We start from the raw sequence: 72,089 nt of genomic DNA, 5'->3' as shown, positions 1-72,089 counted from the left end.
TCATAGTTAGCTATTGAAATACACAATACCCAGCCCCAATTCTATCCCTTTGGCCACTATAGATTGCAACAGTCAGGTTATGGAAGTAAAAATACTATTTATTTTCTCCATAGGGGAATCGATTTTGATAAATACTTACAAACCATTGAAAACAGACCAACTGTGAGCTACAAGTTCACCCAAAAATTAAAAACTTGTGTAATCATTTGTGACCCTGGACCATAAAAGCAGTCATAAGGGTAATTTTTTGAAAATCAAGATTTATATATCTGAAAGCTAATTAAATAGGCTTTCTAGTTGTCCAAATGAAGTTCTTAGCAATGCATATTACTAATCAAAACATGCTACGAATATACCTGTGCTACTTAAGACTGGTTTTGTGGTCCAGGGCTACATTTATTCTCCCTCAAGTTGTTCCAAACCTATTGAACACCAAAGAAGATACTTTGAAGAATATTGATATAATAGCATAACACTGTGAAAAACTACCCATGATTCTGCAAAGAAATCTCCATCAATCAGTGCCAAACAGCATAAGCTGTTAAGTACACAGTTTAGTACTTTTGTCCAACTTTTTTGCTTCAAATCAAAGTTTGTAAGGACGCGATTCACCATGTAGCTGGTTGGTTTGGTTCATGGTTTATAACTCTTCAACAAAGACTTGTTAAGATTCCCATGGAAAGAATAAATGGGAAAAACCTTTTAGCCAAGACCACTGAAAAAGTGGGCAAAAACAATGCTTTAATTGTAAATTTGTCAGTCTGAAATGGAAATCTGTGAACTTCCCTTGGAAGTTTCCATTGACTTGAGAGATAAACAGTGTTGGAACTGACTACTTGCCCAAAAATACATCACTCCCAGTTTTAAGAACATATTTTAACATTCACATAATTTTATTCAACATCTTTATGCCATCTTGAGGTGGTTTTGATGTAGAGGTCAAAATTAATTAAATTGATAGTAATCAATTTGTACGATATTTTGGCCCTGAGCATTATTATTATTCTTCCGATTCTTCTCCAAAATGAATCACATTTTTTAAGGGCCTAAACCCTTGAAAACTCATTAAACTTTGCACTGGCCCAAAAGTGGTGAAAATTTACATCTGATATGCGTTTCAGAAGTGGTTGTGGCAAAATGGCTCGATAGCACTACCTATAAAATTTCACCAACGTGCCCCTCGAGCTGCGTTTCACATACATGTACAAAAAGCCATAGACACATGTGACACATGATACACCAATACCTACAAAAAAGTCTCTTAGTACGAAATCCGAATCCCAACAGGAAGTCAGTAAAATTTTGTGCTGTTTTTGCCATTTCAAGCATTGAATTTAAATTTTATTTTTCTCTGATCTAATCTAAGGGGCTGTTTACATGACGTTTTCAGCCAAAAACGGGAAACTTTTTATGTGTTTTGCCTGTTTGTTTAGATGACAATGGTGTTTTAGGGAATTAAAACGCATAAAAACAGGTTTCAAAGTTTTTGAAAACGCCACTATTACCATTTTCGTGTAAATACCCAATATGGGAATATTTAAAAAGTGGTCATGCATGTGCATAGTACGTGTTAAGTATGTAGACATGCACAGTGTGTGTTGATTTTAAAGGCAACCACAAACAAACAGCAAGCTAACTACTGGCCTGGCATATGTATTACAGCATTTTTGGCAGTTTTCGCGGATGTGTGTAAACGTAAATCTTTTGCAAGGGAAAAACTCTTCCATTTTTGATTACATCGTTGTGATGTAAATGTAGCCTGAAGTCCTTTATGACGTTAAATTGGGAAGATGATGAGTTTTCGTTGAGGGGCGTGTCCGTGGCGGCCTGACAAATTTCGATGTTTTGCCGTGAAACAGGAAGTTGTTATTACTCAGGCATAAAATGTCTAATCTGCCCCAAAATTCAAATTTGACAAGAGTCCTGTCCAGAACACATACCCATTCCCATATTCAGTTATAGTCATAGCACCACCTGTTGGCAACAGGAAGTGACATGTTTTACACTTTAACAAACTCCTTCTAGAGATTTAATGACATTTGATATTTGGTCAGTCTTATCTAAAGGCCTTTGCGTTGTAAAATAGCAAAGATCTTGAGTCATCGTTAAAGGGCGCGTCCGTGGCGGGATGACAAATTTCGATGTTTCACCATGGGAATAGAAGTTGTAACTCAGGCATACAATGTCCGATCTGCCCCAAACTTCACATGTTCGATAAGAGTCCTGGCCTGAACACATGTAAAGGCCAAAATTCAGTTAAAATCATAGCGCCACCTGTTGGAAACAGGAAGTTTGGCATATATAAATGACTTTGACAGATTCCTCCTATATTTACCACTTTAAATGTACATGCACATGCCCACCGTTCCCTTTCTTCCTGAAGCCACCTGATGGTGGTGAGCCCGGGTGCGAGGGCCTTTTCATCGCTGCTTGCAACTTTAATTTTAAATGATTCCATTTCAGACTGACAGAGAAAAAATAAAGTACTGTCAGGATGATTGAGCAGATTTATTTTACATTAGTGATCATTTCTCTATCACTACTAAGAGGACACTAGCTTTATAAATGGGTGATAAAGACTAGCACATGCTTATATCAAGATTTGAAAACCAGCAAGTTCACTTTTTCCTAACTGATAAATGTTACAAATGCTGGTAAACAGTTAGTTTACATTGCAAGGAATATACACATCTGCAGCGTTTGAGCAAGTTTACAGTAATAGCTACGTTAAATTATGGATGTTCTTCCAAGTCCGTATTACATTGTAAGCCCTTATGAAGTTTTAATGCCTTTTATGACACTGCTTTGCAGGCCTGCTGATTGACATTTCAAGCAAACGTGCAACTGGTTTGTCACTACCAGCCGAGACCTGTTGGAAAGAGGTGGCTAAGACTGCACTAAAGGGGAGAAGGATAAACAGAAGCTAATGGTTTATGGGAGATGGCACTTAAATGAACTTTTTTATTCATTGTTTCTGTTTTCGTCATTACATTTTAGCCATTTATCATATGTATTTTTCTATTGTCCTTGTGTATGTATGTTTGTATGTGTTTGAGTGTGCGAAGGGTCGGTTGCAAGAGCATGTAAGAGAACATTTAAAGAAGGAGATGAATGTGTGAAAACATCTATAAAGTTGTCTGTTTTCTTTTGTTTGTTTTTTATTTTTAACCTGAAGAGTTTAGTCATTTTATATTTTCTTGACCCTCCCCACAAAGTCTTTTTTTATTTGTTTCCAGAAAGGAAGGGAGGGACAAAAATGTGCAGACAACAATTTGGTTACCAGGTACTATTTAGTAGTGTTTTTTTAAAACCTTTAATACCAGTTATTATATTAACTTTGTTTTTTATGCAATTATTATCGTCATCAACATCATTATCCATTGGGAGTTACTCTGTGTGTGTGTATATATAGAGACGACATGTTCATTCAGAAAGGGAAGGATTGTCTTTCTGGTCCAGCTTAAATATGATTTTTAAAAAATGTATTAAAGGCAACAATAGAGATCAGAGTATGGGATGTTAACATATTGCTAAACCATCCAATCACTGACCTACATGATGCCATCTGTGTCCAGTAAGCAGCCAAGTGATTGGCTGATCCTCCATGTATAATCCTCGTTGTATCCATATATGTCTTTGGAAAAATAACACGGTTCTCAATATTATTATTAATGTTACTTCTGTCACTCCTAATACTTATTATTAACTACTCTTTAAGATGACTTTGCTGTATAGATCAACACTCATTCATCTTGACGTAACTGTTTCTCCTAATATGAACAATAAAAAATGATAAACATTTTATTTGGAGTCATGTTATTGCCCGGTGCAATACTGTCCAATCACAGTTTGCTGTTGGACTTTTATTTTGGACATTTTAGAAAATCTGTGAGGTTAAAATTATTCTTTGCATGCACATTTTTCTTTTTGAAAAAGAACTTTAATTTCCATACAGCTTCTTTAACTCAGGAATTTTTTTTTCTTTTTTGGAAATTGCAAATTTTAAAAATTTTAGAAAAATTAGTGCTGACTATATTAAAATAGTCTAAGTATAATTTTTTTCTCATTGAGTTTTGACTTCTTTTAAAATAAACGTGGCCAATCAAAATAAGCTTGTGTCACGGTATTCAGCCAATCAGAAGCTGGTTACCAGGCAGATTACACAAGAATCCACGTTAGAAATTTCAAACTGTAACGTTTTTTTCCCACAACGACTACAGCTGACAACAAACCAGGTCTGAAAGAGAAAAAAATTACTATCATGGAAATCACCATATATAACTGGATAAATTAAATCTTGAATGGTATGAATTTTAGGCGTAAATCTAATCTGATTTAGCTGAATTGATTGTTAATCTTCTCAAGGCGCTGCTTTCAGTACGTACACCACTCATTTAAAAGGAAAGTGCTTGTCTTTATCAATACTTACTGGATAATCTCATGAAAATGGTTAATCTGCCATTTAGATTATTATAGCGTATTTTTAAAGTCATTTGATCGTGTCTTCGTGTTTTAGTCAGGCTAGCTCTGGGGATCCGATTCATTCAAAGATTCATTTGTGAACGAACAGTTCACAGTGAGTGATTGAATCATTCACTCAACCGATTAATTCAAAACAAAGATTAATTCAGGACTTAATGAACAACTGCTGTAGTTAATTATATTTTGACTTTGTCATGCTATCGTGTCGTCATGTTTTAGTCAGGCTAGTTGTGGGGATTTGATTCATTCAATGATTCACTTGTGAACAAAATAATATGACTGAGTGATTCAATTCAATTCAGTTTTATTTGTATAGCGCTTTTCACGATACATATCGTTGCAAAGCAACTTTACACCAAATTGACATTTTTACAATATATGTAGTACAGTGGCGGCTACTGGTCTGTCAAATAGGGGAAGCTCATTTTCGGCCTACATCATAAAATTGTCTATTTATTTATTCACAAGAATGTGCCTTATTGTCATAAGTAAGTCACAATGCAAACAATCGTAAAAAAAAAAAGCTTTAGTTTTATTATGCAAAATATGATGTATTTTTTCTTTTAGTCAGATGCTGCTATATAGTATAAATATTTTGCAATTTAAATAAGGTTATTATGGAGATTTATTTATTTATTTATTTATAAAGTATTTTAATAGAAATATAAGGTTTCATTATGTTATGTTAAAATTTTTCAAGATTACTATATATATATATATATATATATATATATATTAATTTATAGTCATCCTCCATGTTAATATTTAATGTAGTAATCTATATATATATATATTGATTACTACATTAAATATTAACATGAATGAATGAATGAACGATCTAAAAAATATATTAAACTCTGTAAAAGTGAAACAAGGAATGTGGTGTATAATTGTGTGAAATGTATGATGAAAATCAAGCAATTTCGCCAAGCAAATATAAAGAAATAGGTTGCAGCAGTTTTTATTTCGACTGAACTTGAGAAATCCGCGATGGGACTGAGCGCGAATAGCTTCAGCGATTCCTTATAGTACAAAATCGCTGTCAGTCAAAAGGAGATGCAATCTTTCGACAGACCCTCCAATCATCACGCAGAAGCTCGGAGTCCAGGCCAGCCCACTCCTCATTTGCTCCTCATTCACCCCCAGAGACGCTGAGCGTCCGTGGGCGGGACATAATCGCAGCGTTTATCCAATGACCGTCTAGTTTCAAAGCACTGAAAAAAAACGTTCAAAGCAGCCGCATTGAAGTCAATGGACGCTGGGCTTCAACGGGGAAATGCACTGTGACGCTACGGGAATGTATGAGAAGTTAGATAGTTAGATATAGCAAGTCAGCCGACCTGCTATATCTAACTGATTCTGAACGAACTCGTCTTTGAGATGAACGTTTTCTAACGCATTTTTAGTCAATAAAATGTTAATACAATAGTACATAATTTGACCATTAATTTTGTGACATTATAGGGGAAGCTGAGCTTCCCTTGCAGTCTTAAAGAAATTGCCACTGATGTAGTAGTAGCTATGTAGAGTGATTGAATCACTCATTCAAATGATTCACTCAAAACAATGATTCATTCAGAAATGAATGAACAACTGCCATAGTTGATTGTTTTTACTTTGTTTGGAACTATTTCCCCAAATACACAAAGAAACTGCCAATATTGTGTTCATAATGCAAGTTACTTAATATCAACTTCATATTTAAATATTGTATAAAAGCATTGGTTCTGTTGGTCTGAATGTCAGTTATGTGTGGCATTCTGCCTGTACTGATATTACAAACAAATGCACGAATATAGGCATCATATTGCATAAATAATCCATAATATTTTTATTGTTCGAAGTTGGAGTGAAATATAATGCATTCACCCTCAGCACACTCTCAGAAAATGAAAATGTAATTTTGGTAAATTTGGTGTCCTTGTCCACACAGTGTCAGGTGGATGGCAGATTGTGAGGCAGCTGAATCATATGCATTAGTGAAGCTCAAGTTTGTCAAGCAAAGAGGACTTGAGAGTGTCACACCCCTGGACTTTTTAGTTGGTTTCTCCCATCATTTCCCCCTGCAGCTCTGTATGTTTTGGTTTCTCCCTCATTGTCTGCACCTGTGTTTGTAATCAGTCTGTGTATATATAGCGTGTTTTCCCTCTTGCCTTGTCAGACCTATTCCTTACCTCCCTGTGTTTCCTGTTCCTTGTGGATTATTAAAGACTGTTCGTTTCACTACGTCGTTGTTCGTCTGTTCCTGCCTGAAGCGTGACAGAGAGGACTTGAGTCATGATGAGCAGCACATTAAAATAGGTAAGTGAGGGGGTTTAATAGGGTAGGATGTCAGTAAACCAAATTCAGTGTGGCTGCATAGGCTTCAGTAAACTTAAAGCACTGTACTACATTTCCTAGGTGTTGGCATTCCCCTGCAGGGGATGTGTTGAAGTTATTTTCATTAATTTAGACTGAACAAATAACAATTTAGTTAAATGTTTATTTTAGTAGGGAGGTTACTTTAAGGCATCATAAGCAAACATAGACAATACAGTGGTTTGGTTTGTTAGTCTTTGCATGCATGCTGAAACAGATGAAACTGCAACAGTTAAAATAAGTGATCTGTTTACATAATTGTATAGAGTAGAAAACGCATCTACTGACAAATACAGCTTTTCTTTCATCACACTAACATAGCAGCCCTAGCCTACATGGCATAACAGTAGATCTACCTAATGCCCTGACATACTAAATCTATCACTGTATAGGCTTAACTAATATCTTCCCACCAGTAACAGGCTTTCGTGTTTAGCCTTCAAGTGATGCATCCCACATCAAAAGTATTAGTCATACATCATGAAACATGAAGACTGTAAAAACAAATACAAAAGTGACAAATACATGGTTAATTCAGTTTGCATTACACACAACATCTATAAAGTACCATAACATTGTTCTGTCAACATATCATTAATGTCATGTTAGTAGTTATGACATTTAAGTGAGAAATTAGTGCTTGTGAATTACGAGTGCGTATGTATCTAATGAAAGACAACATATTGTACTGACAATACAATATGAAACATTTAAAAAAACATTTATAACAATTTCTGTGATGTAATCAAAGAACCATATAGTATGACCAATATTAAATACTGTAAAATTATGAACAAAACATATGTTAGAACTCAAAATTCCCCCCTTTTTATGAAATACAACTTTGAAACTATTTTGAAGAATTTAGACTCTGACTTATTTAATGAACACAACTGTCTAACAATGTACCAAATAAGTTTCCCTGTTTGTCTAGTCCTAGAGTACACACGACCATGATCATTTTGAACATGGTCTGCTTTAGGACAAAACAGTACAGATGTGTGTATGTTTAAATATATATAAAATCACACCTTCAGTCATGCATGAAAACACTTCAAACTTTACAACAAAACCTTCAATCATATTTGTGAAATAAATAAGTTACTAATAGAATAATTACTGACCTATAATTCTGATTAACACACAGATATCTGATTGTTCATTTGAAAAACACTTAAACACAGATGGCAGTATCTTGAGGTTTCAGAGCACAGTACCATTTGAAGCAGATGATTGCTATAAATCCTACATGATTATGTCCAACTAATATAGCTTAAACACACTGTTGAGGTAAAGTGAAAGTATATGCTATTCAACCCACAGATACAAATGACACAACAGCGTCAGTTCTTATAAATGTGTTTCCCTTCATGCTACTTTGGCTTCCAAAATGTTAACTAATGGAAAGCTCAACTACAACGAAATGCTCTATAATAAAAAGTGCTCTATAAGAAAAACTACAAGTGAAAGAAATGTGTCTAATGGCGTTCAACAGATCCTTGGACTTCACTGTATCCTTACGATTGCATTAAAAATATAAAGTACAGCATTCTTCCCTGGAGTTTTAGATTAAAATGCACTTTGGGTTTCGGCAGCATGGCGAGACAGACAATAGGTGTGAAGTCGAGAGAGAAAAATGGGAAAGGGAAAACCAAAAAGATGCAGTGTGGAGGACAAGAAAGATAAAAGGAGAAGAAATAGAAATAGTCACAGATAGAGGAGAGAGTCATTTAAATGAAAAAAATGGAGGAAAAAGTAAGAGAGTAAGAGGAAAGATCAATGAAGCATGCGTACAGAAATGTCATGTTGGAGAATTGCTTTAACCAGTTCGGGCCACCTAAAGAGGAAGAGAAATTCTCTGTCAATGATGAACAAAATAAATTCATGAGCATGTGAATGAAAACATTCTTGAAATACAAAAATAATACTGTTTGAAATACTGTTTTTACCTGGGAAATGCTGACGCCGGTTAGTTTCTCAATGGTTTCGGGCAATTTGGTCATGATGTCAAGCACTTCACCTGTCAGCTTGGCTGCGCCAATATCTGAACCTCCACTGGAAACCATTGTGACCTTATTGGTAGCTGACAGAGGCTTACTGATCTCCTCTGCCATCTGAAAGAACACAATTTAACATTATTAAATGACGTCAACGCAAACTGCATCAAACGGCTTTCTGCTTTATGTGGTGTATTTTTGCAGTACAATACAACATTGCATACAAATTTGCCAAATACACCATCTCACCAGTGGCAGTTTCTCCAGCAGCATGTCCACCATGGCTCCTTCCTTGTAGTGCTGGAAGGCCTCAGCCTTCTTAGCCATCTGCTCGGCCTCGGCACGACCTTTAGCCTCCACAGCGTATGCTTCGGCCTCTCCTCTCATCTGCAGAGATGCAGTTTATGTGTAACACTACTTTTTTATTTTGAATATAGCGATGAAGATGGCTGATCACTTACTTTGATAGATTCGGCCTCAGCTTCTGCTTCCATGATTAGCTGAAGACTGTTGAAGAGCATAACATGGCCAGGTGGTGTCAGAAAGAACTCATTACAAACAAAACATATATATTTACACTACCAGTCAAAGGTTTTTGAACAGTAAGATTTTTAATGTTTTTTAAAGAAGTCTCTTCTGCTCACCAAGCCTGCTTTTATTTGATCCAAAGTACAGCAAAAACAGGACATTTTTGAAATATCCTTACTATTTAAAATAACTTTTCTATTTGAATATATTTTAAAATGCAATTTATTCCTGTGATTTCAAAGATGAATTTTTAGCATCATTCATACGGTCACATGATCCTTCAGAAGTCATTCTAATATTCTGATTTGCTGCTTAAAAACATTTATTATTATTTTTATTGTAAAACAGCTAAGTAGAATTTTTCTTAGGTTTTTTTTAATGAATAGAAAGTTCAGACAAACTGCATTTATCTGAAATAGACATTATAAATGTCTCTATCATCACTTTTGATCAATTTAAAGTATCCTTGCTAAATAAAAGTCAGCATATTAGAATGATTTCTGAAGGATTACGTGACATGCTGAAAATTTACAGGAATAAATTACATTTTAAAATATATTCTATTAAAAAAAGTAATTTTAAATAGTAAAAATATTTCAAAATTGTACTGTTTTCTTAATCCAGGTTAAGCCTTTTAATGACAATAATAATAATAATAATAATAATAATTATTATTATTATTATTATTATTATTATTATTATTATTATTATTATTAATAATGACATGCTGAAATCACACACTTCACTTTTAAGACAAAAGCAACTGGTGAATGTTTGCAGAACATAACCTCAACATTATATGGTATTTTAAGACAAACAAGTGGCTAAGAGCGCTGAAGAGGCATGCATTTTACCGCTCTGCTTCTGCCAGTTTCTCCAACCGGTATCGTTCAGCCTCGGCTGGTTTCTTGACTTTGGCCTCCAGCTCTTTCTCCTTGCGTGTGATCTCCTGTTCTTGCAGCGTGATTTGTTGCGAGCGCTCCACCACCAACACCTGCATCTTCTCCTCCTCGATCTTCTGCTTTGTCTTTGCCACCTAATGTAACAGTTACACAGGAGAATGAAAATTTACTGAGTTTAATGCAAGTAAATACAACAACAAATACAAATACAAAACAAGCTAAAAACAAGTTTTGGTTCCCGTTGACTTCCATGGTACTTTTTTTTTCATACAGTGGTAGCCAATGGGAACTGAAACTGGCAGTTACAAATATTATTCAAAATGTGTTGTGTTTTTTTTTTTTTTTTTTTTTTTTGTTTTGTTTTGTTTTGTTTTTGTCCACACAATTTTTGAGTGGACATTTTCCTTTATTAACATCCCCAAATAAAGTGAATCCCGAGTATTAAAACTTGTATGGCTTTATATTACGTAAATTATGTCTCTTACTGAATTATGTAGTAGAAAACCCATGATCTGTTATTTATAAAATCCACATTGTTTTATACAAATTTTGGACTATGGGGGGTGCCATTATGACTTGAATTGGTTTCTGTGAGCTACTGTTGCTGTTGTTACCTGTTGCTCTTTTTTTCGCTAGGAAAAGCAGTGAAGATTTATATTGCTTCCCTTGTTGCCCTTCAACTGAAAATTATAACCAAAAGACGCACCATGTGGCATTGCATCAGTATTTTATTTTCAGAATTGTGTTGCAGTAAAAAGAGCAACAGGTAGCGAATACACCGAGCGAAACCATTTAAAGTCATTGAAATAATGGCATCTCCCATAGTCCAAAAGATGTATAAAACTATGTGGTTTTTTTAAATAATGTAAGTCTTTCATAGGTTTTCTACTACATATGTAACTCTGGTCCACTAATCCAGCCATAAGGGTGAAGTTTTATACAATTTAACAAGTTAGCTTTCCATTGATGTATGGTTTGTTAGGATAGGAAATATTTGGCCAAGATATTTACTATTTGAAGTTCTGGAATCTGAGGGTGTAAAAAAATCTAAATATTGAGAAAATCACCTTTAAAGTTGTTGGTGTTTAAAATCACCTTTATGAAGTTGTTAGCAATGCATATTATTAATCAAAAATTAAGTTTTGATATATTTATGAAAAAATTTATAATTTTGCCCTTATAATGCATTTTTGGCTATGACTAGCTATGACTGGTTTTGTGGTCCAAGGTCACATATTTCAGTAAGAAACATCATTTAGATGTTATATTAAGCCATACAAGTCTTAATACCTGGGGTTTCCTTTAAAGAAAGTCAAGTATTTCTTCCACAGTGCTGAAGGTCACCAAAAGATTTGGCTGTACTTTTACCTGGAGCTGATAGGCCATTTCAGACTCTGCTTTTTTGGTGAAGACCTCAATGTCATAGACAGCCTTCTTCAGCTCGTAGTCTCTCTGAGCCTTAGCCATCTCAATCTCATTCATGTACTGAGCAGATATCTTCTCCTGTATAGCATTGGCCTCCTACAGAGAAAAGACAGGGAGAAATGACAGAGACATTATCAAAAATACTCAGAAAAAAATAAAAACACTTTTTAGAAAAAAATGCAATATTTGAAACCGACATCAGGAAAGGCTCACCCTGATTACTGCGTCTCTTTTGTTCATGGCTTCCCCAATACGCGCATCCTTCTGCACTTGTGCCGTTCGGGCTTTTCCCAAAGAGTGCAGGTAGTCCTAAAAGAAAAAGACTTTATTTACCTCTCACACAGATCCACTGATATACATTTAAAATATTTTAAATATTATAGGCAGATTTACTAACAGCTTGAGCTAACAGAAACCCTCGTACTGTGAGGATCTACTAATTTGCAGGATCACGCTAATTTGCATTGTTTAGTAAATTTGGCCCTAAGTTCGATAAACAACAACAGAAATCGGCCTAGCCAACCTGATCATCGTGAACGTCTTTGAGCGTATAGCTGACCACGCTGATGCCCATGTTGACAAGATCGGAAGAAGCCACCTTGAACACCTGCTCGGAGAACTTCTTTCTGTCTTTGTAGATTTCCTAAAGAACAAACACAAAACCCACCGTTCTTAATGAAGTCAATATACTGTGGTGAGGACTGAAAATGTAGATTTTGAATACAGAGTTCATACAAGGTGCTTAAAGTGCTTGAAGTACTTGATTTTGTGTTTTTGAAATTTAAGGCCTGGAAAAGCCTTAAAAACAGCAATATTCCTGAAGATGTACTTGAAAAGTGCTTGAATTATTGAAAGACAGTGTATCTGTGAAATAATTGTTTAATTTTGTCGATAAGCACCCATTTTTTTCACACAATTAAAAAAACATCATACCTTTTTTGATTATTTCAGTTACTGTCAGAAAACAATCGAGCTAAGCTAGTAGTAGTACTGACAGTGTCTTGTAAATATGGCTGAAGACAAGAAAAGAGGAATAGATGAATCAAATCAATTAAGTCATTTACTCTGGAGCCACTCTGATTGATTCAAACTTGTGATTTTGATCGTTCATTTTCGAAGTTCGACATCGCGTGTAACGGTTTTAAAAAGCACGTAATGATGGGTGAAACAGCTTTTCGAAACTCTGAATCAGTATCACATGTCGTTTGTTTCAGATAGGGACTTCAACTCTCATATTGAAATCACTTGATTTAGCTTGGAACTTTGCGTATTGTGAATCATTTGATTCAGATCAGGGTTTCAGAGAGCGTTTTGCGAATCATTTAAATTAAATCAGAACGGCTATCATCAATCATTTCACAAATTGAATGATCCAAATCAAATGATTCACAATTTGAAGTCCATATCTAAATTAAATGATTCACGGTCCATGATCCGCGCTCTGAGTCCTGATCTAAAATGATGGTTTGTGAATCATTATTCAGATCGGGACTTTAGAGCGTGGATCGCAAATCATTTGATTTAGATCGGAAATTTCGTAGCGGGTTCACAGATCTTTTGCTTTAGATCAAAACTTTGGAGCAGTTTGCAAATCTTTTGCTTTAGATCATAGCAGATCGCGAATCATTTGATTCAGATCAGGACTTTGGTGCAGGTTAGTGAATCATTTGATTCAGATCAGGACTTTGGTGCAGGTTAGTAAATCATTTGTTTCAGATCAGGATTCCGGAATGATTTCGCTAAGCCTTTTTTTTTTTTTTTTTTTTTTTTTTTTGTAGTTTCTCAGTAGAAAACATCAAACCATTAAAGCAATACACTTATAAAAACAAAAAGAAAAATGAAAAAAAAGTATGTGCAAATACAAAAATTAAGCTGTTGTCATTTTTATTAGTATATTTTTGTTAATCTATTTCTCTATTTTTAGAATTTGAAATGGTACACATTGTTCGATAAGTGAGATCTCTGATTGAAGTCTTTGAATTTCATTTCACAGTATCTGTAAGAACCCTGTGAATACTATATCTCATTTAACTGTTGTTTGTGATGTTGCAGAATGCAGTACATTTGCAAGGTGGGCATTTTCTCTGTACACGTGTCTATTTACCTCCACAGTCAGGTGAGCAATGATGGCTCGCTGGTGACCCTCCAGTGTTTCCAAGGCAATGTGGGCAATCTCACCCTCTGACTTTCCCAGAAACATCTGACATGCTGCAGCCAACATCTGCTTATTCTGCCCTTGAATCTTCATCTGCAGGTGAGAGATAGTTCAGTTTAGCCAAATAACAAGTGGTGATTTTGTACAGAAAAGTTATTAAAGACATTGTTTTATTAAATGACAAAAACTGCTTTCTTAAACCCTATGAAATGTTGTTTACTGCATATTAGAGAGTGACCTGTGCAATTCCAGTGACAGAGATGGGCACACCATGACGTGTGTAGACTTTATCACTCTTTACATTCAGCGTCAGTGTGTTCAAAGAGATCCTGTGATGGAAGAGAGAGAAAAAGCTGAGATTTGTTTATGCAAACATATATACACAAACACACAAGAGTGAATAATACCTTTGTATCTGCTGAATGCATGGAAAAACAAACACTCTCCCACCAGAGATCATGAGTGGTGGAGAGCGGCAGAAACCTGAGACAGGAGTCACAGCACACATGTGAACATGTTTTCATGATTCCTACTGAAAATATCCCTCTATAAACATATTTCTGTGATGTTTATTTAGTCTTACCCGACACCACCATTGCTTCATTGGGACCGCAAGTGTAAAACATTTTCACACTATGGAGAAACCAGTGAACAGAAAGTAGTAAACACTGTTAAAATCAATTAAAAATATATGCGGAAGAAAAAAAGCAATTAATATGGTTTGATTTCTTAATATCTCACATAACAACTTTATTATTCTGCTCATAGAGGTTTTACAGTTGAAGTCAAAAGTTTACATACACCTTGCAGAATCTGCAAAATGTGAATTATTTTACCAAAATAAGAGAGATCATACAAAATGCATGTTATTTAACTGACCTCAATAAGATATTTCACATAAAAGATGTTTACGTATGAAGAGTTCAGATGCAAAAGTCTCTAAAAGATAATGATACTGAGTGAATGCTCTCAACACATAGTGTTGTGTGTTGTTACCTAAATGATCCAATTTTTTTTTTTGGTTTAGTAATAGTTGTTCATAGGTCCCTTGTTTGTCCTGAACAGTTAAACTGCCCCCTGTTCTTCAGAAAAATCCTTCAGGTCCCAAAGATTCTTTGTTTTTGTTTTTGTTTTTTTTCAGCATTTTTGTGTATTTGAACCCTTTTCAACAATGACTGTATGATTTTGAGATCCATCTTTTCACACTGAGGGACTCGTATGCAACTATTACAGAAGGTTCAAATGCTCACTGATGCTCCAGAGGGATCCATTCAGAGCCGGGGGTGAAAACTTTTTGAATTTGAAGATCAGTGTAAATTTAGCTTATTTTGTTTTCTGGGGAATATGTAAGCATCTTCTGTAGCTTGTGAAGGTCAGTACTAAATAGAAAAAATATATATATTTAGGCAAAATAATAAAAATGTACACATCCTCATTCCCTTCAAAAATTTTAACCCAGCCGCCTTGGTTTTAACTCAACTATTGCTTAAAAATGACTATATTTCTTGCTTATTTACCAATAATAGGTTGGAAATTAACACTTACTAATATGTTCAAGAAACGAGCATGTATCGAGAATTTGAATAAACAATAAAATACTAAACATTTTTTTAAATTGCTTATTAATAAATATTTACCTTTTGATAATTGCTGATGCCTCTAGTAATTATGTGTCTGTTTTTTTTAATTTATAACCTATTTAGGGTTCATTTTAAGCAAGCCATATAGTAATCTAAACAATAGTGGAGTTAAAAAACCCAGTCGCTGGGTTTGACCATATTTCACCCAGCATTTGTTTTTGAGTGAGTGCAAAATATCTTACAATCTGCATCACAAACCGTGTAATCCCTTTAAGTACTATTGACTGATCGATGCGTTTTCGCTTCTCGGAAATGGTGGGCTTGTGGAGGCTTATTAAATGCACGTTTGCCGAAGAATTTCTGGAGAAATCGCATCCAAGTCTCTTAACTTATTAAAGCGTCTAAACCGTGGCAGATGGTAAAATACGAGCATCTCTCGTTGTTATTCACAAATAGCTTTAATGTAAATACATATTTAGTATATTATTTTGTTTTATATTGTCTTGTTATTGTATTATATTGTATCATTAGATTTTCTTGTACGGTGGAGATGTTCAGTGCGCAGCGCGCACTAGGAGGTGCCCTATAATGAAATTAGTATAATAATATTAAAACGAATACATTTTGCTTGTTATCTTAGCCTACTGATGTAACACCATCAAATTGTATTTTCCTGGTATGCTTAAAGTCAAAACTTGCGAAATAACAGATAAAATCAATAACGGTGCCTACAAATTCGCAATATTATATCGGGCAGCGTATAGAATAAATCCAGTGTTTACATCCAGCACGTCACGACATCGTAAAAGGCATCGAAATGAACCGCAAAGAAAATACGAAAATAATTGTCAGGAAAAACACTTACCGTTGGGTGAATGGATAGAAAATATTAATCGAATTGATAATAGCACGGTATCTGGGTTCTTTTCAAAACGGTGTAAGATAAGACGCAGCAGGCTGTAACTAGTAGCAGCGTATGATGGTGAATTGGTGATGGCGCCCCGCCCAGATCACACAGGCAGACTGGCGCCATCTCATGGAGCAGTTATTCCCGACGTGTGGAGCTCAAAGGTATCGCAGGAGGTCTGTGGCCTGGGGTAAACAAATTGAAAACGGTTTCAGATGCCGTTTGCAGTAGAGGGAGTACGGGAACGCGATAATTGCTGAATCCCATGCATTAGGTGTAACTATACAAAGCTGTACGCCAGCATTTCAGTTTAAATGTAACTGTCGTAATGACATTTTAGTGTTGGGAAAAGTTACTTTTTAAAAGTAATCCATTGCAATGTTGCTTTACTTTCAAAAAAGGTTATTTTTTATGGAAAGTAATGTGTTATGTTACCTTTTGAGTTACTTTTTAAATGTGGGCAGGGGTTGCTTGTTTGTTGTTAAAATATAAAGCTATATTTTTGGCTAATGTAAAAGCCCTTTCACACCAAAAACCTCAGGCTGAAGGAAAAGTAAATTTGCATCTTTAAAGTAGAACACAGAGGAAGAAAGTTAAGCACTCTTCAGCATTAACAAAAGAAGAACAAATGTTAGGTCATCTTGAGTAAAATTTGCTTACTGTTATAGTTTAATTGGATCATCACAGCGAAGACACTAGTTAATAAAGTGGGATTAAATTTTATTTTGCATCATATTCTGAGTTGCATTTCACTGTTTCTATTCATTTTGAGGAATATTGAATCTGTTTTTGTTGTTTTATGTTCACATTTATTCTAGAAATCAAATGACACCTTATTCCTGATTTCTCTCAACATAGGGACAGGAGGGCTTTGAATCAATAAATGGGAAAAAGTAACTGGTGTAACATATTTGAAAAAAAAGTAATGCGTCACTTTACTAGTTACTAAAAAGTCATCTGATTACGTAACTCATGTTACTTGTAATGCGTTACCCCCAACACTGGAGATTTAAATATTGCTGAACACAAGAGTGGATTTTAATACATTTGTGCATTGTATATCTGTGTGGCTTTTGCTACATATTTTAATTTAATATAATTGTAAATAGTATGCATTGGATTTACACGCAATTTATTTGTAAACAGAATGAAGCTAATTGTTTTACCTTGACAGGGATGTAATTTGTGGAGCTTTTGCTGATTCCTATGCTGGAATTACCTGTATCTTGGTGATAATGAGAGATGCATTTATTAAAATTGAAAACAGTTTGACTTATTTTAATCTTTAAATGATAGTGATAAACAATTCACACTGCCTTTCTGTTTTGCAGCTGCTCAGTGAGAACTGCAAAATTTTCTTCTCCTCCTCATGTTTGGTGCCAGAGTCTGGATACTGATGTTGCCATTGCCTCCTCCATCAGGAAATATCAGATTTTCATGTGATATCCAAAGTTATTCAAACTCATTGTCCATTTAACTTTTCTGTAGCCAAAAGGCAGATGAAAATATAAAGCAAGATGCAGAAAATGAAGAATTGAGCAGTTTATTGAATAACTCTCTTTGTGTAAATGGAAACATACTTGTTTTTATAACATGCCAGAATTGATGGGAACTTTCTGCTTCTTAACAATATCTATAGCTTTGAAGATCTTAAAGCTTGTAGAGGCAATACAATTGTCATCAGTTTACAGATTAATTAAACTTAAATGTTATTCTAACATTAGAAAAACCTCAAAAAAAAGTTTTTAGTAACTCATTTGTTGCTTGTTTGTTTTAATATAAAAAGTTATATTTTTGGCTAATGTAAAAGCCCTTAACAATATCTGTAGCTTTGAAGACCTTGAAGCTTGTGGAGGCAATACTGTTGTTTTCATCAGTTTACAGATTAATTAAGATTAAATGTTATTCTAACTTTAGAAAAACATGACGGAACATGAATCAAATAAGGGAAAAATTATGTATCACAGCTTTCTAGGAATGATCGTGAAGTTGCAGAAACTCATTCGTGAACACTTAAGGTCCTTGCACACTGAGTCTGAAATTTTCGCATTCTAAAAAATACTTTGCTACACACCATTAGGTGCTGTTGTTCAACATTTGAAAAACATTTTTGTTTAGTGAGAATACATGGTTACTTTTGGATGGCAGTTAATAAAGAAGTATGCTTTTTTTGCTTGAAGAATGTAGTAGTTATGTCCAGTGTTGGGGGTAACGCATTACAAGTAATTCAAGTTACTTCTTTCAAGTAACTAGTAAAGTATCACATTACTTCTGAATTTACAAGAAAATATCTGAGTTAATTTTTCAAATAAGTAACTCCAGTTACTTTTTTTCCCATTTATTTATTGAAATCACTCCTGTCCCCAGGTGGAGAGAAATCTGGAGTAATATGTTACTTTAGTTCTAGAATAAACCTGCAATAATATGTTAAATAATATAAATATCCTTTATGTATTTAATCCCATTTTATTAACCAGTGTCTTTACTGCTGACCTCCGATGATCCAATTCAACCATATTAACAAGCAAATTTTACTGAAGATAAATTAACATTTGTTCTTCTTAATTTTTTTTTTTTATTGCTGAAGAGTGTTGAACTTTCTTCTTCTGCATTCTACCTTAGAGATGTAAATTTACTTTTCCTTCAGCTTGAGGCTTTTGGTGTGAAAGGGCTTTTACATTTGCCAAAAATATAGCTTTTTATATTAAAAATAAACAAGCAAACCCTACCCAGATTTAAAAAGTAGGGCAAAAAAGTAATGTAACGCATTACTTTCTATAAAAAGTAACATTAAGTAACTTTTTTTTAGGGAGTAACACAATATTGTAATGCATTACTTTTAAAAGTAACTTTTTTCCAACACTGTTATGTCATTAACCAGCAGCAGATAACCAGCCTAAAGTATAACAAAACTCTTTAAATCATTAATTTTAGTGGCTGAAACCAACAAGTCATTTGCTTCCCTGAAAATTAAAACATAGGTTGTTACCAGTGTTTGGAAAAGTTACTATTACAAATAATGCATTACAATATTACAATTACAACATCTGGGCAGGGCTTGCTTGTTGGTTTTTAATATAAAAAGTTATATTTTTGGCAAATGTAAAAGCCCTTTCACACCAAAAGCCTCAGGCTGTGAGAAAAGTAAATTCACATCTGTACAGGAGAATGCAGAAGAAGAAAGTTTAACACTATTCAGAAAAAAAAGAACAAATGTTAGTTCGTCCCAAATAAAATTTGCTTATTAGTATGGCTGAATTGGATCATTGAAAGTCAGCAGCAAAGACACTGGTTAGGAAAATGAGACTAAATACATCGTTTTTTATACATTTTAAGGAATCTTTACTATTTACTTGAAAAAAGAAATCTGATTATGTAGCTCGCGTTACTACACAGGTAGTTACAGGCTCCTTTTATGTATGTAAAACGTCCCACTTTTATAAATGTTGCTTTTCAAAAGCCGTCAGCATGACCGGTGGCTAACGAGATAAAAGTGTAGGTGTTCACCTCTCAAAACTCGAGAGTCAAGCCTGGGGGGATGGAACCCATTCTTCCTTTTTTAATGATATACATGAGAATAATCATGGAATGCACCGCTACGAGTGCCGAAGATGGTCTTGCAAACGCTGACTACTATCTCTTGTCATATCTGGCAAATCTACTCTCAGGCGAAGACGTTCCACATACGTTTTCATTAAAATGAGAATAGCACAAACGGAGTTTTGGCACAATAAAGAATTGTGCTGAGATACATAATTTATTTACAGAATCAAAAAGAGAAAGAATTGATGACGCATATTAGATACGTCCAGGCGCCCCGCTAATGGCGTCACGGGCCGTCGCCGGTAGTGATGGGTCGTTCTTGAACGATTCGTTCATTTTGAACGAATCTTTAATGTGACTCGGGACGAACGAGTCGCCTCGGGGAGTGATTCGTTCAGTCGCGCATGCGCAACATCCTATTAGGTTCTGTACTGGAATTAGTTCACCTGTTTTAGAGTCGTTCGTTCACTCTATGGGGCTGTCACGTGATGAACGAACGATTCAAACCCGAAGACTCAAAAGATGAACTAATCAATTCTCCTTCCGGCTCAGGCTGCATAGGTTAACATTACAGGGCTGTCACGTGATGAACGAACGACTCAAACCCGAAGACTCATAAGATGAACTAATCAATTCTCTTTCCGGCTCAGGCTGCATAGGTTAACATTACAGGGCTGTCACGTGATGAACGAACGAGTCAAACCCGAAGACTCATAAGATGAACTAATCAATTCTCTTTCCGGCTCAGGCTGCATAGGTTAACATTACAGGGCTGTCACGTGATGAACGAACGACTCAAACCCGAAGACTCATAAGATGAACTAATCAATTCTCCTTCCGGCTCAGGCTGCATAGGTTAACATTACAGGGCTGTCACGTGATGAACGAACGACTCAAACCCGAAGACTCATAAGATGAACTAATCAATTCTCTTTCCGGCTCAGGCTGTATAGGTTAACATTACAGGGCTGTCACGTGATGAACGAACGACTCAAACCCGAAGACTCATAAGATGAACTAATCAATTCTCTTTCCGGCTCAGGCTGTATAGGTTAACATTACAGGGCTGTCACGTGATGAACGAACGACTCAAACCCGAGGACTCGAGAGATGAACTAATCAATTCTCTTTCCGGCTCAGACTGCGTTGGTTAGCTAATTGGGCTGTCACGTGATGAACGAACAACTCAAACCCGAAAACTTGTCAGATAAGAGGCGAGGTGAGCGAATCATAGACTAAAGACCCAGGTAAACAATGAATGAATCTTTTCTGTTTCTTATAGCATTATAGTTTTGTTTTGTTTGTAGTGTGATCAACGTTTGTGTAAGCAGTAGATGTGTTAGGGAGGTAAAACGTAACATTTTAATTATATTTTGCTAAAATGAACGAAATGAACGAAATGACTCGAAAAAAGATTCGTTCATTTTGCTGAACGAGACTCAAAGGACCGAGTCGGTAAAATGATCCGAACTTCCCATCACTAGTCGCCGGCCAATGAATTTGAGTGTTTTCACACGCGCTTCAGATGTAGGTCAGGCTGATGGCATTCTTTATAGTGTCCACTAGAGGACAACACCCTAACAATGGTGCCGCACCACGACCTGAAAAGTGACGCTATTGACTAGAACATTTCGATCGCCATCTGGTGGCTGGCTGCGGTGTAAGTCATAAACCCCGCAAACAAATTTAGTCTGTTTTTAGGAAGGTTACAACTTTGGTGTTCAACATATTGGTTCAGAAATGCAGACAATCAAATATTGAAATTTAAACTTAATTTGGTTGGCTTAATTTGGTTGGTTTTATGTTGTTAAAGTTAACTGTAAGAAATGAAATATGACTGTAAAAGGAAATTATTAAATTAGTTTTTAAATGATTATTTATTTCACATGGGTTTGAATCAGATTCAGTTAGATTAGCATTTTACACCCAGATGGTGCATCTTACCCACTGACTCGACTCGGGTCAATTTACCCCTAGCCCGGGGCAACTCTTTATTTTTTTAATAAGAAGCCATATTTTAGAACCTTTTGTTATAGATACATTCTAAACATTTAAAATGATAGGAAACATTCTGAAATTACTTTAGATACTTTCATTGCACTTCTGCATCACTTTCCCTTATCCTAAGGAAGGAAGGAAGGACGTGACGTGAGGCCAAGTAATATGTTTTTTTTTTTTTTTTTTTAAATAAAATGTTGTAAACACGATGTGTTATAGATTACTAGTACCACAGCTTGTGGTTATAATGGGAAATACACTTAATTACAAGAATTAAAGTGTGAAAAACTGCTAAATATTCTGTACAAGTAAATTGCTGGCTTGCTGGAGCGTTGAATTCATGTTTGCAATGTTAAACAGCCTCTCTTCACGCTTTCTCTCTCTGTCTGTGTCTTATTTTTTGTGAATGGATTGTTTTTATTTATTTATTAATTTGCCTACAAAGTGTGCCAGCAACAGCAGTTTTGATGTTATTTGTAGATCTGATCAGGTACAATAATTTGATTAGACATTCTAATTCTAATAACGTGAGTATATTGTTAGCACTTTTAGAAGACAGAGAGCAAATCGTTAGCCTACAGATAGAAGTACAAAAATATATTACCATATTACTAATTCAGCAAATCATCCACTGACTGTAATGTGGATTGTAATGCATCTACCTGTTAATGCAACAAGCTTCGGAAACTGTGGTCTCCACTCTCCAGAGAGTGGGCGCACAGACTGGGAAATATGCTGCATAGCGGGCAGTAACACACGGAGCGGATTAGCGGAATCAGTGGATATTTGCTGGCGAGGCAAGGATCCCCATTCACCATGTGTGCCGAGGGGGATCTCGCCAGTGCCACTCCAGACCAGCGCCCAGCCCACCATCTCCCCGCTGCGTGGAGCCATGCCCGAGCCCACCGCGACTGACGAGCCATCGCCGCACGGCGTGACTGAGCTATGGAGCCGGAGCTGCTACTGCACCTTCATCAAAATGGACTGAAACTGTCATGTCTAAGCTCAGCCCTGAGGAGGCTAACAAATGCCTACCCTCCAACCTGCTCCTGCCTTCTCATTTGCTGTTGTCTGGCAGCCCCTTCACTTACCCTCAGTCCTCCATCTGTGCGGTGGGTTCGCCACTGGTCTGCTAGTCTCCATCGGCATTATGGCTGGAGGATCGCTTGTCTCCATCATGGCCCATCGTGCCAGCGGGTCCAACATGGCTCCTCGGTCCCTCCTCTCTGCCGTGGCCCGATAGTCCACTGGCTCCACCGGGCTAGCTGCCTTGGATTGTTGTCATTTATCCTGTGCCTCGGGACACCACTCCTCTGGCCTTGTCCCTCCGTCTCTCCAGCTCAGGCCACTCCATTCCTTCGGCTCCACCTTGGTCCTCTGTTGCTCCAGCTCCACCGTGGCCTTCCAGATCCATCGGTCGCAGGTGCCATCTGTTCCACCTCGGTCCTCCAGATCCTCCTCATCACCCTGGCTCATTGGCTGTCTGTCTCCACCTCAGGCTCCTATGCCACCTGCTCCACTGCTGTCGATCAGCCCCCTGGAGTCGTCAGCCCTTTCTCCTCCATGGCTCCTCCCTCTGTCGGCTCCACCATAGGTTATCATCATTGCTGTGGCCTGGGTCCCCCCTTGGCTCCTCCTGCTCCAAGCTTCTTGTCTCCATCTGGTCCGGCCTGGTCTCTCCTGTTGTCTCTCTGGCTCCTCCCTCCGTCGTCTCCAACCAGGACTTACGGTGACATCGGAATAAGAATCAGACATACCAGACGTTTGTTCCATGTTGCATTTTTTTTTATATCAACTATGCATTCTGTTCAGTTTTTGAAATTGGTATGTTTCGCTGGGCCACAAAGAAATATAGAGCTGGGTATCATCAGCATAACAGTGAAAGCTAACACCATGTTTCCTGATGATATCTCTCAAGTGTAACATGTAAAGTGTAAAAAGTAATGGCCCTAGTACTGAGCCTTGAGGTACTCCATACTGTGCTTGTGATCGATATGATACCACTTCATTCACTGCCACAAATTGATGGCGGTCAGATAGGTATGATTTGAACCATGCCAATGCACTTCCACTAATGCCAACATAATTTTTGAGTCTATTCAAAAGAATGTTGTGGTCAGTAGTCTCAAACGCAGCACTAAGATCCAGTAGCACTAATAGAGAGATACAACCACAATTGGATGATAAGAGTTGTGTTTTTTTAATGAGAGGCTTAATAACAGCCAGTTTAAAGGTTTTGGGGACATATCCTAATGACAATGATGAATTAATAATATTCAGAAGAGGATCTATGACTCCAGAAGCACCTCTTTTAGTAGCTTAGATGGAATAGGGTCTAACATACATGTTGTTGGTTTAGATGATTTAACAAGTTTATACAGTTCTTCCTCTCCTATAGTAAAGAATTGGTGGAATTGTTCCTCAGGAGATCTATAGCACACTATCTGATGTGATACTGTAGCTGACGGCTGCATGGTTACAATTTTATCTCTAATAGTATCAATCTTGGAAGTAAATTTCATAAAGTCATTACTGCTGTGCTGTTGGGAAAAGTCAGCGCCTGTTGGTGTCAGGGCTGTGCGTAGACATTTTGAGGGGCAGTGGCTCAAACCAAAAAAGGGGCACTAGGGGAGTGGGTGCTTATTAATAAAAATTATCCAGCTGTTACAAATACACAAGTAAAAGAGACAGCACATTCTGTAATAATTTCAGACTTAATTGTAATTTTTTGATAAAAGTGGGCTCTCCCTCACTCGCTGAGCCTGTTTTGCTTCATCTGCAATGGTAGCAGGGGAGAATGGGGTAAGTTGAGCCAGTGGGTAAGTTGATGGAAACAATTCAATATTGAAATTTAAACTTAGTTTGGTTGGTTTATGTTGTTCAAGTTAACTTTAAGAACTGAAATATGACTGTTTGTAAAAGAAAATTATTAAATTATTATTATTATTATTATTATTTATTTCACATAGGTGTAAATCAGATTCAGTCAGATGATAATTTTACACCTGGATGGTGCATCTTATCCACTGACTTGATTCGGGTCAACTTACCCCCAACCCAGGGCAAACTGAGCCATGGGAACACTTCTTTTATAAGCCACCATATTTTAGAACCCTTTATCACTGATACATTCTGATCATTTCAAATGATAAGAAACATTCTGAAATTACTTTAGATACTTTCATTGTACTTCTGAATCACTTTCCTTTATCTTGAGGACCACATAAGTAAAAAATGTCTAATTTTACCCCACTCTCCCCTACAAGTATTAGACATTTAATTTAATACTTTACAGCATAAATCCATATTATACACTAGTAAACAACTAATTAAGAACATATATATTGTTTATTTAACTATTTATATGCCTGCTATTAATATGTTTTTAATAAAATGTTATAAGTATGATGTGTTAGAGATTACTAGTATCAAGAAATTGACACCTGATTATAATGGGAAATACACTTAAATACACTGCTTTAAAAGTAGAGTATTCATAGCAGTTTTCATCCATAGTATGTCCATTTAAATGTCTGCCTTTAGCTTCAAATTGCGTCTTTGACAACAGTATTCTATAAAAATGATTTGCATTCTGATTTTGACATTAAAAGGCACAAAAAAAAAATCTCTTATTCCATGGATTTTACCCGTTTACCTCCACTTGTTACCAGTGTTTTTTTTTTTGCAACCACTATGCACGCACAGCTGCAAGTGACGTCACTGTGATGTCTACTCCAAATTGGTCTATACAGTAGCCATCACAGGGGATTTATCATTAACACTTGTTTTTCTGGATAATGTAATATGAAGCACCATTACTTCAAATGAGTTGTATTCGAAGCTTGTTTGAGATATGCTGAAAATATTGCTACAAATTGTAGAAACACCTCCCCCTTTACCTTTTAGACGCGGCTCATGTTTATAACAGTAATCTTGAGTGGGGCAGACTCGTTTAAAATAATGTAATCCTCTGGTTTTAGCCCGGTTTCTGTCAAACAGAGCACATCTAGGTTATGATCAGTGATCATATCATTTACAAAAAGTGCTTTTGTAGAAAGGGACCTGATATTTTAGCATCGCCATCTTGATCTCATTTTTCTGCCCTCGTCGTTCACTGTCTTCATCAGCTTTTCATCGGGAGCGTTTCTCTAATGCCGCCATCTTCTGTCCGGTTCAACCAGAAAGCCCCCTGCTTTTAGTTATTTGATGCTGTAAAAGCGGGGTGTGGTGTCATGATTGTGAGTTTGGGTTTGTGGGAATCTAAAATCTAAATTATATCTCTGTAGCACACATTTGCCTGGATATATACCATGTCAAATGTAACCTTGTTTACTTTATTATTTCAACAGTAGACTATGTTTCACAAATACTCCAAGCTTTATTCCAATTTATATTTCTGAATATTGGTCCACAAAACTTTTTTATGAATAGCTGTTTCACCTGTTATATTCCTAATATATTTATTAGTACTACTAATGCCTTAGAAACATGCTGTCTTTAACAAAAATTGCCTCAGCAGATGACAACAGCCATATTGAGCTTTTTTGGCTTAACTTTTCTATAGTGGAAGGAAGTACAGATGTTATCAATCCTCTTTTTTTTTTTTTTTACAGTCTGGTTCCCACTCGAAAGGGACCATCAGTAATACCCCCTTGTGATTTTTTTTTTTTTTTTTTTTTTTAATATATAAAGCTTTTACTTGTCTTTAAGTTGCCAGTTGATAATGCCATTTTGTTGAGGGAACTAGGGTGAACTTCCAGGTTGGCCTACAAAAATACATCCTTAATGCAACAGTTTTAATCAATTAGTCAAGTACTGCTCTACTACCATTAATTGTTCCTTTACTTCTGTCTAGTGGTTTGTAAGGGTTTAGGAACCTAATTCAAGTCATCCTGACCATTCTGTGTGCATCTTTGAAAGTAACAAATTGATATCTGTTCTGTGCTCAGAAGATTATCAAAAAAAATCTGTTATCATTACTTATTATAACATAAGCATAATCATTTAGCCTGATTTAGTAAGTAAATGATGTTGAAATGTTTGGATGAACAATCCCTTTAAATGGCAATAAATGTTTTTTAAGAGTATGTCAAACGAAGGATAAGACATTTAATTAGCATTAGTTTTTAGTGTTTGTCCAGATCACTAATGTCAAGTATGCACAATAGTAATGATGCATAACATTCAAAACCCAGCTGATAGAAAAAGCATAAAAAGAGTATATTTATATCTATGTATAGACAAAAAAATCAATGCAAATCCCTTTAAAGAAGCACAATAAAAATACATATGTTTATAGAACAAAAATGAATTCTTTAGCACAAGGCTGGGTTTTGGGTTAGTCTGATTACCATTGCTTTATTTAATAAAGGGAATAAGCACAAGCAAATAAAAATAATACTGAATAAGAAACACAGACTGACTGCTATGTATGGTATTATAAGTTTATTTTTTTGCATTATATTTATTACAGTATATTGCGTTATTTACAGTATGCCATGATGAACTCTTTTAACGGTAGTTTTATTTTTCTTATTATGTATTTATTTTGCCACGAGCTACAGATTTTCCAGTAATATAGGCTTTATATAAACGCGATTACTCTTTGTAACCCACATGGTGAGAGAAACTTCCCGGACATTAACGACAACATCCGAGCAAAGCCGATCTTAAATTGTCTTCAAAACGAAATCAGCCGAAGCCTTCCAGATAACGCCGATTTGTAAAACAGAAGTGTCTTTCTTTGGCAGATTGGGGGCGATGAAGAAGGGTTGGAAAATAGGAGGAAGAGCAAAAGCATACTTTTAAACCATATTTCTACGTTTAGCGTGCCAATGCTGATTTGGATTTCGTATACAAAGGTAATTACAGCACTTCTTTATAAGATTTACCAGTTTTGGATGCTTTTTCACAAGACAACAGGAAAAAATGGGTTAAGTGATGCAGTCTGGTCTTTTACTGCATTTTAACTTTATTCTCAGATACAGATATAGAATTATTAACAGATGATTTAGGGCGTTTCTATTGATAACGTGAGGCAAGAAACAGTTCGCGTCGGGACGTCTTTACAATGTTAATACCTCCGTTATAATAAATGCAGAACTGCATGAAGAGGTAAAGCATTTAGGGACAATTGTTAGACAGCTGTAGGCTTTTAAACGCAGTGTTTAGGTTTATACGGACATGAAAGTGTTAATTCTTATTACTTATTATAAATCAAATTCCTACAGAATGGCTGTAGGCAGCCTGTCAGTGCAGTTGAAGTGGTCGTATTCGTAACACGAGAAAATATTGATTCATAATTCACAGTCGATTGATGCAGCTTCCTCCTGAATGGGACATCAAATACTGTCTACCTATGACATACTGCTCTCTAAGGCTAGTGAATACTCGTGACTTTATTAACGCCACGTCGCTGAGCGCTACGGTACATAACCACAATATTTCGCAACGCACACAATACAACAGACAGACAGTTTTCATTACGGTATTTGAATGTCTGTTCATTGTCTCGCTAAACAAGACGTCACGTTTTATTATGCGTGCTCTCATTTCTCATTTCTGAAGCCTGCATAATCTGCTTTATTTAAGTTTATATGTGTGTGTGAAAACACGAATGAATGGTAATGTGTGTAGATTTTAATCTCCAAATTCATTTCGGGGTAAATGGGGTCCTCGGGGTCTTTTTGGTGGGACAGTTCTTCCAGCAGAGCATTGCGACACACCCTTGTCGCATCAGCAGGCTAGTGGTTAATACGGAACGAAAAAAGGCGGCTAAAGCGCAACGTTGCCTCACGACTGAAAACCGTGGATATATGCTGTTAACCCTGTCATTCTCGACGCGACAGCGAATTTTCATCTATATACAGACTTAATCCTTTATGAAAGATGGATTAATTGTTCGTTTAATTGGTGCCACTCTGAATCACCGTCTGAGTCAGCGATTTAAAAAAGCGCTATGAACAGTCAGTCAGTCATTAGCTTCACTTCACCCTACATTTGTTTCATTATTTTTTAACTAATGTTAGTCTTACGCTATTTAAGATGAGAATTTAAGTGCATTTATAAACCAAAAAGGTTTGCTAATAAATATGCAGTGTTATGATTCTGAAATCGACTGTTAATCAAGTGGAAGTGGAGCAGATGCATTTCTTTTTTTTCACGCTGAGGCGCTCGGTTTTGATTCAGTATGAGGCCAAAGATTACTTTGGCAAAGGACTAGAACAAAGCAGATTGTCTCTTTCTCTCTTTATCCCTCTCTCAAACCATTTTGGGACAATAAATGCGACCCTGAACCACAAAACCAGCCATAAGTAGGGTATATTTCCAGCAGTAGCCATTGTATGGGTCAAAATTGATTTTTTTTATGGCAAAAATCAGTAGGATATTACATAAAGATCATGTCCCATGAAGATATTTTATACATTTCCTACCATAAATATATCAAAACTTAATTTGGTGCACCAGTAAGTAAATGATGTTGAAATGTTTGGATGAACAATCCCTTTAAATGGCAATAAAGAATGTTTTTTAAGAGTATGTCAAACAAAGGATAAGACATTTAATTAGCATTAGTTTTTAGTGTTTGTCCAGATCACTAATGTCAAGTATTCACAATAGCAATGATGCTTAACATTCAAAACCCAGTTGATAGAAAAAGCATAAAAAAGAGTATATTTATATCTATGTATGGACAAAAAATCAATGCAAATCCCTTTAAAGAAGCATAATAAAAATATAAATGTTTATAGAACAAAAATGAATTCTTTAGCACAAGGCTGGGTTTTGGGTTAGTCTGATTACCATTGCTTTATTTAATAAAGGGAATAAGCTCAAGCAAATAAAAATAATACTGAATGAGAAACACAGACGGACTGCTATGTATGGTTTTATAAGTTTCTTTTTTTGCATTGTATTTATTAGAGTATATTGCGTTATTTACAGTAATGCCATGATGAACTCTTTTAACGGTAGTTTTATTTTTCTTATTATGTATTTATTTTGCCACGAGCTACAGATTTTCCAGTAATATAGGCTTTATATAAACGCGATTGCTCTTTGTAACCCACTTTGCTCTTTGATGAGAGAAATTTTCCGGACATTAACGACAACATCCGAGCAAAGCCGATCTTAAATTGTCTTCAAATGAAATCAGCCGAAGCCTTCCAGATAACGCCGATTTGTAAAACAGAAGTGTCTTTCTTTGGCAGATTGGGGGCGATGAAGAAGGGTTGGAATGGAATAGGAGGAAGAGCAAAAGCATACTTTTAAACCATATTTCCACTTCCACTATATCAAAACTTAATTTGTGATTAGTAATATGCATTGCTAAGAACTTTAAAGGCGATTTTCTCAATATTTTGATTTTTTTGCACTCTTAGATTCTAGATTTTCAAACTGTCGTATCTCAGCCAAATATTGTCCTATTATCAGTGGAAAGCTTATTTATTTAGCTTTCAGATGATTTATAAATCTCAATTTCCAAAAATGTACCCTTATGACTGGTTTTGTGGTCTAGGGTCAAAAATAGGTTTATGAACAATAACTTTCTAGTGAGTGAAATGATTGTTTTGTGAACACATTTTTAAATTCTATTACTAAAAAGTATTAGCCTCAACCTATCAGTTGAGATGTCTATGAAAGGTAAACCTTAAAACCTTACGAGGGAGGGTGAGAGAGACAGATTTGAGCTCTGAATTTCTTGGGGTTTTGGCAGAAATGCCATTGTCAGTTGGTTTCAGTCTGGTCTGGGCAAGCCGTCCTGCCAGAAACTGGATGTCATGCTATTATGGTTAGTGTTCATTACAAAGCTTCTGTTTAAGACAGACATCCGATAAGCTTCCTTAGTCATATCTACAGTATCTTAAAGAGATCAGACTGTCAGGATGCTGTACAGTTTGACTTAGAGCAATATTTTGGTCTCTTTTGATGTACGTGGGAGGATTCATTTGGCATTAATGATTCAGAATTAGGCTTTCAGTTATATAACTATGCTATTTTACTATGACAAGAATCTTTTAAGTCTTGTCATCTTGTATGAATTCATAACATTTGGTTTCATTTTAAAAGGAGACCAATATAATTAAAAGAACATATTTATTAAATTAATTAAAAATGGTGCATTTTATGTGCCATATTAGGTCATTCTGAAAGCTGAATAAGCTTTCCATTGATGTATGGTTTGTTAGGATAGGATGAAATACAACTATTTGAAAATCTAAAATCTGAGGGTCCGAAAAAAAAAAAAAAATATTGAGAAAATTGCCTTTAAAGTTGTCCAAATTAAGTTCTTAGCAATGCATATTACTAATCAAAAAAGTACATTTGGATATATTTATGGTAGGAAAAATCAATCATTTTGACCCATACACTATTTCTTGGCTATTGCTACAAATATTCCTGTGCTACTTACCTGTGCTTCTCAGATATGAGTTTTGATTGTTCATGTTGTGTTTTACTGTTCACTGTTTACTGCTTTTTCTGCACAGATATCCAGCTAAAATGGGCATTACTTGTGTGGCAGTCATTAGCACCCTTCTGTGCTCAGGTAACTGTCATATTCCTAAACATTTCTATAATAGTAGTTTAACAAATAGCAGACATAGCTTTTCATTTGCATAGTTTTTTTAATTGGTTTATTTCACAAGGGCAAAATTTGCAACATAATTTATCATAAGATGTTGCACTGAAAGTGCATAGTTGGCGGTTTGACATGGCAGCATTCCTAATAGTCCTTTCATATTGTTAGTGCTGCAGAGAAGGAAAACCTGCGCACTCTTTCCCCCGATAAAACTCATTCACTATTAACTCTTAGGTGTATTTTTGTTGTCAGCAAAAAAGCATATATTTTTAGAGCCTGTATATTCAGACCATTGGTGCTTTTAAAAGCAGCAAATGCTCATTTGAGTTAGTCTTTTGAGTTATATCAAGTTATATATGTGTGTGTGTATATACATAAATTAAAAGGGGGTGACTTATCTCCTTGTTATTCTCCTTCATCCTTCATAACTGCTGATTCCCAAGTCTAAAGGGATTCAATTTGTTAGAGCTATAAGGGCAAATCCGCTGCAATTTTTCGTCAGTCATATAGATAAGCTGAATTTGATCTTCTAGAAACGTGATCTGCCACTTGAGCAAAACACATTCTCATATTGCCAGTGCCGTTCTGGACATTATAAGTTGTTAAGTAGCATTTACTGTTAACCAGTGCTGCATCACTAATCGGGATCTTTGCAAAACTAAAAAATATACAGACTTTCGTGTGCACATAAAAAAGCATTAAACTTACAGGTTGCAAACAGGATGATGCACACTGAGCCACCTATTGTGCCATCAACCCATTTCGCGGTGTGGTTTTTTGGCTGCCACGGAGTATGTGATGAAGCGGAATTTAAGGCCTTGAAATATGAACACTTTTTTTACAGTACCGGTGTTTTTAATATCCCTTGAACTTGGCAAACAGGACAATGCACACAACTATATTGTGATATCAGGCTATTTCATGTCATTGTCTCTTCGCAGCCACAGAGGATGTGTTAAATTGGATGTTAGGCCTTGATATTAGAGGTACTATAAGAAAAGCCAAATTTTGAGCAAGTAATCTCTATTAATTGATATGACATGCTCTCATAGTAAGATGGCATTGATGAACAAAGGAAATGGTTTATAGTATATATAAAACTAGAAATTGTAGAGCTTTATGTGCATGTGAATAATTTCTCGAGGGTACAAAAACGTTTCTTGTGTGTGTGTGCAAAAGTCTGTGTGTGTGTGTGTGTGTTTTAGGGGCTCTGTATGTTGTCACTTAGAAAAAAACAATGAATAAACTCCTGAGAAAATAAAAATATTAACAGATGAGTGTGCTATACCAAATATGAAGCTGAAAATAATGCTCTTTGCACCATTTATGTTAAACATGGCCTGACAATCTACAGAGGTTTGGAAGGTTTGGTTTGAGTCTGGAAAAGTATGGAATTTTATAATGGAAAATGTGTAGAAACCCATGAAAGTCACTTAGGGATTTGTGTTGTTGTACTTTAATTTATCATTTTAGTGTATTTCTGTGTATTGTAGCCTGTATTAATGAAGACAACACCTAGATATTTGGACTAAAAATGTTTTGTTTGCCTCTATTGCACTTGTATTTACCTTTTCCATTGTTTTTTTTACAGTTTGGTCATCAACCATTAAAGGTAATGCCTCTTCAATTATTATAATCATTTTTACACTATTATAAACATTTTTAAAAATAAAGGATCTGTATTAGTCTGTGGTTCTTATTGATCTGTGGTTCCATGGGACCTTTCAATTCCACAAAAATGTTCTTCAAACACAAAGGTCCAAATTGCAGTTTCAATGCAGCTTCAAAGGGCTCTACATGATCCAAGATGAGGAATAAGGCTCTTATCTACCGAAATGATTGGTCATTTTCTAAAAAATTTTTATATATACATTAAAAGTATTAAAAGTGCGTCGTCACGGAAAGGTCATGCATGATGTACCAACCCAGCATTTACAAAGCGAATGTGTAAAAAAAGTAAAAAAAGGTAAAACAGAGAAGAAAATGACGTGGAGTTTTTTGCCCTACCCTACCTTTTTAACTGAAATGCACAGATGAAGAACTAACCACATGTGACCTTTTTAGTGTGATGCATTAAGCTGCGTATGAGCATTGCAGAGCTATTGCAAGATGAGCATTTGTGGTTAAAAAAGTATATACATTTTTATTTATTTTAGAAAATGAAAGTTTATTTTAGAAGTTTTGCTAGATAAGACTCTTATTCCTCAGCTGGGATTGTGTAAAGCCCTTTGAAGCTGCATTGAAACTGTAATTTGGAGCTTTAACCCATTGGCCATCATTGAAGTCCACTATAAGGAGAAAAATCCTGGAATATTTTCCTCATAAACCTTAATTTCTTTTCGACTGAAGAAATAAAAAAGACATCAACATCCTGGATGACATAGTGGTGGGCAAATTATCAGGAAATGTTTATGCTGGAAGAGAACCAATCCTTTAAGTACAAAGCAACTTAATTAAAGGACAGCTTTTCTATCTTTTATTTATATATTTATATATATATATAAAGGACTTCTTTCACGTATAAAACATCTGTCTTTCTCTTTACTCTGCAGCTAAAGATGAACACCGCACTGCTTTCTTCAGTGAGGACATTCATATTCCTGTGCCGGCTTTAGAAACAACAGAGGTGTTGTTCAAGCCGAGGGTGGATCCGGTGTTAGAGCGGGTTCTCCTGCGAGACGGGAAAATTCTGGACTCAAGAGCCAAATTGAACGCTCACATTAGCCATTTGATCCTGGAGGATGTGGGCGAGGAGGATGAGGGCACATATGTGGTGAAGAATTCTGCGGCCCCAAGTGATGTCAAAAGGATCATTCTCATTGTTAGAGGTATAAGCTACAATACCATTATATAAGTACATGCTTTTGTTAAGATGATGAAAAGCTATTCCTATATGCTATATGGTCACTACATATGAATATATATATATATATATATATATATATATAATATAATATAATATAATATTATATAGTGTATATATATATATATATATATATATAATAAATGTTTTAGAATTTAGTCTTATGCTCACCAAAGCTACATTTGTTTAATCAAAAATACAGTTAAAACAGTAATATTGTGAAATATTATTACAATTTAAAGTAACTGTTTTCTATCTGAATATATTTAAAATGCAATTTATTCCTGTGATGCAAAGCTAAATTTTCAGCATCATTATTCCAGTCTTCATTGTCACATGATCCTTCAGAAATCATTCTAATATGCTGATTTGCTGTTCAAGAAACAAATATGTATATATGTTTTATATTTATTTATTGAATCACAATTAAAAGTACACAGATTCATTCATACTTTTGTTTCTGTGTGTAGACAACAAAAGCAGCACAGTCAGCATTGGTTGTTTGAAAACAGGCTTTATTTTCGTAATGCCGCTAGATGACACTAGTAGCACAGAAACTGCCTACCCTAGCTTTAATGTACTTCAATTCTGTTTTTCTTCTAGACTGCGCATTAGAGACTGTGGTGAAATATGGAGAGACATATCACATCCCGATCAACCCTTCGATTGGTCCGTACACCCTTGAGTTCAGGCCTGCAGCTCAGACTCCAGTTAACCAGACCACAGAGGAACCACCAGTGGTGATTCTCAACCAGACGGGCATCCCAGCGCAAGAATACGAGCACCGGCTCACTGTGGGCGAGAAGAGGGTCAACCTCCATTTGGTTACAGGGACCGATGAGGGCAGCTACACTGTCATTGACAGTGATCAAAAAGTCCGAATGAGGGCCTGCCTCAATGTGAAAGGTGAAACGATATGAGGAGTCGGTTTCAGCATTTTACTAAAGACAAAGCAGTGAATAATGTGTCAAAGTCTTAAGTCACTAATAATGTAAAATTACAAAGGGGGATCTGGAAGAGGAAGTGAAGAAGGAAAGAGTGAATAAAGGAACCAAAATTAGGACTAAGTAGACATAATAAGAAAAAAAAGTCATTTTGGTCCACATTGCAGATTATTCTGACCAAAACCTGTCCACTTAGGAAAAACTAGGGGTTACGTGGATTGTGGTTGATCTGTGATCCATACGGACCAGGCCCAGTGGTTTGACATGCATGTGATCTGCGGATTAATTGCAAAGTTTAACCATAATAGTGTCAAAGTTTATCACAGGGTACGTACAAGATGCTTAAAGTGCTTAAAATACTTGATTTTTGCAATTCAATGCCAAAAGCCCTGAAAATAGCAATATTCCTGAAGAGGTACTTGAAAAGTGCTTGAATTATTGAAAGACAATGTATCTAAATAAGTGTTTAATTTTGTCAGTACACAAATATCTTTTCACTCAAAATTAACAGAATTAAAAAAACATCAAACCTTTTTCACTTATTTCACTTAATGTTAGAAAACAATCAATCTAAGGAAGTAGTAGTACTGACAGTGTCGAGTAAACATGGCTGAAGATGTGAAAAGAGGAACAGATGAACCAAATCAATTGTCATTTACACTGGAACAGTCCGACTGAGTCAAACTCGTGACTTCGAACATTCATTTCAAGCGATTCACTAGTAAAAACCAGATCAAATTAAAAGAGCCATTCATTTTCGAATTTCAACATTGCTTGTAACGATTTTAAAAAGCACGTAGTGATGGGTGAAACAGAGCTTTTCGAAACTTCAAATCAGTTAAACCATTGCGTTGTAAAATGACTCACTGTTTTGAAGTGCTTCAATCGGAACGCAGATTATGAATAATTTGTTTCAAATTAAAAGAGCTATTCAGTTTTGGATTTCAACATCGATTGTAGCAATTTTAAAAAGCATGTAATGATAGGTGAAACGAATAATAGGAGTGTTTCAAAACTCTGAATCAGTTAAAACAAAGCACTCCAATTGGATCGCGGATCGCAAATTATTTGTTTTATATTGGAACTTTGCGTATTGCAAATAATTTGATTTAGATAGGGACTTCAAATTATGTATCGCAAATCATTTGACTTAAATCAGAACTTTGTACCGTGGATTGAGAATCATTTGTATCATATCAGGATATCGGAGCGATTTTGCGAATCTTTTTTTTTTTTCATATTTCTTTTCTTTTTTCTTTTTTTTTCAGTAGAAAACATCAAAGCATTAAGGCAGTGCAGTTATAAAAACAAAACAAAAAAAAAGAAAGTATACACAAATACAAATCCCTTAAGAAAATTAACTGTGGTTTTACTAAATTTTAGTTATTTTAGTAAAATTGCTTTACTTATTTTAGTAAAATTGTAGTATACTTTGTAATACTTTAGTATTAATACTTTACATGTGCTTCACTTTATTTTTTGCCATTTTTATTTATATACTTCTCTTTTTTTACTATTTGAAATAGAAGACATAAGTGAGATCTCTGATTAAAGCCCTTGAAAATCAAAGAAGTAGTGCTTGAAAAGTCCTTGAAAATCCTGGAATTTCGTTTTACGGTATCTGTACAAATCCTGTTACCATTTATATGTGTTTATACACTCAATCAATTTTAAAGCACAAGAAGATGTGAAAGACAACTTGATTCATTACTCATAAACACCGAACTGAATACTCTTTTGCATCTCCATGCGTTTGAACAGGTACACATACAAAAAATTACAACAAAATACCCATCTCAACAATTATTCAGGAAAAGGCAGTCGGTTTGTCTTAAGTGAACAAAAACAGCTGAGAAATTGAATGTTTATCATTATATTGATCTGTGCATTAGGTCTTAAAGGGACAGCAGCCTATAAATACCTGCTGCTGTCATTAATGCTAATCAAACAACAACACACAGCTTTGATAAAGATGAATCTTTTTATTATTATTATTATTATTATTATTATTTATACAGTATGCAGTGTTATTTTGCACTTAATTTTACATTTCTGTACCTGAATACTACTGACTTTATTTTATTTGTAACTTTGTTCTGTTGTATTGATCTATGCTTGTAATCACAGACCACCAGCTCTTTAAGCACTTGAATTATGGTGAAACCCTGGAGATCAAGCTTTATGTGGACCACACCAAAGTCAAAATGGTCTACATGCCAGACACTGAGCGCAAGGAACGACTCATCCTGGACCAGGGGGAGCTGACGATACCTATCGACTCTTTTGATGGTCGAGCGTCTGTGGAAGGATCAATGTTCTACCTAAAGAAGGTCAAAGTCAGTGACATGGGTATCTTTCGAGTGATGGACTATTCCGGCTTCCGCATAGCTGATGTCTACCTTCATGTGGAGCGTAAGTAAAGAAGCTACTGTTGATTCAGTTTGGATCAGACTTACACATTGAGGTCTGTTTTCTGTACCCATGATCCTCTTTTCTCTCATAACAGCCTATAAGCTGCCACAGCTGTACGTGGCAATCATCTCCTTGTTGTCTCTGCTGGCGTTTCTGCTGTTGGTGTGTCTACTGTCCTGTCTGATCAAGGTTCACCGTCGGGCGGAAAGAGCACGTAAGATCACCCTAATCGCTCAACAGGCTGGCAAGGGCGACGGAGAGGCGTTCAGACAGGTAAAAACAATCTTTTGACTTCTGACACCCCAGAAGTATAGTTTATATTTTGAAGGTTGTGAAATACACTACTCTTAAAAAGTTTGAGTTCAGTAAGTTTTTAAAAATTAAGCTGCAAGCAGGGGTTCAAGCACATTACATATTATTTAGCAAGACTGAATATTTTGAAAAAATATTTTTGGATAATTATTGATATTCATTCTCCACAGAATCTTCCTGCACTGATTTGGTTCCGATCGGGTGAAGTACCTAGGACTAGTTCGCAAAAGTTTTTTTTTTTTTTTTTTTTTTTTAATGCAAAATACCCGTCATTTTCGCTAGGTTTTTGAATCTGAGGCATGTGTGACATAAGTGACATAAATGCTGTTCTTTTGAACTTTTTATTGATTAAAGAATATCTTGGTTTCCACAAAAATATTAAGCAGCACAACTATTTTCAACACTGATAATAATAAATGTTTCTTGTGCAGCAAATATTAGAATGATTTCTGAAGGATCATGTGACACTAAAGACTGGAGTAATGATGCTGAAAATTCAGCTTTGATCACAAAAATAAATTACATTTTAAAATGTATTAAAATAGAAAACAGTTCTTTTAAAGTTTAATATTTCATAATATTTTTGATCAAATAAATGCAGGCTTAGTGAGCAAAAGGTGTTTCAAAAACATAAAATCTTACTGAACACAACATTTTTGAACAGTGGTGTAGGTTTTGATTATATAATGTGATTGAACTTTGTTAAAAATATGTCTGTGTGTTTATGTCTCGTCTTTGTTTATTTTCTTTGATGATACTTGATACCGATGAACCCCTTTCAATTATTTATTATTTTAACTATTAATTTTTAACTATTTCTGGGTAATTTATAGCCTGTTTTACCCTCTTTTTACCAAAATGGCTGGTAGCATGTTGCTGTATCGTCAAGAAAACATCCCCTTTTGTTTCAAAACCTTGTAAACTCGTCCCTTTTTCAACAGCAAAGCAATCTACTCATGCCAGTTATCTATTATCACCCATCAGACAATACAAATATAATCTGACTGTTTTGTGTTGGAGTGTAAAGTGAGATTAAATGTTTGTATTCAGTGCGTTTCGCCCCAAACACATTTATTTGAAAGAGGTTTTGTGGTGGTTAGCTTAATTCTTCATCTGCGTTGCATTTCTCCCCCCTAAGGATCGTCCGACGGAGTTCCTGCTGGGTGAGAGAGCTTTGCGTTCTGGTGTCGTATTTTCTTATAGTGCTAAGCTGATGAATCTGTATTGGTGTTGTGGTAGCGCAACAGGGGTCCCAAAGGCCTTCTGTCACTCCTAGTGACTGTGTATCTGTCCATGATTCCTTTCGTTTTCCTCTCAGACCTCCTGAGATGAGTAACTTCAGGTGTATTGCACTGATCCTAGTTTGAACTCTTAATATAAATAGGTATAAAGGTACATACACCTGTGTGTTAAAGCTTCCGCCGTGCTTCAACACACATGCACATATGCAATAAATGGAGAGGTAAATATGAATCTATGTGTATGTGTGTATATGTGTGCTGTTTATATGCTGCTGTGTGAATGTGTACATATGGTTGGCAGTGATTAATAGAGTCATTTATACATTTATATATTTTAATGATTTTTAATGATAGAATTATTTCGAACACTTGCTTATTGTGTAATTAAGCATTTTTCTTTCACATTTCATGTTTTAACTTTGTGAATTAGATACAGAATAGATGTTCGGAATGGCATACCAGCATACTACATAGTACACTTTGTTTTTTATATTTAAACTGCATATTTATGTTGGTAGACCAATCAAATAATGAACTAAGGGACAGAAAATTTGCACACTTCTCACTTGTTTTGCTATGTGAGGATGACGTAATTTAGATAATTTGACATTTTCATAACAAGTTTAAACCCGGTATAACGGTAATAGCACTGGATGGATGTTAGGTGGAGCTGTGGGATGATTTTTGTTGCACAAAAAAACACAAGCTTGATTTCAAACTGACTGTTTTCTGTTTATGCTGAAATTGCATTGAAAATAATTCAGGTTCAGGTTAAAGTTGTTGTTTTTTTTTTTGTTTTTTTTTACCAAAACAACCACTTCAAGTGTTTGGTCGCCTGATAATGGTCTTGATAACACATTTTTATTATAGTTATATATTATTACATCTTACCTTTGAATTATTTATATACATCTTAAATTTAATTAATTGATTTTCATGGGCATTTTTCACATTTGTGAAGGCAATTTTTATAATCACCTTATTATAAAAGCCTTATGTTGTCTTTAATGTCAAATACTTAAATTTATCCAGTTATTTGAAAGAATATTTTAAACTGTTGTCAATAACAATAGACTGTTTAAAATTGTATCTAAATACAAGTAGAGGATCATTATTGTAGATTACTGGTCTTTATGTTGGAATACCTCATGATTAGTAACATCGATATAGAAAACAATCTAAAACGTTTTAATTTTGCATCCCTAAGTTCAACAGAAACACGTTTGATTGGTTATAAGGCTTAACGCTGCACAAAACAGTGCACAAAAACAATCTGATGCAATGTGAGCAAATCTGAATGTAATTTCGCAAATTGACACTTTTTGTTTATTTTCACATTTTATTTCAATCGCGACAGCCGTAATACATTGTTTAATTGTGCAAGGGCATTTTTTGCCCCTTTGTCTTGAATTTATGGGGCATTGTTGTTCACTTTGGTGGCATTTTTGCCACAAGCCCTGGTTAATTCCCGTATGTATTTATTTATTAACTAAAAAATTAGTGCAGTCAGTTTCAAATTGTGTGTTCAGCCACAGTTTAATTATCTTAATTTTTCATTTTTATTCATGAATGTATGTAAGCTAAAATACTTTAAAAAATTAAAGTAACAGAAAAAAATAAATAAATAAATAAATAAAATGTGAAATCAGGTTAAATAAGTAAAAATAAGTGCAATCAGGTTCAACTGTTTGTTTAACCAAGCGTTTAGTCATTCTGATAATGGTCTTAATAATAAATTATATAATTTACATCCTACATTTTATTATTTATAAACATCTTACATTTATGTATTTAATTACTTACTTGCTTATGTTATCTAAAAATGTAACTTAAAAAGTAAAATAAATTGGAATCAGTTTAAATTGATGTTGTTGTTCATTCTGATATTGCTTGTAGCTTCTAAGTGCGACTAGACTGATTTCTTTGCTGATTCACTTTATTATTATTTTACACAATTAAGATGTATGTTGTATAACTGGATTATAATCTGCTGACTTTTGTGGTGCCCCTTGCGCAGCTGTTGTTGTAAAATGAAAGGTGACATATTCTGTCAGCGCTCATGCTGTGTTGCCTGTGTAATTTTGATACCATCTGTAAAAACATTTGGCTTTTAATGCATTTAATTAATCATTAGTCACAAACTCATTGAGATAAAAACTTGCAATTCTGACTATTTTCTTGCAAATACAAGTTCGACTTTTTTCGCTGAACTGCTTGATACAAACTCACATTTGTGAGAAAAACTCAGAATTGAAAAGGTTGTAAATACCTTTTTTTTATTTTTTATTCAGTGGTGAAAACAGGCTTCCATAACACCATGTCAAGCCTACTACACACTATACAAAAAACCATAGTAAAAGTAGTATGCTAGTATGCTATTCTGAATATAGCCACTAGACTCTAGCAATTAATCATTTGCCAACCCAGTAAAATTCATGTTGTCCATGTGTCTGTCTGTGACGTCGTTGTTTACCCTCAAAGCCTTATGGGTAAGTGTGCCTCTGGGTTATACTATATGCTCATACTGTATATGTTTTGTGACACTGTGAAGGGCCAGACACAGACATTGATGAGCAGCGTTGTTGTGTTTTAAAAGCACAACAATATGCTGACTTCATCACAATTATTCGGATATAGTGCCCTTTGCAGCATCCAGGTTTCACAATGTTACAGTATACAGTATATTCCATGTGCAGAATATTTATTCTGAATCTGCTGATTTCTCAAGCTGTTTTCACACTCGGTTTGATTGGTTGCTCTGAACCTGAGTTCATTTTGCACATTTTAAAAATATTGCATTATTTGGCTTTGCATCACCAGAAACAGATGTTTGCCACTGGTGCTATAACAGCTCATAACAGTCATATTTTAGTCCCTTTGATTTTCACTAGCAGATTTTAACGTCACTCGCATCTGTCATATCAAGAGTAGCAATGAATGTAAGATACTTGCCAGAGGCAATGTCTGCAGGCAAACAGAAATGATTGATGCATTATAAGGTAAATGGGGCCACTGTTTCATATTGAGAGAACTGTCAAAAGGATAAATTCACTCTACTACTGCAAAACGTGTATCAGTTGCCCAAGTAGACTCGTGCGCGAGTTTGAAAACAGATTTCACACCCAACAACCCACAAGCTGTAGTGTGAAAAAGCCCTTGCTATGAGTTTTCTATTATTGTGAGCCCATCCACAGCACAGTGTGCTGATTCACATGTGTGTAATGATGTTTTTCAGGTGGTTCATGATGCTTATACTAGATTCACAGAGGAGTCCATCGTGCAGTCCACTTGGGAGAACAACACCGAGAGCACAGAAGTTGAGATCAAAGTAGGCGATTTTGTTTTCCCCTATGATGTTAGTTTGCGTCAACATGATTTTAAAGGGACAGTTCACCCTAAAATGAAAATTCACCATCATTGCATATCAAGGATATTATTTGTAACTAAACATAAAAATTAATTGTAAAGTCTACAAAACCAGTCTTAAGGATTTTTTTTTTTTTTTTTAATTGGGACAATATTTGGCCAACCATTTGAAAATCTGGAATCTGAGGGTGCAAAAAAATCTAAATATTGAGAAAATCACCTTTAAAGTTGTCCAAATTAAGGTCTTAGCAATGCATATTACTAATCAAAAATTAAAGTTTTGATATATGATATGTATGTGTATATGATATATATATATATATACTGTATGTTCATATTTGTATATGACTTATATTATACATAACTACAAATAAATTGTACATGTATTTAAATATATTCACGTATGTGTGTGTACGTTTATATACATATACACAGTACACACACATATGTTATGTATACACAAACTTTTATTTTGGATGTGATTAATCACGATTAATCAGATTGAAAGCAATAAATAATATATAAAAAAAACACTAAAATAACAAACCTGTATGCTGTTATTTCTATCAAAATTTTTGAAATTGTTGTTTGTGCAACAGTTGGTCAAAGTTCAGTCCAAAAATACAAATTCAATTTGACTGAATTTAATTCAGCTCAATTAATAGCAACATATTTGATTCTAGGACTGATCCCTAAAAGTCGACTAACTATTAATTGATGAGAAGAGGCTTGGTCAACCAAATTTTATTAGTTGATTAGTTGCTGAAAAAAAATTCCACACAAAGTGGTGAAGTCGCCCAGTCTGGGTAGGACATACAAACGCTTATCTATCATTCATCGACCTCAAATATGGCTTATTATCTGAAATATGTAAGTAGTAGCAACTTTACATGGTCACTCAATCTAATGCTAACCTCGAAAAATATGCGCTATTCAAGTGTATTCAAGAAGCTGAATGGTAGCATGCTTACTGCATTACAGATGGAGGTGGCGGTGCGGTCACTTGCTCTTAAAAATACTCCATCATTTTGGTCATACTGATGAAAGTAATGTATGTTTCAAATCTGTAAAGACTCTACGTTTATTTGTGCACACTCAGAATACCAACAAAACGTTGCACTTTTGTAAAATAATGAAAGCAAACAGAATGCGCTTTCTGTCGTCTCGGTCTCTGTGAACTTGAGCGCAAAACTTCAAAACTCTGTGTATACTTGCCTTACAGACATGAAAAATATTAATTTTAATACTTTTAAATGAACTCAAATGGGAAACAAATATTCTCAGATTATGTATTGCATATGAAACATGCATACAGGCACATCCCTTCCGTAGAAATGACGAGTCAGTGTTAAAAACCCCCCAGCAACATAAAAGCAAAAAGTAAAAGCAAAGTATATATAACTTGTAGATAATGAGGAGAATTTTCATTTTGAATGAACAGGATTTTTTGGTCAGGATCTTACAATACTTGGTTCTGCTTTAACTCTTAGGGACTTGAAGTATCAAAACCAGGTCAGTACCAGGCCCTCCAATCTGAGAAGAACTGCATGGATATGAACGACTCAGGCGTGGAATTCAACTCGTCCGCACTCCCTCTAGACAGCGACACAGACTTACCCGACTATCTCACCTCTCAAAAGCTCCTGCTTGAGCCGGACACTCTCGCTGCCGTCCCGCCGGCCATTTCTGAGGGCGACCACAGTGCCACTCGCACCCCTGATTCCATTCTGAGCGCCAGCCCCGCAACCCAGCCCAAATCTGAGGCTCAGATCGATGGCGACTTAATCGGCGCGACCACGCCTGAGGAAACGACCAAAGTGAATGATCTGGATGCAAAAATGAGCAAAGATGCTTCGCCGCATTCTGAGAAAGCACCGGATGCAAGTAATGGAACCACAACCTGAGCACTTCAAAGTTAAATGGAGTCACACTAACCAGTGTGGCCACTTCTCATTCGCCATGTCTCACCGTTTGATGTCTAAAATGACACTTCATCTTGCTCGGACTGATCTGATGCTTAACGGTTTGTCGAACAAGCAAAAGCCCTGATCCTAGAAGAATAAAAGAACAAGAGACGACAAAATTCCCGCACACAAAAAATGAAAACAGTCCTGCACTATGCATGCCTTTAAATTACTGAGGAGTTCTTGACTAGTTTAAAGCCAAGTGCTAGATGTAGTGCATGTGAAGAAGAAAAACACATCTTAAGACACTTAATACTTTTTTAATTTTACTAAGCAATGCAACTAGAACTAGAACTTTACGAGAGAGTCAAACTGCCTGAAACTCCAAGGATGCTTCACACAACATCTGAAGCAGATTGCACTGCATCTACAAAATGCCAAATTTTGGGAATTTCTTCATTTCTGAATCAAAGTTCAAGATCAACCCGAATGCATCTCACTGGCAAACTCCTTTTGACCATCCGCGGTCACCGCCGGCTTTGAAGAGTGCTTTAGTGATAATCCTTGCCAATGGTAATCTAAACACCTTGATGAATCAGGACGGCGTGGATGACAGGTATCCGATACGGTGGCTTACCACTGTAAATAGGATCAGCTGTGGCAGAGGGTTTTGGCCCTGGTTCAGAGGAACTCCTCTGAAGGAATGGCTTGTCTCAGCAGTTTCAGGTGCTGATTCTGCTGGGGTGTCTCCACAACCCGGGCCTTTCCGGTGATCTCTTTTCTAGCGCTTCTCATACGATCCTTTATTCCTACTCATTTGAATATATTTTAGCAGGTTAGAGCTGTGTGTGGCTTGTAGAAATGTGCTCATTGAGAATCTCATACATTGACATTAATTCATGAGGAATGATTCGCAATAAGAGAGCTTAGAGGGAAATGATTACAGGGAAATTCAATATCCATATTCATAATATCTAATATGGTTTCATTATGCAGATCTGAGTCATTTGCATTTGACTCGCTTCTGTCAGTACAATTGAGTCGGCATAAAACATCCATATTTCCATTTGTAACATGCTCAAACATGGCTATTGTGCTTCTACAATTTACTGGAAGCATTGTAAAATTTGTAAGATTTAATAACCGCAAATACCTTTTCATACCATACACTCTTAAAAATTAAGATTCTTTATTGGGATTGATGGTTCCATTAGGAATAGCTTTTATGCTCATTTTTAAGTATCGCATTAGAAACAAGATTTTTGGTGGTTTTTGAATTGTGCAAAAAATGGTTAATGCAAATAATAGGAGATGGAAATGCATTTTGCGAATAAATTCCTCTACACGCACCAAAAACCAACCAATTGCATTCCTAAACAGCAGGCAACCACCTCTGAAAGGAGTGATCGCATTTGTTGTGTTTCTTTTGCTCTCTCTAAGGTGCAAGTATTTTATTAGGGCCCAAGCACTGGTGGTGCGAGAACCCTATTGGAATTGCTCAGATTCTTCATCTTCTTCTCCAAAATGAATCGCATTTTTAGGGCCTAAACATGCTCAAAAACTCATGAACCTTTGCACACATGCTAAAAGTGGTGAAAATTTACATCTAATGTGGGTGTGGCAAAATGGTTCATTTGCGCCACCTATAAAATTTCAACAAAGTGCCCCTCAAGCTATTTTTCACATACACGTATGAAATTCGGTAGACACATGTAACACACCAATATCTACAAAAAAGTCCCTCGCTACGAAGTCTGAAACTCAACAGGAAGTCATTTATTTAAAATTTTTTTGTCACGTTTTGTGGTGTTTTGGCCATTTTCAGATGTTGTATTTAAATAAACTCCTCCTAGGGATTTAATCAGATCAATACCAAATTTGATCAGTCTATTCTAAAGCCCTTTGTGATGTTAAATTTTTCTTTGTGATGTTAAAAAATAAGTTTTTATATGATCATTTAGGCATACAATGTCCGATCTGCACCAAAATTCACATGTTTGATGAGTCCTGTCCTGAACACATGCCCATGACCATATTTTGACTTTGACATATTCTTTCTAAATTTACCACTTTTAAATGCATATTGCCCACTGTTTGCTGTTTTCCTAAAGTCACCGGGTGCGAGGGCCCTTCCAACGCTGCTTGCAGCTTTAATTATATATTAAAATTATTATATACACTGGCTTCTCCTAAGAATAGTGATATTTAGTACCAGTTTTCAGGAAGTGGCGATTTTGTTCTCTTTGACTCGCTGGGTGGAAACGGTGCTTATTCGCAGATGTTTTATGCGATATTTCAATTTTGCACACAAGTTAAATTTACATGTTTGGATGGAAACATGGCTATTATTGCAAAAATCTTAATTTTTAAGAGTGTATAGTTTCTCTTTTAATGTTATAATTCTCTTTTAATGTATTCACAGCACTACTTGTTTCTACTGGATAAATGCGTTTATGCAGGTTAATGATGTGTGAAGAGGATTATGATGGAATATTAAAATTAGCTGTAGTGGACGGGGTCTTACATCAAGGGCGTGCTTTAGCCTGCTGGTGAAATTGCTACCTCATGTTTTGATGTCTAAAGGACGAACAGAGAGAAAATGGCAAAAAAAAAAAAAAAGAAAAAAAAAGAAAAAAGGGTGTCAAAAAAAGCACAATCACTAAGTTGTGAATTAAATTACAGGTAATACAGTGATTTTCAAAAAATAATTAAAATAATAGTTAAATTGTGAATTAAATGAACCCATTATTGCTTTTACTGAACCCTTGAACTGCATTCAGAACATGGATAGACTGACTGTAATTTTAAAGCACTGTATGAAAGGTTAAAAAAAAAGTTTTCTATATTGCCTTGATATCTATCGACATATTTCACAATCAAACCCTAGATTTTTGACTAGCTAGCATTATTTTAAACTCCCATTGCTTCACTCCAGATATTGTATTATACATTAAGAATTGTTGTCATGTCACATGACATAAAATGTGCAGTTATTGGGCCTTACGAAGCAATATTAGTGCGAAAGCATTGGGCCTCATTTATAAAGCACGAGAAAAACAGATTACTCTTTCATGTGGTACCAATATGCACCTTTAGGGGTAAATAAAGCACAAAGGTGTATATTTGAAAAGGTACTGCTCCACTGAAAGCATTCTTACATTCAAAGCTCATATTCAACTCACTGCAACATTTTATGCATGAATGGATTTATGATTGATTTACACACATTTGCTCTGCTCATGTTTCATGAATGAGGCTGAATGCATTCACATACTCACACACACACACACACACACACACACACACACATCTGGTTTATTATCCTTGTGGGGACTTTCCATAGACGCAATGGTTTTTATACTGTCCACACTGTATTTTTTATTCCCCCTACCCTAACCCTACCCCTAAACTTTCTGCATTTTTACTTTCTCAAAAAAAAAAAACACATTCTGTATGATTTATAAGCTTGTTTCCCCATGGGGACCTCAATTTAGGTCCCCATGGTGACACGAGTCCCCATGAGTCTTTGTGTATTCAGGTTCAGGTCCCCACCAAGGTATAAAAACAAGACCACACACACACATACACACACACACATACAGGGTAGGAGCAACAAATATACACACACACTTCTGTACATAGATATATTGCATGTCAATGATCAATACTCCTTCTATTCAATGATTGCTGGATTCTCATGCATTTTTCTTAAAATAAGACATATCTTCTAAAGAGATGAATGACAAAAAAACAGGAAACCTTTATACAGGGATTCTGCAGGTTTTAACTTGCCCTTCCACAAAAAATGTTGCAAAAAAGTAGCATTAATGTTGCACACACTGCAGAAAATGTTATTTTTCTTAGTATTTTTGTCTTGTTTTCCAGTTAAAATATCTAAATCAAGATATATCTACTTGATATGGAAAAAAATGTGAAACAATGTTTTGCCTTTAAATTAAGTTTTATTTTCCTAGAAAACAAGACTTATCTCGCATCATTTGCTTCTCAAGTAAAATATCTTAATTTATGAATCTTTAGAAATTTGCACTTAATTTTACTTAATTCAGTTTAAAAGTAAGTTACTTCCAAAAACAGTAATAATCTGTTGTATTATCAAACTTTGAAGTGTTGCTAATACAACTCATTGTGAGCATCCTGGAGAACAAATATTGACAAATTGTGTTCAGTTCAATTTATTACTTCCATATTCATAAATGTACCTTCATAAAACCTGCAGAAACCCTGCTTTAGCACTGTCATGCTTTAACTGAATCTTTGCACTTGGGAATGATTTTGATAATGCAAAACTCCAGAAATATTTCACTGAGATTATTATCACTATTAATTAATTATACTCTCTCTATATATGCGCTGATGTCATAGAGCTACTATATACGCAATTAAAAGCGTTACAGAAGCATGCTAAACTAGAGGATGCCTGTTAGAAATGAGATTTCATTGCATTACTTTGTCTCTGATGAGAAGTATTCTTAATGTCAGTGTTTTATTTTAGCAGCTGATATGGAAATGTTTTTGAATTTGATTTATTTTGGTAAAAAAAACAGATGTCAGATTTATGATTATGCAATTTACAATCATGAACAGACAACATAGGCGGTGCACACATTTACAATCCTCAGGCGTAACTGAGCACAACAAAATCAAAACTGGTTAATCAGGAAAAAATGGATATAATTTTCTTTTTCTTACAATAGGACGAAATCATGTCTAGTCAGTTGTATATAGTTTTAGCTTGATTATACTTGAACAAATGCGTTCACCACTCACAGTGTAATTCAGATTTACAAAGGTCATTGCTTTTAAATGTGTTGAAATTTGCATTTGCGTATGGTGAAGTGAACTTTAGCTTGAGCTGGATAAATCATAAGAATATGCACTTATCGAACTGAAAAGTGACTAAAAGGTGTTTTTCGGTGGTATTGGAGCCGTAGCAATATAAGTCCATCCTGTAAGTCTGCTCAGGTTTACACAGATGCTGGCGTCACATAATTAAACAAGCTCAGGAGTGTGTGCTTTCTTCATTGATTTATGCTGATTTCATTGTTCAATTGATCTGTTGTTAGCTCACATGCCAGACTTCTCAGGAGACAGGTTTCTCAAAGTGCTTTATTCATCTTCGCAATGTTGGAAAAGTTGAGATTGTGAACATGCAAAACATTTATAGCATTTTTATAGCATATTTCAGTATTTGCTGTATTTGCCAGATAAATAACAAACTTCCATAAGACCATGAATATTAACAATACTTCACAGTCATGTGCAAAGTATGGTGCAGAGGATCTTGTTTTTAGCTGCTTTGATAATTTAGTATTACATGTGGCTTCATAGTTCAAGCATAACTTTAGTTCAACATTGATTTGCTCTCTTGAATGAAAGATGAAAATAAAACTGGAAAAATCTCATGGTTGGTGTTCTTGTCTTCTTTTCTCAAAGATGCATAATTACTACTAATATAAAGAAATAAAATTGAATCTCTCATTTCTTTATTCAGAGTTTATTTTGATAAATACTAAGTATTCAATCTAACGTTCTGTCTTAAAGCAGTAAAAACGGTCCCTATATTCATGGTGTCCTTTTAAAGTGTACATTTATTTATTTTTATTTATTTATTTGTTAATCTGGCAACACATTTGTATCTTTCTTTCTATTTTCTGGTATGTTTTTTTTTTTATAACTAGCACCTTAAAGGTTTTGATGTTTTGTATGTTTGATCTGAATCAAAAGATTCACAAAGCTCTCCTATTTTTCCCTCTCGATCTGAATTGAACCCACTTAGATCCTGTCCGAATCAAATGATTCGAGAACCCACTCCAAAGTTTTGATCTGAATCAAATGATTCGCAAACACGCTTCGAAGTTTTGATCTGAATCAAGTGGTTCACAAACCCTCTCCTAAGTTCTGATCTACATCAAATAATTCGCGATCCGCTCAGATGTTCTGATCTGAATCAAAAGATTCGTGAACCCGCTCTAAAATCTCGATCTGAATCAGATGATTCACGATAGGCGCTCCAGATTAAGTTTCATCCTGAAACAAAAGATTTGTGAACCTGCCGGAGTTCCAATATAAATCAATCTGATTTCAAATTATTCGTGATACCTGCTTAAAGTCCCTATTTGAATCAAATGATTCGCAGAATCAAAGTTCAGATCGGAAGTCATTTAAAACATCCAGTCACCTCATACCATTGAAGTGAATGTTAGATTTATAAGTATATTTTGCAAATCATGACAGAATATTCATCTTGTGAATGATGGTTTTATTCAGAAAGTTCTCTAAAGGACATGTTAGTAAAGTGTCAATGGGAAAAACTTCCAGATTTTTTTTTAGAAGTGCAACTTAAAATCTAATTTCATTTACTTGTCTTTAATCTCACTTTTAATATGTTTATTACTTTGTTCATATACCTATTCAACGGATTATTTAATAATTATTAAATTTAAATTGTAATACAGATACAGCATGCTGATATAAGCGGTTTAGAAACAAATAGAAAATAAATATATAAAGAAATAAAATAGAATAGATAAAAATAATACTAAATTATAAGTTAATAAAATATAATAAAATAAATAATAGTTATTTAAATACGTTTTTTTTTTTTAGAAATACTTTAATAATAATATAAAATAACGTATTTAAATCTGTATTAAAATTTAATAATTATTAAATAATCCACCAGCGTGTAACGGTTATTAAATAAACGCAATGATTATGTAAAAATAAAACCCTGATATGTGTTTAAAAGCTCTTTGCATTGTTATTCTCCACTGACGGTCTCCTTGACAACATGGACGGAAGTGGCGTTGAATTTCGCGCAAGGAAACTCGTCCTGCTCCTGGCGCGCCAAATTTCAAAGCACTTCCTGGGGAGAGGAGGCGATAAGATTTACCACGGAGCACAAATAAAAGACTAACGTAGCGTTTTACAAAACATATACCTTCGTGTTTTGGGTATGTCATGCTTTTGTAAGTGTTTTATCATCGTAATGTTCGATTAAATCAAGGTAATGCGTTTGTAAAGAGGCTGTTTTCGACTCGCTTTGTGTGAATGTGTTTTTATGGGCGACCGATCACTGCTCTGCCTACACAAGCCCAACATTTCCTTTAGCGACCAGCGAAATATCTATAACAAACAAATGACTGCTTTTTCTAATTGCTTTGCACGTTTTGAAACTGCTCTGACACGCTTTTTAAACTAGCATCTGTATATCACGTGTAGTTTCGGAAGGAAATCTATAGGTTATAATGTATAGAGTAAATCGTGGTGAATCAGAGGCGATGGTAGTGCGTAAACGATACACAGCTGTCTAATGTCGGTATGTGGGCATGATATTAAATGTCAATGTATAGAAATGCAACAAAATGCATGTAATGTTGGAGCTAAGCCATGTTCCACGTGTGTGTATATATACACTACCAGTCAAAAGTTTTTGAACAGTAAGATGTGTAATGTTTTTTTTTTTTTTTTAAAGAAGTCTCTTCTGCTCACCAAGCCTGCATTTATTTGATCCAAAGTAATGCAAAAACTGTAAAATTTTAAAATATTTTTACTATTTGAAATAACTGCTTTCTATTTGACTATATTTTAAAATGTAATTTATTCCTGTGGTTCCATAGTAGAATTTTTAGCATCATTACTCCAGTCACATGATCCTTCACAAATCATTCTAATATTCTGATTTAATATTCTGAAAAAGAAATGTTGAAAACTGCTAAGTAGAATTTTTCAGGTTTCTTTAATGAATAGAAAGTTTGTTTATTTGAAATATTAATATTTTGTAACATTGTAAATGACTTCTGATCAATTTAAAGTGTCCTTGCTAATTTAAAGTATTAATAAAAATATTAATTTCTATAAATTCTTTGCCAAAAAAAAATTAAACTGACTTCAAACGTTTGAGTGGTATAGTGTATGATGTTATAAAAGCTTTTTATTTCAGATAAATGCTGATCTTTCTATTAATCAAAGAATCCTGAAAAAAATGTACTCAGATGTTTTAAATATTGATAATAATAATAAAAAATATGTCTTTTGAACCGCAAATCAGCATATTAGAATGATTTCTGAAGGATCTTGTGACATTAAAGACCGGAGTAATGATGCTTAAAAAAAATCTGCTTTGATCACAGGAATTAATTACATTTTAAAATGTATTCAAATAGAAAGCAGTTATTTCAAATAGTAAAAATATTTTAAAATGTTACTGTTTTTGCTGTACTTTGGATCAAATAAATGCAGGCATGGTGAGCAGAAGAAACTTCTTTAAAAAAAACAAAACAAACATTACACATCTTACTGTTCAAAAACTTTTGACTGGTAGTGTATATATACACACACGTGGAACATGGCTTTGCTCCAACATTACATGCATTTTGTTGCATTTCTATACATTGACATTTAATATCATGCCCACATACTGACATTAGACAGCTGTGCATTGTTTATGCACTACCATCGCCTCTGATTCACCACAATTTACTCTATACATTATAACCTATAGGTTTCCTTCCAAAACTACACGTGATATAGAGATGCTAGTTATTTTAAATAGTAAAAATATTTCAAAATTTCACTATTTTGGCTGTACTTTGGATCAAATAAATGCAGGCTTGGTGGGCAAAAGAGACTTCTTTAAAATATATAAAAAAAATCTTACTGTTCAAATACTTTTGACTGGTTGTGTACAATTAATAAAATAAAATGCAATAAAAACAGTAGTATTGGTAATGCCATTAATACCCTGTATTGTTCTGTTTTACAGAATGAAGACCAGTAATTGAGCATCTGGCAGAATCACTACATATCCAATTTTAATTTTTCATCTACCTAGATATTTAGTGCAGAAATATCTGTGCTGCAGCATTTTTGATTGTCCTCCAAATATTTAAATATTTTTTATTTGCTAGGCCTAATAAGCTTTTATAAGTTTCATATTTGAAAGTCTTTCTGAGTAGAGGATCTTCAATGGAGGACGTTTATCTCAGTGTTATGTGAGAGGCCCTGCTGTGTTGCGGTTTTTCCTGCACTTTTGTTTTTGGGATGTGAGAATGTCGTCAGGAGTCCAGCCGTGTTTTCAGTTGTTGAGGATTGGATTGTCTGACACAAACAATAGTAACACTCATGGAAATGAGCCGTCAGACTCCGTACGTGACCTGTACACTTTCCGGCCCGCGCTGGCCCAGTGCGTGTTCCGTTTGGGACGCGCCGCGGAGGTGTGCGACGTCACTCTGGAATCCATGATTGTGTCCCGAATTCATGCAGAGCTCCATGTGGAAAGAGAAGCTGATGCCTCTGGAGAAGAGAGCTGGAAAGTGCAAGTAAAGGATCGCAGCAGCTATGGTGTGTTTTTATTTGTTTTTATATAAATTAAATATTGAAATTGTCAATATAAATGGTCATATATTTATTTATTTATATATATATATATATACACACACACACACACAAAAATAAATCATAATGGGTGTGGGTGTGTGTATATATATATATACACACAAATATAGACATTAAATAATCAATCAAATAATTAACATTAAGTTAAATAAACAAACATGATTCCAATATATAAATACATAAATATAATTAATTATTTTTACTTTTTTAAATCTTCATAAATAGGCGTGTGCATATACGTAAAAAAAATAATAATTAATATTTCCAATTTTAAAAAAAATAATTGTTCCATTTATTAAAATAAAATATGAAGGAATTTGTGATTTCAAGGCCTGAAAAATATATTTAAATGAACAAAACCCTTATTTTATGAAAAAGTACATATATCTAAAAACAATTAAATAAAAATCTAATGTTAAAGTCATTAATATTTATAATAGTGAATACATTTTCCTATTTTGTTGCGTTTATTAATATATCAGAATATAAGAATATTTGATTATTTGATAAGATTTATAGATTCTACAATAAAGATTACATATATATATATATATATATATATATATGTATATATACAGCCTAAATGATATACCTGATACATGACCTACACAGTTGCATTCTGGGACAAATGTAGATTATTTTATTACAAGCCCTGATGTAGAATTTGAAATCTCTTCTAAACAGTCTTTTTTTCCCCCACAGGCACATGGGTAAATGACATTCGCCTCCAGCAAGGGGTCCTAAGGGAAGTCTTTGATGGTGACACGCTCACCATCGGCGGCCAATCAGGACGGGCTAGTCCAGAATTCTACTTCCTTTTCCAGAAAGTGCGGGTTCGCCCACTGGACTTTGATGCCATCACGGTGCCCAAAGCGGGTTCCTTCTCATCAGACATAAAAAACCGGATCAGAACGTGCTCGGACCGTAAACCGGACCCCGCCCTGGACATCTCAAAGCTGTCCATCAATCGGGCCACGGTCATCCTCAACTCCATCGGCAGCCTGAGCAAGATGAACGGCAGCTGCTGGACCTTCAAGAAGAGCGAAAATACGAGCACCTTAAATGCGCCGGCGTTCACCGCTTTGGCTCCGCCCACAACTCCGCCTCCTTTCCAGGCCGTCGGTGAGATTTCATCCAAGTCTGTCCCGCCGTCCTCTAAGAGCCGACGCAAGTCCGCCCACACGGTTCTGCTGGAGGACGACAGTTCGGACGATCCGGCGAACCGCAGAGACCTGGAGGACGGACGGAGGGGACAAGCGAAGAAAAGACGCCGGCTTTACAAATCAGAGTCTGAGGTGTTTCACCCCCCGCTACCCAAACTGGAGCAGAACTGCCGGTTACAGTTTGATGTGAGCAGACACACCGGCGGCAGCATTTTCAACATGCAACCACACAGGCAGTTCAATCATATCGTGAACATATCGAGTCACACCAAAGGCAACGGCATCAGTTTGACTCCCCTCCGCCAGCAGAAGGCCTGCTTGTCTGGTCCTGGCAGGAGGCCGAGGGCAAACAGCTCTCCCGTATACACCACCCTCGGGATGGAAAGTGAGAATTACAACATGACCTCCCCGTCAGCGAGGATGACTAAGACAGAGAAGGCGAGGGGAGTGATTTCTCGCTTTCAGGCCTCAACTGGGTGAGTGATGCTTGATAGTCACACAGGATTCTTACAGTCATGAAGAAGCTGAGAAAAACTGGATTTTGTGATTGTGAGGCCTGCATGTGTATTGTAAAATAAAAATACATATACACAAACATAAAAAATATATTAGAAAATAATAGGGATTAATATTTCTAATGGCAAGTATTAATTACGTTTATTAATGTAATATCATGGAATTTGTGATTTACAAGCCTGGATAAGGTATAGAAACTAATAAAATCTTTATTTTATAAATTAATTAATATTTCCAGTATTACTTAAATATATGAAGAGTTCATTTGCAAAAACAGGTAACTCCATTTGTAACAATTTCGTAATTTGTAACATTGTGCATTCCAGTTAATCTCAGTCAAACTGCAGGTGGGTTATTTTAATTAAGTAAAAATAACTAAAAAAAATACAGCTAACTAACACAGTAAAACAATAAAAACATAACATCACAAAAAACTCTGAAGAATTTTTAAATAAAATGTCATATGTCAAGACCTGAAAAATATATTTAAATGAGCAAAACCTTTATTTTATGCTAAAGTAATTATATCTAAAAACAATTAAATAAAATTAAAGTCATTCTTCTTTATAATAGTTGAATACATGATTATATTTTATTGCATTTATTTGCATAAAATATCAGGTTAAGCCTGGAAGATTTTTGGAAATTAATAAAATATTTATTCTACAATAAAGGTTTTACATATTAAGGAGAGAGAAAAATCTACATTTATAATTTTATTTATTTATATATATATTTGAACTTCATTATTCCATTTATTAAAATAAAATATCAAGGAATTTGTGATGTCAAGGCCTGAAAAATATATTTAAATAAACAAAACCTTTATTTTATGGTAAAGTAATTATATCTAAAAACAATTACTATATATATCCTATACTATATATATATATATATATATATGTGTGTATATATATGTATATGTATATATATTTTATTTAGTATAAAAATATGTTAGAAAAATAAAGTAATTGGAATTTCTGTTCAGAAATATCTTCTATTAATTAAGCACATTTATTAAAATAAAATATCAGGGAATTTGTTATTTCCAAGCCTAAAAAATATATAGGAATTAATCAACATTTTTTTCTTAAAGAAAAAAAAGTACCAAAAAAAAAAAATCTATATTTTAGAATAAAGATTTCTTTAATTTCCATAAATTGACCAGGCTTAAATAAAGTCAGTAAAATTTCCAATCATAAGTATATTTTATGAATTAATCACACTTATTAATGCACTATTTTACTGATTTTTCTCTACAGTCGACGACGTGGAAGGCCTAGAAAACACCCGCTGCCACAGCCTTCCTTGCCGTCTCCCTCTTCATCATCATCATCTAGCTCCTCCTCTTCCTCCTCCTCTTCGTCATCATCCTCTGAAGACGAAGATGAAGAGGTGGCGGTGGCTCAGGGCGTCGAACCCTGTGCCGCAGCACACTGTCGCCTCCCTCAGCAGGACACCGTGCAGTGGATTCAGTGTGATGACTGCGACGCCTGGTATCACCTCGACTGCTTACCACACAACCACAACCGAGACTCGCTGCTCTTCGACCCCAATGCAGACTTCCACTGCGGCTGCCACCGCGCCAGAAACCGCTGAGTCAGGGCCGGCTCGGCTTCCTCTCTCATTCAAGGCTTTTTAATAAACCAAATGCTCTCAAACATTGTTGTTATTACAATCTAATTCACGGGACTGGTATTGCTTTTTGGCATGTACCACACGATGATGGCGAGTTCATGTTTTGTGCAGTGGTGCTAATTGCTTCGAGTGGTGATTTTGTAACTGATTTGGATGAAATGAGGGTGTTGGATTTGCACAGCAGCTTCAAGAGCATCCAAACGCTCTGCATCCCATTATAACTCAACACTGGATGCGTTATAACAGATTCTGATATATGTATTCAATATGCGCAAGAATGAAATCTTCAAAAAGCTACAAATCAAAAACAAGTATGAATATGAAAATGTTTCGAATGTGAGTTTATATTTTTAGATGGATGGATGAATTGATTCTGTAAGTATTGAGGTTTCGCTAGGCTTTGTTAACTAGATGCCGATTGCTTTATCAACATATTAGCTGGTATATAATATGTTATCGTTAAATACTGTATGAATTTGTTTTAAATGGGCGATGCGGATATATAATGTGCTGTCATATTCAAGGGTTTCATAAGCATTACTTGGACTTTCTTGTAATATCAGAACATTTAATAACATATTCACTCCATTACTCTTTGAGTAACGTGAAAATTTTTTTCTATAGGAATAGTTATCCCAAAATTGAAGATTTGCTGACAAATCTCACCCTCAGACCATACAAGAAGAGTTTGTTTCCTCATGGAAACACATTTGGAGGAGTTTAGCATCACTTGCTCACCAGTGGATCTTTGGCAGTGAATGGGTGCCGTCAGAATGAGTGTCCAAACTGCTGATAAAAACATCACAATAATTCATAAGTAATCCACACCACTCCAGTCCATCAATTAATGTCTATGTGATTCAAAAAGCTGCATATTTCTAAGAAATAAATGCATAAATAATGCATTTTAACTTTAAACTGCCGCTTTTGATCTGTGCATATTTCTCTCCTGATTCAGAAGGGATGACTTTTTCACTGCAGAAAGTAATATAATGGATAGTTTTAATATTAAAATGTCTTAATGATGGATTATTTTCTTACAAACATGCAGCTTTTGGCTTCATAAGATGTTAATTGATGGACTCTCATTCTGACGGCACCCATTCATTGCAGAGGATCCACTAGTAAGCAAGTGATGCTAAATTTCTCCAAATGTGTTCTGATTTTTTTTTGTTTAATCTTGGATGGCTGAGGTTGAGCTACACTGTAAAAAAAAAAACAATTTGTTGAGTCAACTTAAAAAAAAAAAGTGTTACCCTGCTGCCTTAAAATGTTAAGTTCATTCAACTTGAAATGTTTAGTTGTACTAAGTGACAACTTAGATATTTGAGTTGATTCAACTTAATATTTTAAGGCAGCTGGGTAACAAACCAAGTTTTTAGTTCAGTCAACTTACAGTAAATAAGTTGTCACTTATACCACCTTAACATTTCAAGTTGACTAAACTTAAAATTTTAAGACAGCAGGGTTACAAATTATTTTATGTTGACTCAACAAATTGTGTTTTATTGTTTTTTACAGTGTATTCCTTTATGTTTGATATTTGATTGCACACATGATTGTCTGTCGTTTCTTGTAATGTGGCCTGTTATTAACTGAAGCTTTGTTTCTGATCTCGACTAACCCTGTGTAGCTAAATCTGTCTATAAGAATAGAATCTCTGGTATGAATGTTAAAAGATACTTTCACTGTCTTCACTTTAACTCAACATTCTAGAAATGACAAATGGCTCCTGTCACAATATTTGTCTTGTTGGGAATCAAGGGCTGAAATAAAGAATTGTATATTTAAATATGATCTGTCAGCTGATTGTTCAGGATGTTCGGAACTGTGGGACACATTTGATAAGTGCTGCGATTCTTGTGTAATAGGAAAACTGAACTGTCAGTGTAAATATAAATGTACTGTTAAAGCAATAAGATAATATGACAACCATTTCTCACTTTTGCAGTCTTGCATGATCTATGATTTGAACAAAAGCATGAAGATGTAACTTTTCAGCTGCATTCAGTATTTAAATACTGCTTATTAACATTTATTCAGGGTTTGTACAATGTGCTTAAGGTTCTTGAAATACTTGAATTTGACTTTTTGAAATCTACGGCCTGGAAAACCCTTAAAAATGAGCAACATTGCTGAAGAGGTACAGTACTTGAAAAGTGCTTGAATTATTGACACGCAATGTAACTATGAAACAAGTGTTTAATTTTTTTAATAAGCACATATTTTCATGCATAATTCACACAATTAAAAAACCATTTTATTTCAGTTAATGTTACAAAACTAGCAAGCTAAGCCAGTAGTAGTACTCACAGTGTCATGTAAACATGCCTGAAGACTCGAAAAGATGAACAGATGAACCGAATCAATTACGTGAGTCATTTACGCTGGAACCGCAACGATTGATTCAAACTCGTGACTTCGATGATTCATCTCAAGTAGTGATGGGAAGTTTGGATCATTTTACCGACTCAGACCTTTGAGTCTAGTTCAGCAAAATGAACAAATGTTTTTTTCGGGACATTTCGTTGTTTTCGGGTTTGAGCCATTTGTTCATCACGTAACAGCCGCATAAGCTTAACCAATGCAGTGTGAGCCGGAAAAAGAATCGTTTAGTTCATCTCTCGAGTCTTCGGGTTCGAGTCGTTCGTTCATCATGTGACAGCCCCATAAAATGAACGAACGACACGAAAAATCCGAAGACTCGAAACAGGTGAACTAATTCCAGTACAGAACCTAATAGAATGTTGCGCATGCGCGACTGAATGAATCACTCCCCGAGACGACACGTTCGTTTAAGTCACATTAAAGATTTGTTCAAAATGAACGAATTGTTCAAGAACGACCCATCACTAATTTCAAGCAATTCACTAGCAAAAAAACTGATCAAATGACAAGAGCCATTTTTGAATTTCGACATCACTTTAAATGATTTTTAAAAGCATGTATAGTTCTGGGTGAAACAGAGCTTTTCAAAAATATGGAACTTCAGAACTCAGATAGCGAATCATTTGATTTAGATCGGGATTTCGGAGTGGGCTCACGAATCATTTGATTTAGATCGGAACTTTGTGCCATATTTTATTAGTGTAGCCTATTTTTATCTATCTTTTTTAAGCATTTGAAAGATAAGACATTGATAAGTGAGCTCTCTGATTTAAGTCTTTGAAAATAAAAAAGTGCTTGAAAGTCTTTCCCTGCTGGAAAAAAAACAAAAAAAAAAACAGCTAAAATCAGCCTAAGCTGGTTGGCTGGTTTTAGCTGGTCATCCAGGCTGGTCTTAGCTGGTCAGCAGGCTGGTTTTAGAGTGGTTTTGGCCACTTCCTCAGCTTGTCAGGCTGGGAGACCAGATGGAACAACCAGCTAAAACCAGCCTGACCAGCCTAGCCAGGCTGGAAGACCAGCCAACAAGCCTAGGTTGGTTTTAGCTTTTTTTTTTTTTCAGCAGGGTTGAAAGTCCTGGAATGTCATTTAACAGTGCATGTATTAATCCTGTTTATTATTTTAAACAGTTCTTTTACAAAATAAAGTCCCATGTTTTTAAAAATGTACATTTTTAAAATTTAAAACAGTTTTAAATGTTAAAAATCCATAATACACTTTTTTTTTTTTTTAATTTCTCATTGCTGCTCGTTTAATCTTACTCCAGCACACCTGGCTGTAATTTTCAAGTAAACCTCTATCCAGACCTTGTCCATCCATGTCCAGCTATTTTTAGCTGTACAAAACAGCTCTGTTCGCTATTGCTGCTTGATATTGCAAATTGGTGTATTTTACCGTATTATTTTAATGTATTATCTTAATTATGAACACACTGGTTTGTAGTGCAAACAGTTTTACCGTTTACTGCACATTGTTATTCTTCTGGTTATTTCCCTGTAGCGGCTAATAAAATAAAAGTCTCACACATAGGCTTACATCTGCGTTAAAGAATAAGGTGAATAATATTATTCTTATACACCTTATTCTTCAACACAAAAGTAAGCCTACTGTTTAAAAAAATAAGGATAATATCCAACTTACTTATGGTGGAAAGACTGTGGGCTAGACTTGCAGTTCATTAGCCGCTATTAGAGCAAAAAACAGTAAACAGTAAAACTGTCTGCACTACAAACCAGTGTGTTCGTAATTAAACAATACATTAAAAGAATATTGTAAGACACACCAACTTGAGATATCAACCAGACCCATAAAATATAACAATGAAAAATAGGGTGGATATAAGCCTATAGAGAGAGACACACAGAGAGAGAGAGAAAAAATGAATAAAAACCTGAAATGTTACATGCATATAAATCATAACCTGAAATCCCAACACTGAAAACAGTTAATATTCACGTTATTTCTCATCCACCCTAATCGAGTTATATTTTTGACATTTGTTATTTTTCATAAACATGCTTTCTTCCGCATTCATGGCACAGCTGAACAGGAGCACGTTATTGCTGTTGTTCTGCTGTTACAAATCCGTACAGCCGGACGGTTTGTCAGGTGGAATCCGGTACAGTTCCTCCGACCTTTATGAAGTCTGTGACCCAAATGTCTGAATCACCTGTTGTCACTTCACATCCCGTCACATTTGTCCATTCCCTGAACATCACTGTTGGTCTGGGAGGCATTTGTAACACCCTGTGGCTCTGAGGTCACTGGAGACTCATACCTGAGCCTGTCTCTCTGATGGATGGCTTGTATTAACTGTTCTCTGCTCAGATAAAGTCAAACACATCTAGCGTTGTAAAATTTCAATAACGCTGCCTATTTTGCGCATCTGTAGGGGTGCATATGTGAGACTGAGATTGTCTCGTCAATTATTAAATATAGTCTGTATTATATTAAACCCTGTATATTATATGTCTGTATATGCAAATATAAATATATATCTAAAAATATATGTATTAAATATATCCACCTTTTTCTTCCTGTAAGAGTGGACGCGGCCATTTGTAAATTTTATGGGTGTGGCTTCCGGTCAGCATCCAGCTAATTTTAGCTGTACAAAACAGCTGGTTTTGCTGCTTGATATTGCAAATTGGTGTGTCTTAGTCTGACCATATTATAAAAATTGGCTTGAGAAAGCCAAATTTTGGTATCTATCTCCTCCTAGAGCTTTCAAGCTAGAACCACCAAACTCGGCCCAGACCTTCAGACTGGTCTGACTCGGTGTGCTATATCTTTTCTAACTGATCCGGCTTACGGTTTTCGTAAACCAGACTATCAAAGCCACCAAAAATCCCATAGACTTACATTGACGGAATGTTCAAATGAGCAACACTCTTCAAACTCCAACTGACAAAATTCAAATCTAAACTCCCAGAATCCCTTGAGGCTCAATCAAACTTCCCTTCTATGTACTATTTCTAATCCATTTAGACTCATTTAAGCTTCCACTCTGATATTTTCTAATATTTCTAGCTATCTAAATCATACTAGCAGCATGCTAGTAACATGCTAATCGTGTTAGAAACATGCTAGTAACATGCTAATTGTGTTAGCAACATGCTAGTAACTTGTTAATCATGCTAGCAGCATGCTAGTAACATGCTAATCATGCTAACAACATGATAGTAACTTGGTAATAATGCTAGCAACATGCTAGTTACATGTTATTCATACTGGAAAGATGCTAACAAAATGCTAGTAACATGATAATCATGCTAGCAACACGCTAGTAACTTGCTAATCATGCTAGCAGCATGCTAATCATGTTAGAAACATGTTAACAACATGCTAATATAATGCTAATCGTGTTAGCAATACGCAAGTAACATGCTAATCATGTTAGAAACATACTAGCAACATGCTGGTAACTTGCTAATCATGCTAACAACATGCTAGTAACATGCTAATCATGCTAGCAACATCCCAATAATGTTAACAACATGTTAATAATATGCTAATCATGCTAGAAACATGTTAACAAGCTAGTAACATGTTAGCCATGTTAGAAACATGCTAGTAACATGCTAATCATGCATGAAACATGCTATCAACATGCTAATCAGGCTAGAAACATGGTAGTAACTTGCTAATCATGCCAGCAACATTCTAGTAATTTGCTAATTATGCTAACAACATTGTAATCAGCCTATAAAAATACAAGCAACAAGCTAATCATGCTAAAACAAGTTAACAACATGTTAAATCATGTAAGCAATGTGTTAAATCATGCTAGCTGCTTTCATACTTTTACAACCGCTTCAAACTTTCAGGCTAGGCTTTCTCAAGCCAACTTAAAGTTTGTTCTCAAACTTTACTCATCTAGTTTAAATGTATTATCTTAATTATGAACACACTGGTTTGTAGTGCAAACAATTTTACTGTTTACTGCACGTTGTTATGACCGGAAGTCTCACACATGGACTTACTTCTGCGTTGAAGAAAAATGTTCTAAATGAGGTAAAGTGTGTGTTACCTTTTTTTGAACTTCAGCCTGAACATAATTAACTAATTAATTTGTCTTTGAAAGGAGTAATGACCATTTTTAACAACATTTAATATTTAATGCTAATTAATAACGCCAGTAATAATTATATTTATCAATTAATAATGAACTTATTTAAAAATATCCTGCATAATACATTTGCACTGCATAATAATCTATTATTAATGTTATTTATGTCTCCGGCATTGAGCACTGGTTAAAACATACGTTTCTTGTTAGTCCATACCACTCTAGTGACTATATTCGTGAACACATCAGTTCATCTGTCCGGTGGACCGGCCGCTGGGGTTGCCATGTCAACCTGACATCTGTGTACGTTACGAAGGAGAGATAAAACAGAGGTGTGAAATCTTTTCAGGTTCTTCTTAATGAGGGCAATGGATTGCAGTCTGTCCGTGTTGCCATGGCGATGCTGTTTGCAGTCAATGGAAGTGTGTGGCAGTCAGACTTAAAGCAGGGACCGGTGAGACAGACAGAGACTAATGCTGAAAACAAAACAGACCGAGCGCTGAACACTGCTGCGCTACTCCGTCTGATTAAGCTAGCGGTGATAAAGCGACATATATTGGTTTACAGAGGAAGATTAATACACATTCTCATCAGTCCAAGTGTGTGAGTGTTGTGGCCAGCAGAGGGCAGTCTCGTCGCGTTAGCCCGTGAGACTCGAGCCTCAGTGTTGCTCAATACTTTTGTATGATCTCTGTCCCTGAAGTATTAAAGTTTGGCGGGTAACTCACATAAATCAGACCTCAAATTGGGGATTTCTAATCAATCTGACCAGCTGAAACCAAGAAACAGACTTGTATTGAAAAAGGGATCTGAGCCATAGAGATGTAGACCTTTTCTTCTTTCAGTGTTATGTATTATATTTTTATATAATATAAAATAAGTAGTTATATATTATAAAAATGTTATATACTATTTAAAAAAAAAAAAAAAAAAAAATATATATATATATATATATATATATATATATTTATAAATATTTTTTTTCTTTTGGTATTATAATATCTTTTATAAATTATAAAATAAATAACTACACAAGCATACATATATTCTTTTTATATTTTTATTTTTATTTTTAACTTTTAACATTTTATTTTTGTAACAATATCATTCTATGAAGAAATAAATCAGTATAATATAATATATAATTACATTACATTGTACATGTTACATTACATTTTTATTTTATTTTATATATTAATTTTAATAAATAAAAATATGCAACTATAATCCCCCCTCTCTCTCTATATATAAAGAATATATATTATCTGTCTATCGAAATGTTTAAGTATAAAATATATATATTTTTACAAATATTTTTTAGTTTTATCTGTGTAAATATATAAATTTTGTTTTAGTATTATCTGTCAGTATTATTGTATTATCAAAACAAATATAATTTCTTACTATTATATTATTTGTAATATATATATATATATATATATATATATATATATATTAGCTAGTATCTGTGTATTTGTTATATCTTTATTTTGTTTTATATATATATATATATATATATATATATTATTTATAGTATATATATATTTATTTTAGCTAGTATTTGTGCATTTGTTATATTTTTATTTTGTGTAATATATATGTATATATATATATATATATATATATATAATTTCTTACTATTATATTATTTATAGTATATATATATATATATATATATATATATATATATATATATTAGCTAGTATTTGTGTATTTGTTATATTTTTATTTTGTGTATATATATATATATATATATATCCTTTTTTTGTTTTGTATTATCTATCGGAAAAAAATGTTTTAGAAATGTAATGTAATGTAAATGTAATGTAATGTTTTAAAAATGTAAATAGCTATATATAATGTTTATATATAGTATTTTTAATAAATAAAAATAAAATATACAACTAATAATCTCTCTCTCTCTCAATGTTTAGAGAAAAAAATACTATTATATGATTTATAGTATACATATTTTTATTTTAGCGAGTACAGCTAGTTTAGCTAGCTTTATATTATAATTCTCTCTCTGTGTGTGTGTGTATATATATATATATATATATATATATATAGTATGTGTAATTATTGTTATAAATGAATAAAGACTTTATTAATTTTCATAAATCGTTCACGCTTGGAAATAAATTCACTAATATTTTATATTAATACATGCAATAAAATATAAATATGAATGACTTTAATGTTAGATTTGTATTTAATTGTTTTATATATATTTACTTTTCCATAAATTAAAGGTTTTATTCATTTAAATATATTGTTTAAATGTATTCTTTATATATATAAATTATGTACAAGGATAAAAACATTATTTTTTTCTTTCAATATAAAATAACGTTTAAATAATATAAAATAACTATGTTTATATAAAGAAAAACAGATAATATGTATTATTTTATTATATATGAAAAAGTACTGTATATTACTGTGTTAGGCAAACCCCACATACCGTTTTTCCTTTCAGTAAACACAGAAATCTAGATTTACTTTACCTTGTTACAAATATACTTCTGAAAAATGTATAGCAGTACTAAAAGCATTTGAAAACTCTTCTCAGTGTACTGCTTCTCAGTGTATTGTCTACAAGTAGCCTTGATGTTATTTTGCAGAATCTTCCATATTCAGTAATATTCATTATTGATTAATATGGCCGACAGATGTTCTAGCCTATCATGCTGCTTAAACATGCAATATAATGTATAATGTATATTTGAATGCAGGCATGTAAAGCGCCTGACAGTTTAAAGCGTGAAAGACTGCATCCAGATGGTTGGGTTATCCGAACACGACTCTGTTTCAGATCATTGCGGTGATTGACAGGGATCTAATGGGATCGTAGTGCGTGGAGACACTTGAAAACTCATCCATTTTCCGCTGGCCAGTGTTCAACCCTGAGCGGGTGGGCTTCTGGCACAGAAAACTCCAAAAAACAACTTCACTCAGCAGCAACCTCCGGGTGAAAGCGCTCAGGGCAACTTTATGGGCCACACTGTCTGCACCAATCCAGCCCTGAATGAAACATTAGTTTGGCTACTTGTTAAAAATAATGCAGGTGAACAAATAAGGGTCTGTGTTACCTGCATTAGAGTATTTATAGAATAGTTTCTCCCTACTAAAATCTATAAGCCTAACAGTACAAAAAATCATTTTAAAAACACACTCCTGTGGAATATTTACACTCACATTACATTTAATCAATTAGCAGACACTTTTATCCAAAGCAACTTACAAATGAGGACAATAAATACTTATTTTTTTCATTTTCTCATTAAACCTTGATGTAAAATTCCTTAGACACTGAAGTACCTCATTAAATACTTAATTTTTATGCAATTTCACAAGATCTTTCCATTTATTAATTTAAAATATCAATGATTTTTTTTTAAAGGTGAATCTGTCTTCATAAAAAGCATGCTTGAAAACATTTTATTGTCCATTATTTTCAATAAAGCTGTAATTTTAAAATATTTCTACTTTATAATTTGTGAATGTGTAAAACTAATGATGCAATATTTGCCGAAAAATAACAAAGTGCAGTAAACGATAAAACTATTTGCGCTACAAAACAGTGTGTATATAATAATGGCAATACATTAAAATAATATAAGAAACATCTGTTTCTAATATCAAGCAACCTAACAGGCTGTTTTGTACTGTAAAATAGCTGGAAACAGATGACACCGGAAGTCTCGCACATTCAAGTTGCATATCCACCTTATTTTTCCCGTAAGAACGGAAGCGTTCATTTGTAAATGTTATTTTTAGCCATACAAAACAGCTCCTTTTGGTGCTTGATACTGCAAATTTGGTGTGTCTTACTATGCTATTTTAATGTAGTATCTTAACTATGAACACAGTGGTTTGTACTGCAAACAGTTTTACCCTTTCCTCCACGTTATTTCTCTATAGCGGTTACTGAACCGGAAGTATCGCCCACAGGCTTACTTACGCGCGGAAGAATAAGGGGTGGATAGCCGTGCTCGCGCTTACGTCTTAAGGTAGCTATAAACTGTTTGATGTTGTTAGTGAACAAACTCGATTACTGAATGTTAAAATGTTTTGGCATAGTTTAGTCACGGTCTAGAAAAGAAAATCATATTCACTTTTAAGGTGGGCTATTTTGACATCAGCCAGTAAGCAACAATTTAAAAGCAACCGCATTACACAGGGTGACCAGACGTCAACGTCTTTCATATTTTGCTCCCCGAAATATCCCTATTTTACAGCAGGTTCAAAGCCTGCTTTTACCACAGCAATCGTGTAGTGATTATTTAACCAGCAGAGGGCGCTGCGAACTACACTGATGATGACGTGATCACGCGTCGCTACGTCAGTCGTGAAAAACAAAACACGGACGAGAACAGAACGTTACTATCATCAGTTGTCAAAAGAGACACCTTTATCGCTTTCAGGGTTGGTACATACTAAAGTATTAATGTTAAATTAAAGTAATACTGTTTGTATGTGCGATATAACAGGGTTTGGGCGCAATTTTAAACGTTCTCGAAAGTTCCGCAGTAACAAGCCAGTCATTTTCATACATCTTTCTTAAACTTGTAGGCTTACCATGTGGGTTAAAGTACAAAAGGTGATCAACTTAACAGTTTGTTAATTATTACATGTGTAGAAAACACTTTGTGCTCACAATGAGCCTAAAATGGAAAATAATAAGCCTTAAGTTATTCAATTCCTAAAGCACAAACATTTGAAAACTTAAAAGTTTACTATACAGTATATTAGTTTGTGAAAACGTAAACGTTAAATGCAAAAAGAAAACCTTAAAATTAATACAATGTTTCATTTAAAGTCATATTTTTGTTATAGTACGGTTTTGATATGTTTGTTATAGAGGACTTGCACTCGCGATTTGGTCAGTTACCCGGATGCGTGGCCATATCAGCGATACTCGGATGTAAACAACAGCATGGATTGCAAGGTAAAGTACTACTGAATAAGTTGTTCTGCTAATTTATGCTGTCTAAACCACAGAAAAAATGTGTGGAAGCTGCTAAATCGTGTAGAGAAGGACTCGGTAAGCAGGAAAGGGTGCAATATTTTGACAAACTAAAGTAAATAGGTTGTAAAGAATTGTACAAGCAGTATTAATTAAGATATTAGCCTAATATTTCACCTACCTGACTGGAAATGATAAAAACAAACACAAATGTTGTCAAGACTATAACTTTTGGCAGTCCATAGCACTTGAAATGTTTTTCCCAGTTTGACCACTTAGTACAGCCCAAAACATGACAATAATTGACCATTTTCAACAGAAATAATCAGCAAAATATGCAAGTTTCATTCGGTTAAGTGGCATTGTTTGCGTTCTGTGCCGCCAATATGGCTGATTGATGATGCATCGTGAAAACATGCTTTTTATGGTGCTTACTATTTACTGTTTTTCATAGTGTGATTTTTGGTAGATTGTAGCTTATTTAAATTACTTAGGGTTTCATAATTATTAAAGGAGAAGTCCACTTCCAAAACAAAGATTCACATATAATGTACTCACCCTCTTGTCATCCAAGATGTTCATGTCTTCCTTTCTTCAGTTGTTCCTTTCTCTCCATGAACTTTGTGTATTCTGACTCAAGACAGTTAGGGTATGTCAAAAGACTCCAGTTGTATTTTCTCCCTCAAATTCAAAAATTATTTCAAAATCATCCTACATCGCTCAAATTCAAAAATCAGTTCAAAAACCCAGTCTTTGCAAAATGAACATGCAAAGAAGATCAAACACCCTTAACAAAAAAGGTAAAACAGCGATATAAGGCGATTTCAAAGTTGAGGGAAAACATGAGATGGGAGTTTTTCGACATACCCTAACTGTCATGAACTGGAACAAAAACAGTCCAAGCAGAGTAAGACAAGACGAGTGTTTGGCATTAAAAAGTATATCAACTTCCTCGGCTGGAATCGTTTACAAGCGCATTTGGAATCGTTTGAAGCCGCATTTAAACTGCATTTTGGAAGTTCAAAATCGGGGCACCATATCAGTCCATTATACTAAGAAAAAAGCTAAAATGTTTTCCTCAAAAATCATAATTTCTTTACGACTGAAGAAAGAAAGACATGAACATCTTGGATGACAAAGGGGTGAGTATATTATTTGTAAACTGTTGTTCTGGAAGTGGACTTCTCCTTTAATTAGCCTACAAAACAAGGTAAAGGGATAATTCACCCAAAAATGAAAACTTGGTCATTAATTGCTCACCCTCATGACCTGTATGACCTTTGTTTATCTTCAGAACACAAATTAAGTTTTATTTTTTATTAAATTCGAGAGCTTTATGACCCTGCATACACAGCAACGCAACTGGCGTGTTCAAGTATGGCCTAGAAAGTTAGTAAGGACATTAATAAAATAGTCCATGTGACATCAGTGGTTCAACTGTAATGTTATGAAGCTACGAGAAAACAACAATAATGAATTTATTCAACAATTTCCTCTCTTACGTGCATTGCAACTGCATTGCAGCACCCTGGCAGCCAGCTAAAGATTTTTGTTACCGTACAAGAGAAAACAATCAAACCATTTTATCAATTAGACTTTTCGCACCTGAGAAAACAAATCAAATTCAGTGAGCCTAATGGAATTCATTTGGCTGTATTGATCGTGTTATCGATATGGTTGTGCTGGCACTGGTGATTTGATAGCACTTGTTCATGGCTGGTGTGTTGGTGGGATCAGGACGACACAGGTGTCCTCGTCTTGTGCCTCTGCAAATATCTCCGTCCTCCTCCAGTCGTGGCCGGGCTTATGCGAGCGGATGGATGATAGCAGCGCTCTGGAGACGGTTGAGTGGGTTCGATATCTGCCACATTACTCTTACTCATGCCTAAATTTCAGATCAGTGAGCAGGAAGTACGGGGGTGAATCTAAAGGTTTTACGTCCATTGCGCTCGCTTACACAAGCCGAACTCTCTGGAGGATTCACGACGGGTGGCCACTCATTTCTCTCAAAGCATAAATAAAAGTATACAGGGTCGTTTTCTTTTCAAAATGACAGCAATGTTTTTCTCACGCATTGTTGCCCAGTGGGAATTATTTTAGATAACTAAAACCATAAAACAGATTTTGTTACTTGAAAAATCTATGTAAAAATAAATGTTAATTGAAAAAAAATATATGTACATTTCAGCTACACTGTAAAAATTACATAAAAGTTATGTATTAAAATAAATCAAATGGAAATAAAATAAAAACAACACATACATATGTGTATTAACTATATATAGTAGTCAACATTTGAAGTGGATCAAAACCTCTTATCAAAGTTCTAAAATAAAACAAATTATTTACATGCAATAAATTAGTAAAAATGTACAGAAAAATATTCAGTATATTTAAATAAATATTATATATTTAAATGATATATAACAGAAATAATAAAACAAATTAAATTATTAACATGCAATAAATAATACAAATACAAAATGTACAAAAAATAAAGTATAGTATATTTAAATAAATATACTATAATTAATTAATTAAAAAATAATCTAAATATTTATAAAAATACTATATATATATATATATATATATTGTAAAGTATATAAAATGACATCTAATTATAATAATAACAGTACAAATACAATGTTTAAGTAATACTAATTTTCTAAAGTTTGTACAGAAAAATAGCTGGTATATTTAAATAAAAATGTATTAAATAGATAGAAAATAAATTATCTAAAAATAATAAATATAATATATATTTTAAACTATAAAATATCTAATAATAATAATAATAATATACACATCAAAACTAAACTTGACAAAAACAACAAAATTCGCCAAAAAAAAAAGAAGCTCACAATATATGGGATATTTTCAAAAATGTATTTTTATACAGTATGTGTGTATAAATTATAGGATAAGTAATTTAAAATGATATATAACAGAACTAATAAAACAAATTAAATTATTAACATGCAATAAACAGTAAGTAAAAATGCACTGAGAAATATTCAGTATATTTAAATAAATCTATAGAATAATTAATTAAATACGTAGAAAATAATCAAAATATTTAGTCTCTCTTCACTCTCAGTCACTCTTTTCTGTCACAGCAAATAAATGTCCTTCTAATTTATATGCACATTTTTTTCAGAAGTTGGTGAATTTGTGTTCATTGCCATTCATGACATCTGTGTCCATGAAGAGCATATCTTCAGATGAAATGATCTGTGAAGGATACAAAGAAAAATCAAGGTAAATAACCTTTTTTTTTTATTGTCCATTATTTCCAACAAGGCTGTAATTTTGTCAAATTAGTCAAAAAGTGTTCACAAAAATGACAAAACTCTTACGTATGATCACTGCTGGATATTACTACTAGACAAATTTATCTAAAAAGTATGGAAGTGTTTTCAGTACAGCATATTTTCCAAA

General features: G+C 34.6%; 4 protein-coding genes across 10 annotated transcripts in view; 3 read left to right on the top strand and 1 right to left on the bottom strand.

Annotated features, from left to right (window-relative positions):
* The window catches only part of znf384a (zinc finger protein 384 a), a 28,956-nt gene extending 25,152 nt beyond the window's left edge, over positions 1–3,804 (top strand). For all 6 annotated transcript variants that reach the window (XM_051136491.1, XM_051136490.1, XM_051136488.1 and 3 more), the window contains one exon: positions 1–3,804. This exon is cut by the window's left edge and continues 632 nt beyond it. The gene's annotated coding sequence lies outside the window, so the exon portion shown is untranslated.
* A 3,140-nt stretch (positions 3,805–6,944) lies between these two features.
* On the bottom strand, positions 6,945–16,425 carry flot1a (flotillin 1a). The gene is made up of 13 exons (XM_051137131.1): positions 16,293–16,425; positions 14,431–14,480; positions 14,255–14,330; positions 14,086–14,176; positions 13,797–13,940; positions 12,216–12,335; positions 11,906–12,001; positions 11,636–11,788; positions 10,220–10,401; positions 9,299–9,344; positions 9,087–9,224; positions 8,790–8,954; positions 6,945–8,677 (listed from the first exon to the last, which is right to left on the bottom strand). Exons 2-13 carry the CDS (start codon positions 14,471–14,473, stop codon positions 8,660–8,662), a joined length of 1,272 nt encoding a protein of 423 aa, XP_050993088.1. The 5' UTR covers positions 14,474–14,480; positions 16,293–16,425; the 3' UTR covers positions 6,945–8,659.
* Positions 16,426–27,559: 11,134 nt separating this feature from the next.
* Positions 27,560–49,920, top strand: LOC127181822 (uncharacterized). The gene is made up of 9 exons (XM_051136775.1): positions 27,560–27,736; positions 31,364–31,422; positions 33,047–33,067; positions 34,008–34,283; positions 34,922–35,224; positions 37,390–37,674; positions 37,769–37,947; positions 42,463–42,555; positions 44,084–49,920. The coding sequence occupies exons 2-9, from the start codon at positions 31,377–31,379 to the stop codon at positions 44,495–44,497; spliced, it is 1,617 nt and encodes a 538-aa protein (XP_050992732.1). The 5' UTR covers positions 27,560–27,736; positions 31,364–31,376; the 3' UTR covers positions 44,498–49,920.
* A 1,347-nt stretch (positions 49,921–51,267) lies between these two features.
* tcf19l (transcription factor 19 (SC1), like) lies at positions 51,268–59,090 on the top strand. Of its 2 annotated transcripts, none has more exons than XM_051136151.1 (4): positions 51,268–51,486; positions 53,283–53,860; positions 54,617–55,553; positions 56,856–59,090. In XM_051136151.1, the coding sequence occupies exons 2-4, from the start codon at positions 53,569–53,571 to the stop codon at positions 57,190–57,192; spliced, it is 1,566 nt and encodes a 521-aa protein (XP_050992108.1). In that variant the 5' UTR covers positions 51,268–51,486; positions 53,283–53,568; the 3' UTR covers positions 57,193–59,090. The 2 variants fall into 2 exon arrangements, with proteins under 2 accessions (XP_050992108.1, XP_050992107.1); XM_051136150.1 differs by having other exon boundaries at positions 51,269–51,471.
* The last annotated feature ends 12,999 nt before the right edge of the window (positions 59,091–72,089 follow it).

Source organism: Labeo rohita, chromosome 19 (genome assembly GCF_022985175.1).
Source record: "Labeo rohita strain BAU-BD-2019 chromosome 19, IGBB_LRoh.1.0, whole genome shotgun sequence".
Classification (NCBI taxonomy): Eukaryota; Metazoa; Chordata; class Actinopteri; order Cypriniformes; family Cyprinidae; genus Labeo; species Labeo rohita.
This window is presented reverse-complemented; position numbering and strand designations above follow the sequence as displayed.

What these genes read in the sequence shown, in the direction of transcription:
- flot1a (XM_051137131.1), bottom strand. Translation starts at nt 14,473, where the DNA reads ATGTTTTACACTTGCGGTCCCAATGAAGCAATGGTGGTGTCGG. An exon ending in TGAAGCAATGGTGGTGTCGG is followed by an intron (nt 14,331 to 14,430) that starts GTAAGACTAAAT and finishes CTCCTGTCTCAG; the next exon opens with GTTTCTGCCGCTCTCCACCA. An exon ending in AAAGAGACGCAGTAATCAGG is followed by an intron (nt 11,789 to 11,905) that starts GTGAGCCTTTCC and finishes TTTTCTCTGTAG; the next exon opens with GAGGCCAATGCTATACAGGA.
- LOC127181822 (XM_051136775.1), top strand. Translation starts at nt 31,377, where the DNA reads ATGGGCATTACTTGTGTGGCAGTCATTAGCACCCTTCTGTGCTCAG. An exon ending in GATCATTCTCATTGTTAGAG is followed by an intron (nt 34,284 to 34,921) that starts GTATAAGCTACA and finishes TTTTTCTTCTAG; the next exon opens with ACTGCGCATTAGAGACTGTG. An exon ending in ACGGAGAGGCGTTCAGACAG is followed by an intron (nt 37,948 to 42,462) that starts GTAAAAACAATC and finishes GATGTTTTTCAG; the next exon opens with GTGGTTCATGATGCTTATAC.
- tcf19l (XM_051136151.1), top strand. Translation starts at nt 53,569, where the DNA reads ATGTCGTCAGGAGTCCAGCCGTGTTTTCAGTTGTTGAGGATTGGATTG. An exon ending in AAAGGATCGCAGCAGCTATG is followed by an intron (nt 53,861 to 54,616) that starts GTGTGTTTTTAT and finishes TTTCCCCCACAG; the next exon opens with GCACATGGGTAAATGACATT. An exon ending in CGCTTTCAGGCCTCAACTGG is followed by an intron (nt 55,554 to 56,855) that starts GTGAGTGATGCT and finishes TTTTCTCTACAG; the next exon opens with TCGACGACGTGGAAGGCCTA.